Genomic DNA, 70,424 nt, shown 5'->3' on the forward strand with positions numbered 1-70,424 from the left:
GCAGTTGTGGCGGAGGCAGCAGCGGCCGTTAGCAGCCCAGAGCCAGCCTGGTAGCGCAGTTGGCTCTGGCCGGCTTCAGGAGCTGCTCGTTGCTGTGGTGCCCGCCATTTATCCTCACCGGAAGCCCCCATATGCTGTGCTGCTGCCACGTTTCCCGTGGCAAATCTGGGGACATTCCGGGGACGGAATTTGTCCGGGGACAGATTTGCAAATCCGGGGACGTCTGGTTACCCTACTTTATATAAAAGTTGTACACCATAAACACATTTCCAAACATTAAAAAGGGGGCTTCTATAGAACTTTGAGACCGCCTTCATTCCCTCCGTGGGTTCTGATTCTGAATTTTATTCCTGCATCTTTTACCGTAATCTATCTGCTATGTAATCAATAGTATCCAAAATCCATGTTCCATTACAAGTGTCATTGTATTCCTGCCAATGATTTCAACTGTTTACAGTGGTGTCTCAAATATGTTAGAAAGTTATTTCAGTCTTTTAAGAATACTTGGTCTTCCTGATTTCTGATATTTCCCGTCAGTCTCGCCATTTCTGCGTATTCCATCAGTTTGGTCTTCCTTGCTGCTGTTGCATTTTGGTAGTTCCTCACCTATAATGCCTAACAAAAAAGCATCTGGTTTTTTGACAAAAGTTATCTTAAACATTTTTTTCAGCTCATTACATATCATTTCCCAGAAAGCTTTTGCCACCCTGCATGACCACCACATATGATAAAACACACCCTCTTCCCTTTTACGTTTCCAGTACACATTTGAACTGGTTCTATACATTTTCGCAATTTTACTAGGTGTCAAATACCAACGGCACATCATTTTCATATAGTTTTCTTTCAACGAACAGCAAGCCATAAACTTCAAATCCTCTTTCCATAACTTTCCCCACGAAGAAAACTGTATATTATAACCCAAACCGGGGGTGGTGTTTTCATCCCCAATTTTTGCATACAAAAACATGTAGGGACCGAAAAAGCAGGTATGCAGCGTCGGAAAAAGAGGGAAAAGTAATACCAAGTTGAATAATGGAATAAAAACAGCAAAGCAGTATGCCAAATCACAATCATACTTCACTGAATATCATATGGTATTTAAATACCCAAACCATCATGAAGAATGAGAAGCTAGAGAGGGATCTGTTGATAATATATTCAAAGAAAGGGAAAACCAATCTGTATCAAAATTGCCAGGTTTCGCCTCTCTCCATGCAGCTCTGTGGCAACGACTCAATGTACTTCTGGCTTCCTGCATTTCCTTGTACTCTGTTCAAAAAGCAAAAATCCCCTCGGATTGAGATTTGGTCATCTCTACTCGCCCCCACCATCGAAGAGAAGATGGGTGGGAAATGAAGACGCAGGCAAAGTCAAACTCTTAGCTATTGTTTGGGGGTGTCTGCTAGCAGATCTTGGCTCTGGGTGCAATTGTAATGTGGGGACCCCCCCCCCAAAAAAAAACAGCCCCAGAAAACCCTTTGCACTCACAGCTCTGGTGTTTTGTGCTATTGGCACATGCAGACACAGTTCTGTCTGGTTTGGGCCTGGCAGACAAGGGACCTCCTTTGCTTCCTGACCCTTCCCAGAAACAATTTTTGACAACTGTTAACAGACACGCAGGCCTGGACAGAGCCACACTCGCCTTTCTCCTGTGATTTGCATTCTTCGGAGAGGTTCCATCTGTTTCTTATATATGCGGTTTTTTTAATAAAAAAAAACTGCGGTACAATCGCGTCTCACCCAGGAGCTCAGTCCCAAAAGTTCCTCATATATGCAAAAATGCGTACTGTATATTCAAACCGTCCCTTGGAAATGCCCCCTGTGAGGGCAGCCTTAGCCTTCTGGAGGTGAAAGGCACAAATCCAGGATGGGAGAGACACCTGGCTTGAGAGCAGTACATGTGAAAAGGATCTAGGAGTCTTGGTAGACCACAAACTTGACATGAGTCAACAGTGTGATGCAGCAGCTAAAAAAGCCAATGCAATTCTGGGCTGCATCAATAGGAGTATAGCGTCTAGATCAAGGGAAGTAATAGTTCCACTGTATTCTGCTCTGGTCAGACCTCGCCTGGAGTACTGTGTCCAGTTCTGGGCACCACAGTTCAAGAAGGATATTGACAAGCTGGAACGTGTCCAGAAGAGGACAACCAAAATGGTCAAAGGCCTGGAAACGATGCCTTATGAGGAACGGCTTAGGGAGCTGGGTATGTTTAGCCTGGAGAAGAGAAGGTTAATGGGTGATATGTTAGCCATGTTCAAATATATAAAAGATGTCATATAGAGGAGGGAGAAAGGTTGTTTCCTGCTGCTCCAGAGAAGCGGACACGGAGCAATGGATTCAAGCTGCAAGAAAGAAGATTCCACCTAAACATTAGGAAGAACTTCCTGACAGTAAGAGCTGTTCGGCAGTGGAATTTGCTGCCAAGGAGTGGGGTGGAGTCTCCTTCTTTGGAGGTCTGTAAGCAGAGGCTTGACAGGCATATGTCAAGAATGCTTTTATGGTGTTTCCTGCTTGGCAGGGGGTTGGACTGGATGGACCTTGTGGTCTCTTCCAACTCTATGATTCTAGGTGGGGGCCTTGCCCATCCCCAAGCAAGACAAAAAGCTTAAAAGCTCTTTTTGCACTGGGTTTTCCCAGTACAAAAAGAGCTTCTATGGTCTCTGTCCCTTTAACCTGCAGAATTTCAACCAGGCAGCCTTCAACCTTGTATACCCTATTTCTCATATTTTAAGACATACCCATAAAATAAGCCATAGCAAGATTTTTAAGCATTCAAGGAATATAAGCCATACCCCGAAAATAAGACATAGTGATAGGCGCAGCAGCAATGCCGGCCGCGGCAGGAGGAGGAGGGAAAAAATAAGACATCCCTTGAAAATAAGCCATAGTGTGTTTTTTTGAGGAAAAAATAAATATAAGACATGTCTTATAATATGAGAAACACGGTAGTTGAACCTGCGTAGAGAGACAATGGAGTGCACCTCTGGGGGTGAAGCCAAACCACTGTGTTAGCAGCACTGAAGTGATATTCAGGGGCACAAGCCTGGGCAGTGTGTCTGGAGGTCCTGGGCTGCCCATACAACAGGACACACACCCCCACGGGCCTCACAAAGGAAAGCAGAGCAAGATGTTTGGCACCAGCTTGGCTGCAGGAGTGGCCGGAAGGAGGCGTACAAGGCGCTGGGATGCAGGTGGCGCTGCGGTCTAAACCACTGAACCTCTTGGGCTTGCCAATCAAAAGGTCGGCAGTTCGAATCCCCACGACAGGGTGAGCCTCCATTGCTGTGTCCCAGCTCCTACCTACCTAGCAGTTTGAAAGCACACCAGTGCAAGTAGATAAATAGGTACTGCTGTGGTGAGAAGGTAAACGGTGTTTCCGTGCACTCTGGTTCCGTTGCGCCAGAAGCGGCTTAGTGCTGCTGGCCACATGACCCGGAAAGCTGTCTGTGGACAAACGCCGGCTCCCTTGGCCTGAAAGCGAGATGAGCTCCACAACCCCATCGTTGCCTTTGACTGGGCTTAACCGTCCAGGGGTCCTACACCTTCACCTTTTAGTTTATAATAACTGGCACCTTCAAGAATGCATGGGAAAGAAATAGGAGTTGGCGGACACAGACATTGGAGCCTCCTGCTTCTCGTTCCCTTTTTCATAGAATTGTAGAGTTTGAAGGGACCACAAGACTCCTCTAGTCCAACTCCCTGCAATGCAGGAATCTTTTGCCCAATGTGGGTCTCAAACCCACAACCTTGAAATTAAGAGTCTCCTGCTCTTCCAGTGATTTTGAAGTAGTGCCTTCAACGCCGCAAGACTCAGGCTGCTGCCTCTTCTGCGGGAGCTGATGGTCCCTTGCTATTTTCAAGGGCAGATTCTCAGCAACAGAGGTTTATCTGGGCTTCCTTTCATGGCACAGCACTTGGGGGTTTGTGCGGCTCTGAGATCTAAGGTCTCTGATCCTTCTTTATCCCTGCGTGGGAACGCTGTTGCCAGTTTTGCAGATTTATTTATATTTTTTTGCATGCCATGAGTCCTATGCCTTGCAAAATGCAAATGCGCTGAGTTAACGACTCTCCGAGGCAGAGTAAAGACCCTCCCGACTCCTTCTTACAGGCAGCAAAGTTTGCTTGGCGTGGCAGATCTTGGCTGAATAACCGATCTATGGTTGTGTTAAAAGGGGACCCTGGAGAGAGATCAAAAATGGGGGGGGGACATCATTTGCATGCATGGGACGCCTTCATGCATGTGGTGTGTGTGTGTGTGTGTGTGTGTGTGTGTGTGTGTGTGTTTGAAATGCGCAGGGAGAGAAGAGCAAAGGTAGCTCGATAATCACAATCTGCCTGCTGGTGTAATGGGGTTGATGAATATGGATGCCACCCTGGCGGAGATGAGGAATCTGGATGGGAAATTAAGATTCTAAACTGTACCACTGCCTTGCTCAGCCGTCACAATTAGGGGCATAACTAGCCCCATGCTAAGCGAGATGCTGAGCGGAGCCAGTTTTATTGGTCTGGAAAACGGGCGCCGCAAAGAGTTCATCGCCTGCTCTGTCACGATATCAGACCTGGTGTGCGGTGGGATGTGCTTCACCAAACCCGGCCAAAGTGAGGCACTTACTTTCTCCCCAGGCTTGGAATAAAACTGCCAGGAGACTAGATGACCCTCGCGGTCCCTTCGAACCCTGCAATTCTACGGTGCTATGATCATGCCATCATACAAATCTAGGGTGCAACAACATTTGGACTACTGCGTACAGCTCTCCTCAAAAAGGATATTGCAGCGTTGGGAGAAGTTCAGAGAAGAGCAACTGACATGATTTTAAGGGGATGGAGAGACTCCCCTAGGAGAAAAGGCGAGGAACAGGAGATACGGTAGAATTTTATAAAATTATGCACAGCATGGAGAAAGCGGCTAGAGAAGTTTTCCTCCCTCTCTCATAACACTCAAACAGGAGGAAGCCGGATGTTGGAAGAATCAGGGCCGAGAAAAGAAAGTCCTATTTCCCACAACAGTTAAACTGTGGAACTCCCTGCCACAGGAGGCAAGGATGGCCACCAACCAGGATGGCCTTAAAAGAGGATTAGACGAATTCATGGAGGAGGTGAGGGCTATGGATGGCCACTGCTCTGCCCTCCCAGTCCGAGGCAGCAGTACTTCTGAATCCCAGTTGCTACTGGTTTCCCACAGATACCTCTCGAAAACCGCCTTTGGTGGGTGCAAAATATGCCTGTGTATTACAAGCACTGATGGCTTTCGGTGGGTTGTGGCTGCTCCCTGCTGGACCCATCTCCCCGGCTCAGCTGAGATGGGGGCTCAGAGGAACTGTTTCGGTGGGTGGCACATAGCCAGCAGAGAACACAGAGGCCCCGATTCTGCAGCTGGCTGGCAAGGAGTAGCTTTGGTAAGGCCAGGGGCCGCAGGAACACATTTAAGGGACTGAGGTTGCTGTAAAGGCCCACGCCAACCGGACACACACCGGTCTGCCCTCCTCAGTTTCAACATTTGAATATTGAACGTGTCGGATATGAATATTGCAGAGTTGGAAGAGATACAGTGCAGAATTCAGCAGCCAGGTCTATTAGAAAACATGAGAGTCTGAACATATTATAGGGCTGCCATACGTCTGGAATTTCCTGGAAGTAGCCAGAATACTACGGTCAGAAGCAGTGTCCGGGCAGAAATCGCTGAAATGTCCAGGAAAACCCGGATGCGTGGCAACCGATGTATGGCAAAGTCTAGATTTTGGCAAATTTGCTTAAATATGGCTCAAAAATTGGGGTAAAAGTTTTAAAAAGCTTAACTCCTCCCCCACACCCAAAAAAAAGCTCAACATATTTTTAGTCTGGGATTTCACTTTCTGAAAGATGATGATCGTAATATTACACTGATAATGGTCCAACTGCACTGGCTACCAATCAGTTTCTGGGCCCAATTCAAAGTGCTGGTTTTGACCTATACAGCCTTTAACGGCTCAGGATCGCAAGACCTCAAGGACCGACCGCCTTGTTCCATGTGGACCTACCTGGACCCTGAGATCATCTTCTTTCCTGCAGTGGCCCCCCCATTTGTGGAATGCTCTCCCCAGGGAGGTATGCCTGGCCCCTTCATTATATACCTTTAGGCACCAGGCAAAAACATTCTTTTCCAGGCCTTTGGATAATTGACACCTAATGCCCTTTTAAAATGTGTTGGGGAGGGGTTGCTTTTGTTTTTATTATATATTTAGTATTTTTCTATAGTGATTTTATGTTGTGAATCACCCTGAAACCTGTGGGTATAGGGCAGTAGACAACTCTTCTGTCTCCCCAGTTTGCTGACACACTAGGTGATCATTCTACCTGAGCAGTTGTTGTTATTGTTATTATTATTATTATTCATCTTGGAAACCAGAAAACCTAGACAGGTAGATGCTCCCTACTTCCTTGTTGTTTTCTGCTGCTCCAGAGAAGCGGACACGGAGCAATGGATTCAAACTACAAGAAAGAAGATTCCACCTGAACATTAGGAAGAACTTCCTAACAGTAAGAGCTGTTCGGCAGTGGAATTTGCTGCCAAGGAGTGGGGTGGAGTCTCCTTCTTTGGAGGTCTTTAAGCGAAGGCTTGACAGCATCTGTCAGGAATGCTTTGATGGTGTTTCCTGCTTGGCAGGGGGTTGGACTGGATGGCCCTTGTGGTCTCTACCAACTCTATGATTCTATGATTCCTGAGGAAATCCCCTATTATTAAAAAATATGACATTTTTATACCCATATAAAAATCAGAGTTAGAGTACTCCATGGTACGCTGTGAGGGGCTGCCTTTTAACAACATGCAGAATGTGGCTCTTGCGTCAAAGGGACTGGCTGTTAGAGGAACATAAGGAGAGACTGCAGGATCCGGCCAATGGCCCACCTAGTCCAGCATCCTGTTCTCCCAGTGGCAGAACAGTGGCCTCTGTGTAAGAGGGCCAGGCGGTTCCTTTGTGTCAGCAGCTCTTCCGGGGGCCCGAGTGCGAATCCTCCTCCAGGGGCCTCTCCTTGCAGACCCAGCAGCAGCCCACCCAGGAGGCAGGAGGCCGAGGGAAGGACTGTCTCTTGCGGACTGAGCTCTCCTGCAGGGGAAAGGCAATCCCCTCCTTCCTGGTAACGTGAGTGCCAGGAAACATCTTTATCAGATCGGCACCCGGTGTGGCTCTCGGCTGGGCTACGCACCACCTTGAGACATTCGGATAACACTTTTGGTAAATGATGTCTTAATCAAGCTTGTAATGGGATGCAACAGGAGGCTTCTAGAATGCTCAATAAAACCTGGTGGCCTTGTTAATTAATTAATTAAGCATCTGTCCTGCAGTGCAAGGATAATAATAATAATAATAATAATAATAATAATAATAATAATAATAATAATATATTTATACCCCACCCATCTGGTTGGGTTTCCCCAGCCACTCTGGGTGGCTTACAACAAAAGATTAAAATACAATAGTCTGTTAAACATTAACAGCTTCCCTAAACAGGGCTGCCTTCAAGTGTCTTCCAAACGTCCGGCAGATGTTCTTCTCTTTGACATCTGATGGGAGGGCGTTCCACAGGGTGGGCGCCACCACCGAGAAGGCCCTCTGCCTGGTTCCCTGTAACCTCACTTCTCGCAGGGAGGGAACCTCCAGAAGACCCTCGGAGCTGGACCTCAGTGTCTGGGCTGAACGATGGATGTGGAGACGCTCCTTCAGGTATCCTAACAACTAAAGCATCCATGACAGAAAGGTTATTGCTATTTTTATATATAGTACCAGTATTTTAAATTATTATCATTATTTGTCTCCCAGCTCTCCTCCGAGGAACTGAAAAGCGGCTTGCCTAGTCCTCCTCCTTCCCATTTTGTACTCACAACAGCCCTGTGGGGTAGGTCAGGCTGAGAGGCAGTGACTGGCCGCTCTGGTCACCCCGTCAGCTTCATGGCTGAGTGGGAATCTGAACCCTGGTCTTCCAGGTCCTTAAGTCTGACGCTCTGAGCACCACCCTGCACTGGTGCTCTTTATCTTCCCAATGACCCTGTGAGGTGGGGAGAGAGAGAGAGAGAGAGAGAGAGAGAGAGAGAGAGAGAGAGAGAGAGAGAGAGAGAGAGAGAGAGAGAGAGACTCATCAGTGAGCTTGAACCAGGGTTTCCCAAGTCCTTGCTTCACCAGGCTGCCTATATTTGCAGTGCAGGAAAGGGCTCAGCTTGGATCAAGGCAGAACAGAGGTATCGAAAATCCATTTGTATGGCAACAGTTTTCAAATTACTGTACTGTACAGTGGTCCCTTGGTTCTCAAACGCCTTGGAACTCAAACAACTTGGAACCCAAACACTGCAAACCCGGAAGTAAGTATTCTGGTTTGCGACCTTTTTCCGGAAGCCGAACGTGCTCCGTTTTGAGTGTTACGCTGAGGTCTGTTTTTACTATTTATTTTTGTTTTTGCAGCTGTTTTGTTTTGTTTTTGTGACTGTGTGGAACCCAGTTCAGCAACTGATTGATTGATTGATTGATTGTGTGACTGCAGTACATTGTTTATCGCTTTCATTTTATGGATCAATGGTCTCGTTAGATAGTAAAATACATGTTCAATTGCTGTTTTAGGGGTCGCTTTTAAAAGTCTGGAACGGATTAATCCGTTTTGCATTATGTTCTATGAGAAAGCACGCCTTGGTTTTGGAATGCTTTGGTTTTGGAACAGACTTCCGGTTAAGTCTGAGAACCAAGGTACCACTGTATGTCCATTTTGTTGTTGTATGGAATAATTCAGCCTGCTTTCAAGACCAGCAAATGAAAAGTCGGGTGCTTTTCGCATGCAATGTCAAACCACAGTTGACTGTTGCATGCATGAGTAGCGGCAATCCTCAGTTTTGGGTGCTCTCCCTTTCCCTTTCCCTTTCCCTTTCCCTCTCCCCCAGTATGGCTGTGAGAAAGAGACCGGAAGCATCTATTTCAAAGTGTTGGTGCTGACCTTTAAAAACCTAAACGGCCTCGGTCCAGTATACCGAAGGAGCGTCTCCACCTCCATCATTCTGCCCGGACACTGAGGTCCGGGACTGAGGGCCTTCTGGCGGTTCTCTCATTGCGAGAAGCTAAGTTGCAGGGAACTAGGCAGAGGGCCTTCTCGGTGGTGGCACCTGCCCTGTAGAACGCCATCCCAACAGATGTCAAAAAGGAAAACAACTACCAGACTTTTAGAAGACATCTGAAGGCAGCCCTGTTCAGGGAGGCTTTTAATGTTTAATAGATTATTGTGTTTTATTTTTCTGTTGGAAGCCGCCCAGAGTGGCTGGGGAAACCCAGCCAGATGGGCGGGGTATAAATATTATTATTATTATTATTATTATTATTATTATTTTCAGCCAACCAGAAATTCTTGTCATTCAAATGTGCAAACAGGTGTGTGCCCTGTTCAGAGGCTTAAGCAGGGCCTCATATCACAGACGAGGGCTTCATTTTCAGAGCACAGAATCACAGAATCTCCAAGAAACGCTCAACTGCAAGCTGTATCTTTCCCCACCCCTCCAGGCTGCACAAACAAGGACAAACAAGGACAGGATCTTTTGCTGTTGTGGTGGTGAACAATTAAACTGAAGTGTTCCCAACCCTTCAAGGGGATAGAGACTCCCCCTGGCCTGGTCCTGGGGTCTCCCAGTCTGCTCTGCAGTGTCAGGAAGGGCGCTGCAGCCCAAATGACAATTTAATACGTGTTTTGGTTTGCATTTTGCAAATGGAAAACTGTACCACAGAGCTATCAAGATTCCTTCTCACAATTCCCCAAGCTTTCATTTGCGAAAGAAGCAGGCAGCCCAGTCGCTCCCTCTGTTTCTCCACCAGCTTTCGCCCCCCCCTTTCCTCCTCTCTGTAGTTTTAAAGTCTGCTCCTTTTCATTGCCCGCCTCTCCAAGCGCCCTTTCCTTTGGATATCGTTTCCTCTCTTTTTTTGCCTTCTGGAAAATGTTTTGCTGGAAATGTCGCTAGTGCAGATCCATCGTTCTTCAGCCCCAGGACCAGCGCCAACAGCCAGGGGTTCCTTAGCGATGACACCGGTCATGTGTAGGGGGCTGGACTAGATGACCCTTTGGGACCCGGATAGGCAATCGTGGGGGTGCTCCAAGGACTCCCTTTTACACTTCCAACCTGCTTGTCCGCCAGCCTCTTGCGAATTTTGCATTTGCTGATTTATATGCATAGGTGCAAATCTGCTAATAACTGCCTCTAAAATTTAGGCAGAACTGCGGTACGTCTCGCCATGGCAAGGAAAGCTGTGACCAGGTGACCTGCTCAGTCTCCTGCCTATTGCTGAGGGGCACCTTCAAGGCGCCTCCCTAAACAGAGGGTGTCTTTGGATAGAGGCAGTGGCATAGGGTGGGTTGCTATCGCCCGGGGCCACGTGGATGGGAAGTGGGAGGGAAGCAAATGGATGGAGTATGCATGCTCATAATAGCATCTGCATCACCCAGGAGATCGCAATCATTCCATTGTCTGGAGAGGCCACTTCCTGGTTCACTGGAGAAGGCGTTTTCAACAGAGCCCAGGCACAGAAGCTCACAGCTGTATTGCAGCAACACTTGGGGTGTTGAATTTTTGCACCTGGGGCAACCATCCCTGAAGTGTAGGTGGATTCCCACAAGGCAAGACGTAGTGATAACAGCAAGAACCTTCATTGAACTACATACAGTGGTGCCTCGCTTAACGAACGCCCTGTAAGACGAAATTTTCGCTTAAAGAAAGGATTTTTCTAGCGGAGGTTGCCTCGCTAGACGAATTCATTTTACGAAAAATTCGTCTAGCGAATCGCAGTTTCCCATAGGAATGCATTGAAATTCAATTAATGTGTTCCTGTCGGCAAAAAAAAAAAAATTCAATGCATTCCTATGGGATTCGCTAGACGAATTTTTCGTTATAAGAATAGACCCGTGGAACGAATTAAATTCGTCTAGCAAGGCACCACTCTAGCTGGGAAACAGGGGCAAAGCAACTGCTTATATACATTCCTGAAAGCCTGGGCCACTCCCAACGGGATTGGCTGTCTAAACTTCCAAGCTGTGAATCACGACTCAGAGTTCAAGGGCCAATGGCAGAGGCCCCAATACTGAAATGTTCTGTGATTGGACATCATGTATCAAAACAGCACACAGGAGCTCAGATTCCTTAGTCTAGACTCAAGCCCAAGCAAGCACAGACCACTGAATACATAACAATCCTTTGCACACACACCCCCATGCTATGCCACTGGATAGAGGACTGTCCTCCCTAAAGCAGGACACACATACCCTCCAACATTTCTCCAATGAAAATAGGCACGTCTTAAGGGAAAGAAGGACGCTCTGGGATCAAATCAGAAACCGGTCCTGCTTCTGCCATTCTGGGGCGGTCCCTGGAAAACGGGGGTGCTTGGAGGGTCTGCTCAATCCTGCACCTTTTGCCAATGCAGCCACCCAGTAGAAGGAAAGGCAGCAGATAGGGAGCTCGCAACCACAATGCTTTCGAAACCCAAAAATGCTCAGGATTTGGGGGGCACCCCTTGGCCGCACCTGTCCAGAATGAGGCAAGAGGTCTCCCGCATACAAAAAGGGTGCATTTGTGCCTGCAGTTCCACAAATGCAAGTTCCGGCAAGCACTGGAAGAGGGCTTCAATCCTCATTAAAAACTCATCATCAGATTCTCAGCTGGCCTGCTTCATTTTGTTTCAACATCCTTTCAGAACAAAACCCTGCTTTTCCCATTCAAAGCTCTCCGCCTTTCTGCAAATTTCACATTCCCTGGGAAGTTGGCATCTGAGGCGCTGCTGCAATAGATTATACAGTATATATATCTGCACGCCTGTGTACATTTAAAGCGGGGCCCATGTATTTATACTTCAAAAACAGCTTGTTTGTATAATTGCCCATTTCCTTCCCCCCCACCCCCTTTTATTACAATGGCTAATTAGTCGGTTTCTTGCTTGGTACCCTGTAAACAAAAAACTGTTTTGGTCGCCAATTTGCAAAGCACTTTTGCAGAAGCCTCCAGAACACTCAGGCCTGTTTGATGCATTTTGACATTAATTTGATAATAGCGGCTCAGTAAGGAACCCGGTCTCCATGCCTATAAATGCGTTGCTTTCACTATTTCCTTTTATCTGCACTGTGAAATAATGCAACCCCACCCCACAGTAATAACAAGCACCCAGGTCCTTTTTTCATAAATGCCTGCATGTCCTCTTTTCAAAGCATTTGTTCTGCAGGTGGTGGTTGTTTTTTTGTTCTGTTTTTAAAGAAATTTTTTTAAGCATAGCTTTTCTTTCTTCATTTTATCTGACAGTAAAAAGCCATTCAACAGTGGGAACGCTCTCACTGAGGTTTTTAAGCAGAGGTTGGATGGCCATCTGTCATGGATGCTTTAGCGGAGATTCCTGCATTGCAGGGGGTTGGACTAGATGACCCCAGTAGATAACAACTTCTTCTTCTTCTTCTTCTTCTTCTTCTTCTTCTTCTTCTTCTTCTTCTTCTTCTTCTTCTTCTTCTTCTTCTTCTTCTTCTTCTTCTTCTTCTTCTGTGATCCCTCATAGCTAAGTAACATTGTCTTCCATAAACACGGTTTTAACAGTGAGTCCGTAAGTGAGTGTGGAAGCCAATTCTGGACCCACACATCCTTCCACAGTGGGGGCATCAGATTCCAGGCAGGAGTTGATCACGGTGTGGATTTGCCAAGCATTCCTTCCTCTTGGCACGTTTCTCCCTTGTGTCCTGAGTTCGAGCATCTTCAAAGTCCACGTCCCCTTTGGTAAAGGCTGTTCTCCAATTGGAGCGCTTGCAGGCCAGTGTTTCCCAATCGTTGGTGTTTATACTACATTTTTAAAGATTTGCCTTGAGACAGTCTTTAAACCTCTTTTGTTGACCACCAGCATTACGCTTTCCATTTTTAGGTTCGGAATAGAGTAGTTGCTTTGGAAGACGATCATCAGGCATCCGCACAACATGACCAGTCCAACGAAGTTGGTGTTGAAGAATCATTGCTTCAATACTGGTGATCTTTGCTTCTTCCAGTATTAGTTCGCCTGTCTTCCCAAGTGATGTGTAAGATTTTTCAGAGACACCGTTGATGGAATCTTTCGAGAAGTTGGAGATGGCATTTATAAGTGGTCCATGTTTCACAAGCATATAGTAAGGTTGGTACTACAATAGCTTTGTAAACAAGCATTTTGGTTTCCCTGTGAATGTCCCAGTCCTCAAACATTTGACGCTTCAATCGGGAGAAAGCTGCACTTGCAGAGCTCAGGCAATGCTGGATTTCGGCATCAATGTTGGCCCTTGTGGAAAGATAACTGCCCAGGTAGGAGAAGTGATCAACATTTTCCAACGTCACACCACTGAATTGGATTTGTGGCGCTGCAGAGGGGTTATTTTGTACTCCCTTGCTACGCGCCTGTTTCAAACTGCTAGGTTGGCAGGAGCAGGGACCGAGCAACGGGAGCTCACTCTGTCGCAGGGATTCGAACCGCCAACCTTCTGATCGACAAGCCCTAGGCTCTGTGGGTTTAACCCACAGTGCCACCTGCGTCCAGTTGATGGGTTTACCTGGAGAGCCTGGCCATCCTTTTGTGATACCTAATTCCTGAGTCCAGGTCACAGGCTCACCCTATTCATACACCAATGTGCCCTTAAGGCAGGATTTGTGAGCACAGAGACAATGGGGAGGCTTTCCCCATTTGCATCCAAACTGCAGAGGAATATTTTAGGTCACTGAAAGAGTCAAAATGGCTTTAGGACTGTTTTCCTGTACTGGTTCAGACATGTGGTTTATATATTTATGTATGTGTTTACCTGGTACATTTATGAACATTTATTTTATATCTTAGACCTTATAATTCTCATAACAATGGGAATTGTAGCCCAACAGATCTGGAAGGCACTAGGATTGGAGAAGGGGCTCACTTCTGAGTAGACCTCCCTAGGTTTGTGGTTGTCAATCAAGTCTTGCCCAAGGATTCCTGCAATTGCCGTGTGACATAGGATGTGCTCCCCCCTTCAAGGTGTAGATCAATGAAGACGATTCAGACCTGTTTGAGATCTGGATCTTACCACTCTAGCTTTGTCAGGGAAATTCCGGACGTATGGCAACCCTACACAGCAGCAGGCCTTGGAGATGGAGGTTAATTGGGAGAAATTATTATTATTTATTTATTTATTTATACCCCGCTCATCTGGCTAGGTTTCCCCAGCCACTCTGGGTGGCTCTGCCTGGTTCCCTGTAACTTGGCTTCTCGTAGCGAGGGAACCACCAGAAGGCCCTTGGAGCTGGACCTCAGTGTCTGGGCAGAATGATGGGGTGAAGACGCTCCTTCAGGCATACTGGACCGAGGCCGTTTAGGGCTTTAAAGGTCAGCACCAACACTTTGAATTGTGCTCGGAAACGTACTGGGAGCCAAAGCAGGTCTTTCAGGACCGGTGTTATATGGTCTCAGCGTCCACTCTCAGTCACCAGTCTTGCTGCCGCATTCTGGATTAATTGTAGTTTCCGGGTCACCTTCAACGGTAGCCCCATGGAGAGCACATTGCAGTAGTAGTCCAAGCGGGAGATAACCAGAGCAGGCACCATTCTGGTGGAGGAAGAAGGGAGCAGAGGAGGGCAGAACCTCTGCTGTGTGTCTATGCTATAATTTGCAGCCAGGGCTGAAGCTTGCAAGCTGCATACACAGTGTTCTATACATATATAACAAATTTTAGCTACTAAAAAGTGAAGGTGGGGAAAGGAAGGCCAGCTAACCCTTTCACATGCCCATTTATGAACATCATGGTCCACAAATTTAATAAAATTGCTTCCTACACACTCTCACACACACAGTTTTAAAATCTCTCACAGTAGTTTTTAAAGTTTTCATAAGGATTTTTTTTTTAAGGATACATTTATCCCACAGCCAGGGGCAAGAACTGAGCGCAGCTTTTACTTCAAAGGGGGCACATGGGGTGGAGGAAAACTTCACAAATACATAAAGAAAGAAAGCAAAAAAAAAAAAAACCCCAACCCCCCAATGTCCTAATGGGGTTTTTTTTTTGTGTGTGTATGTGCTCTATGTTCCTTAATTGTCAAATGGCTAATTAGCGATGCCCAATTTAACATTCTCAGTGTGTAGAGATGGGAGTTCAGGAGCCCCCTCCCTTCCCTTCCCCTCCCTTTTTAAAGCAAAAAAGGGGATTAACTAAAATAAATAATTTAAGACAAAGGCATGCCAGCTTCTGCAGAATTAGCATAAAAACGCTATACTGCTACACTCGTGAGCATTTTGAAAGCTCAAAGAGAAAAGCGGGGGCGGTGGGGGGGGGAACACAGGAATTAAACTGCAATCCCTCTGCCTGCCTTCAGATCTAACCATACGGAATATTTTCATGGGGCTTAAATGTGACTTTGGAAGGAGACGCGCTGCAAATCTCTCTCTCGCTCTCTCTTTGGTTAGGGAACATCAGAAGCAAACACGAACGCCTCTGCTCCAGCTCTGCAAGGCCGGCTCTGCCGTTAGACAGGAGGAGGCAGCTAGCTCGGCCAGCTGAATACTGGAGTTCCTTTCCTTTAAAATATAAAGCAATATTGAAAATGATGGTGATAGTAATAATAAATTCATGGGAAACAAGTGGCATCTAGACATTCCATTTTGGCAACCATAACCTTGGTTTAAGATGTGTTTTGGTGATTAGCTTAGAGATCTGAGTTTCTAGCCCTGGGTCAAGGCGAGGACTTTGCTTGTCCTTTTAGAAACCCTTATTAATTTGAGCCATGGTGATCGCTGCTGGAAGGGAGGGCAGGGAAGCCTTCGGAAGAGAGCTAGTTGCTTTAATAAAAAGAGGAAGGTGAACCAGGATGGAAACCATGCTAGGGAATAGGCTGCCCGCAAAATTCACAGGCAAAATGGTTTTCATTAGCTTTATGGGCACGTGGCTCTCTCCCTGCTCCCCCCCCCATTGTCTGCCTCTGGCCCTCTCTGCCCCCTAAAAAATTGAAGAGGGCCCAAGGCAGCCTCCCTCGGCTATTAATCACAGCCCCTTCTCCCGCAACCTGTCCAGTTTCTATGGAAATGAGGCTTTTGCCGGTGGGGTGCGCCTACGGCATCCAATTCAGCATCTCACGGACCTCGCGGTGGAGGGCAGCTTCCCCAGGAGGCACCGAGAGGCGTGGAGAATATTGCTCCTTTGACAGGCTTCAGGGAGGGGTGGAAAGGTGCCGGCGGGCAGCGGCCCCAAGCTGCGGACGGTGCGCAATGAATATGGATGGGTGAGAGTTGGCAAGGTGAACCCCTGCCCTCCCTCCAGAGCTCAGCACCAATGAGCCCACGGCTTCTATGATGACAAGACCTCCTCAGGGCCGAGAAGAGCCTTGGAAAATGGCCAGAGGCAGAAGGGGGACCAGTGGCTCTGAAGCAGAGGCAAGGCTACTGGTCACCGTCCGGGTCATGGCTGCGATCTGCCTCCACAGCTGGAGGAAGCAGTGCTTCTGAATAGCAGACACCGGAAACCACGGAAGGGGGAAAGGGCTCTTGTGCTCAAATCCTGTTTCCCATAATGGGCATCTGGTTGGCCATCTACGAGAACAGGATCCTGGCCGAGGTGGGCTGCTGGCTTGATCCAGAGGAATCCAGTGAGGAGATTCAGATTAAACATCAGGAAGAACTTTGGGTTACAGTCGTACCTTGGACCTCAAACGCCTTGGCTCCCGAACAAATCGGCTCCCAAACGATCAAAACCCAGACGTGGCTGTTCCAGTTTCCGAATGATTTTCAGAAGCTGAACGTCCAGCACGCCTTCCGATTGGCTGCAGGAGCTTTCTGCAGCCAATCAGAAGCTGCGCTTTGGTTTCTGAACGTTTTGGAAGTCGAACGGACTTCCAGAATGGATTCCGTTTGACTTCCCTTGGAAAGTGGGCTCTCCTTCCTTGAAGGTTTTTAAGCAGAGGCTGGATAGCCATCTTGCAGTGGTATTTAATTGAGATTCCTGCACTGCAGGGGGCTGGACTAATGACCCCAGGGTCCCTTCCCAGTCTGCAATTCTAGGATCCTTATATTTTTATGGGGGGGGCACAGCTCCCACTTTCCCTGCCCATTCTCAGGGGCACCATGTAGGCAAACTCAAGTAAGTTTTTTATTTTTAAGTGGCGTCATGTCGTGCAGGTTCTGACGTGGCCTGCAGGTATTTAAAGATAAATCGAACACATGGATGAGACTCCTCTTACTTATGGGAGGGAATGAGGTGGCTCAAAGGGTACTCAATACGGTGCCCAGGAAAAACCTGAAGAGGAGATTTCACTAGGGAAACTCTAGTTCCCCACAAGGAATCCTGAAGGGCAGCCCCACAACTCGCCTAGGAACCCAGCCGCTCTGCAGGTGAGACTCTGCTCTGTCTCCCACCAGCCAAACCTTCAGAGGCTGCAGGACACATGGCCTTTTGGGTGCCAAGAGCCCCAGCCTTCAGAAGCAGTTAAATCCTTATGCTTTGAGCATCTTTGGGGCGAAGCAGAGTTGGGAAGCCCGAGGCTGTTCAGGTGTCTTTGGACCCCAGCCCCACCATCCCTGACCACTGGCCATGGTGGCCGGAGCTGATGGGAGATGGAGCCCATCCACATCTGGGGGGGAGAGGGTCACTGGTCCCCCGTTCTGCCTCTGGAAGCCTATGGCCTCCCACCCAAACGACTGGGAGCAGCTCCTTCCTGCTCCCAGGTCCCGTGATAAGGCTATTCCAGTCACCCTGGGTTGGGTTGGGTTGGGGGGGGGGGTCAGGCCCTTAGAACTTTCTATTACCAAAAGAAATAGAGAAAACTAAAAGAACACTGCTTATGTACGGAACGGTGGCGGTAAGAATTATAATTGCAAGGAACTGGAAAAACAAAAATGTACCCACAATAACAGAATGGAGAATATTAATGGTAGAATACATGCAGCTAGCAAGAATGACAGGTAAAGTGAGAGGGCAGATGAAACAAAATGTCTACAGGGAATGGGAAGTGTTTGAAGAATATCTAAAAAATAACAATGTAACAGGAACTCCACTGGCAAAACTAGACTGAGCCTGGTAAACTATTAATTGATACTAAAATACAGACAGAGAATAAGAATAAAATAAGGGAAAAGATAACCGAGATGAAAAACTGTGCAGAATTAACCATTTGATAGGAAAAAATGCAGCAAGTATAATTGGAGGTAAACGGAAAGTGAAAATAATGTAAATAGTAGAAAATGAAATGAACGATATGTGTTTGTATTTGTTATTGGTGTTTGAATTTGTGAGCTTTGTGTTTGTATCTGTGTATTTATGTTTGTCCATTTTTCTTATTTTTTTCCTTTTCTTTTTTCTTCTTCTTTTTTTTGTAAACCTTCATTTTAATCAATAAAAACTTGTTTATTTTTTTAAAAAAAACTGCCGGAAGGAGTGAAAAGCTCCCTGGCTATGCATGCAGAAGGGATCAGGCCCTGGGTGGAGCAAGGTGGTCGTGGGCCTGACCTCACGGGGGCCAGGCCCCTCTTGCAAGGCCTGGGCACTCCACAACCCAAAACGCTGCTCAGAGATTTCAGATATTAAGTGGTTCAGAAACCCTTTCAAACAAACCAAACAGGCAAAAGGTAGCCTGGGGCTGCCCCAAGCTTTGGGGGTGGGTGTTCAAAGGGATTGTGGGAGATGTGGAGGGAGAATTCAGTGGGAATGCACTCAACGCTCATTAGACTGGGGTGTGTTTTTTTGGAGGGGGAGAGCCTCTTAGGTCCCCACCCCATAGCCATTCCTTTCTCTTCCAAAAGGTGACACTAAAAGCAGCTCCATGTATTAAATATGAACTCATTCAAGCCATCCGCAGGGAGCATGTGCAGCCGCTGAGCGTTGGCGGATAAAGGGGAGGAGGTCACAGAATTGTAAAGTTGAGCAGGGCCCCCAGCGGTCATCTAGTCCAGCCCCCTGCAATGCAGGAATTGCAACAAATGCGTCCCTGACAGATGGCCATCCAACCTCTGCGTAGAAACCTCCAAAGTTGCTCTGGGCAGAAATGAAACTTGGAACGAAAGGAGAGAGGGGGTCCAGGGACACACAAAGGCGGAGCTGGCACCTCCCTGCCCCTTCTGCCTGGCACCCCCTCAAACATATGGAGCTCTGCTTAACAGCCCTTTGCCCCCCCCATCCCATCAGTTGGGGACCATTAAGGTGGGTTTCTTTTCCCAACATAAACGCTGCCGAATATAAATTGTAATTAACACCGATGCCAAAATGGCACTTAGAGAAAATAAGCACATTATTAACATCTGCTGTATCCTGCCTGGAGCGGCGGCGGCGGCAGCAGCAGCAGCAGCAGCAGCAACAACTCAAATCCGGCTTCGCGTTAGGAGGATTTGTGGCTGGGACTTGGTTGCGGAGCGAGAGAGCAGTGCGGCGTAATGGCCAGAGCTTTGGACTCGGGCCTGGGAGAAGACCAGGGTTCGAATCCCCACTTAGCCACAGAGAAATCTTTCTTCCCTGCACAGAGCTGGAGTTCCAGAGTCCCCCCCCCCAAGAAGAGAGACTGGTGATCAAACCGCTCTGGGAGAGGGGGAGGCGGCACCCTTAACGAACGACAGCTTCTCTGCGGGAAGGCTCGACTCTTCAAGGCGGGCTCTCCAAGGGCTCTCGCTTTATTTCCGAGCACAATTCAAACTGTTGGTGCTGACCTTTAAAGCTCTAAATGGCCTTGGTCCAGTATACCTGAAGGAGCGTCTCCACCTCCATCGTTCTGCCCGGACACTGAGGTCCAGCACCGAGGGCCTTCTGGCGGTTCCCTCGTTGCGAGATGCCAAGTTGCAGGGAACTAGGCAGAGGGCCTTCTCGGTGGTGGCGCCTGCCCTGTGGAACGCCCTCCCAACAGATGTCAAAGAGGAAAACAACTACCAGACTTTTAGAAGACATCTGAAGGCAGCCCTGTTCAGGGAGGCTTTTAATGTTTAATAGATTATTGTGTTTTGTTTTTCTGTTGGAAGCCGCCCAGAGTGGCTGGGGAATAAATAAATTATTATTATTATTATTATTATTATTATTATTATTATTATTATTATTATGGGGTGGATGTGGCCTTTGACAGCAAAGATCTGCCCCAGTCCTCAAGAGAAGGTTGCAGACGAGAATCCAGGCAAAGCCATGGGGCTTCTCTCTCTGCCTTTCCATCGGAGTCTCTGCTTCCTGGTTCAATCCCTGGAAGCAGCTCCAGATAAAGGGGGGTGGAGGGGTAGGTCCTAGAGAATCGTAGTTGGGAGGGAACCCCAAAGGTCCTCTAGTCCAACCCCCTGCAATGCAGGAATCACAACAGAAGCATCCCTGACAGATGCCCCCCCAACCTTTCTTTAACAGCCTCCAATGACTTTAATGATATTTGGAATGTATTTGTCTAAACCAGGCACGTCCAACAGGTAGATTGTGATCTACTGGTAGATCACTGGACATCTGTGGTAGATCACTGGTAGATCACTGGCTCCTCCCAAAGAAGCTCAATAATTTTGGCTCCCCTCAGGGCAGTCTCGAGCAGGTCACGCGCCCTGGCGCTGAGGGGCGGAGATTGCTCCGGCGCCCTCGCACGGTGCAGCATGGCTTCCGCGCGGCATTGCCACGCAGCGCCCTGCCTACTGGCCCGGTGCCCCGCGCCACTGGGACTCTACCTAGAGCCAGCCCTGGCTCCCCTAAAGAAAAGCTCAACACTTTTGCCCTGCACCCTCCAAAATGTGGCTTTCCTCCTCCCTAAAAAGCTCAACAACTTTGACCTGAACCCAAAAAAACCAGGGCTTTCCTTCCTAAAAATCAAAAGCTCAACAACCTTGACCTGAACCCCAAAAGGGGGGGTAGATCAATGCCAGTTTTTAACTCTGTGAGTAGATTGCAGTCTCTTGGGAGTTGGCCACCCCTGGTCTAAACCATAGTGATACATGGATTAGCATGCGCTTGAGGGAGACAATAAGTTTATCCATCTACTTACATACTATATAGTTTTATAGCTTTAATTATATTTTATGGTTATTTTGTTATTGCTGTTTCCCTCTGCTTTTTAAACTGTTTTTTAATGTGTACTCTCCTCACCCTCTTTTTCTAATTTTTTTTCTTCCTTCTAATTCACTTAAACTTACTATAATAATCTCAATAAAATTCTACCTTCTGAAGGGGTCCATTCCACAGCCGAACAGCTTTTAACTGTCAAAAATTTAGTCCTGATGTTGAGTCGGAACCTCCTTCCTTGTAACGTGAAGCCATGGGTTCGAGTCACACCCTCCAGAGCAGGAGAAAACAAGCTTGCTCCCTCTTCCATATGACAACTTTTTAGATATTTGAAGGGGGCTCTCGCACCACCTCTTGGTCCCCTCTTCTCCAGGCTAAACATACGGCGGAGACCCAGTGCCAGAGGAGAGGATATTGGTTTAGGCTGGCTGAGGCTGATGGAAGTTGCGGTCAAAAACATTTGAAGCTGGACAAAAAAGAGGGAGTCTAATCTGAATGAAGGCAATTTTTTGGTCATTTCCCACCCACCCACCCCGCACACACACAAAAAGAGCATATCGAGATAGCAAAGGTGAGTACATAAGTGTTTATATGCCATATTTGACAGGTAAATCCACTGTTGATCCGATTAACACAGATACCAGCATCACATTGGAACAGACACATTGCTACAGATACTCAAGCTGGCCCACGACTTCAAGCGAAGAGCAACAGAAGCTGAGAAACAGCAACCGAGGGAGACGGGGGCTTCTTCTACCCACTCCTTCCATGCCCCCCCCCATTGCAAACAATGCAGTGTTGCTTCCAGAACACCTAAACCTGCAGCTTTGCCGCTGTCATCCCCCCATGTGGAAGGTGAAGGAGTGGGGAACCCTCTGTGCCCCCCTCCAAGATGTTTCTGGCCTTGCAGCTCCCATCGCGCCCCCCCCCGACCAATGCAACCAAGCTGGCTCTCGGGGAGCTGGGGGTCCCAACGATGTCTGGAGGGGGCACCGGGCTCCCCACTCATGTTTTAGGAGAAAGCAAAAATAAATGGGAGTAGGAAGGGCCCTGCAGTACGATGGAGGGAAGGACCAGGACCAGGTTACCCCCACATGGCAAAACAGTTGCATTCCCCCACCCCCAAGAAGAGGGCCTTGGCAAAGGAGCATTTTGGCACGGTTTCGATAAAATTGTGTCAGTCCAAGCTAGCACCTCCAGCAGAACTCGCCTATTAAGGCAAGGCCTGCTTTCAAAAAAGCTGTTAGGGTTGGTTATTTGGGGAGCTGTAAAGAGAGAGGTGGGTGGGTGGGTGGGTGTAGGTGTGTTTATGCCCACAACGGAAATTTGGGATTGGAGCTTAATGCCAGCCACTGCTTACAAGGTGTGCTTGCTTTTCCTTAGCGCCGTAAATGGCTAAAAGGTTATAAAAGCTAAACGACACAAGACTTTGCGCTGTGGGCATTTCAGAGCAGCTCCCAGCTAAATAAGGGGTGACCCGGGAGTGTTCCTGCACAGCACCTGTTCACTTCCTTGGGGCTTGTGCAGGAGAACTTCCTGCCACGTGGCAGCCATGCTTGGAACGGAACAGTGAGCTGGAGAGGGGAAGCATGAGGCTTCCACCAGAAGACACGAAAATCCTGTAGATTTTGTGTGACTCAACAGCTTCCTGGGATATTTTTATTTAGATGTATACGAAACTTGGAGGACACTCTGACTCTGGCAACTGGCTGCACCCCAGCAGGCAAGCGTAGAAACATCCCAGGTGTCTCTGGCTAAAAAGCTGGAAACTGGAATCGTATCCAGCACAGCAGGTCCTAGCGGCACAAACTATCCCCCTTCAAGATAAGAGGGCAGGATCAGCTGTACGACATATTATGCACACCAAAATCCCCCCCCCCAATAAATAAAAGCTCTCTGCGTCAACTTACAAAGTCCCTTAAGACATTCAAGTGAAGAAGACCTCCCCCCCCAAAAAAAAAGCACAAGAGCCAACCGTCTCTGAGAATAAGGGATGGGAGGAGGAGGAAAAGGGAGCACATTCTTTCAAGTGAAATTCTTCTTGCCTTCAACTACATTTAAAGCTGCATGAGAATTCATGTATTAAATGGCAAGGAATCACCAGCTCATTGTAGCCCACCCTGAGTCCCTCAGGGGCGGGGTGGGCTGGAATTTAAAACCAATAAATATTAATATTTTTCTTCAGGGGGCAAATTTTGCCTAAACGGGATACGCAAGGCCTGCCTGGCACCCTGGCAAGCTTGCCCTCGAAGCGGCATCTGAGTTGCAGAACACTGGAATGCGGTGGCCCCGCGAGGCTCAAGGGCCGGACCTCCTGGCCAAGGAGGAGCAGCAGCAGCAGCAGCTGTTTCGCGCTCATGCCGAGCCTCCCATCCGCTGCGCCGACGCCGCCATCACCCCCACAGGTTGGGGTGCTCCTCCGCCACCCGGCTTTTGAACAAGGTGATTTCGTCCAAGTGCATCATGGGAACGTCCCGGATGATCTCCGTCAAGTCCTCGTGCAGGAGAGGGAAAACAACCACGTTCAAGGCGGGCCGGCTGGCCTGAAAGCTAAACCAGACACAGAAGAGGTTAGGGGGTCAGGGCAGAAGGAAGGGGAGCTGGGGCGGGCGTCAGAGTCCACAGCATGGGAGAGCAGCCGCCTTACATCATGTGGGGCCCCCAACGCTCCCTAAAGCCGCCCCCCGTCTCCCTTCCTTAGTCAGAAATGAATCACTCTCACTTGCATTCCAGAAGAGTGTTGGTCTTTCATGCTAAGAAATCACCCCCTGGCAGGGTGGATAAAAATCAATGGTTTTTTTAAAAATAATAATAATAAAAAATCGGATTTTTTTATTTAAATCAGTTTTTTTAAAAATAAAATGCTTTTTGAGGAAAATATATTACCATCCAAAGGTTGTTCCATCATGAAATAATGTAGAATAAGGTTGTAGAATAAGGTTGTATATGTTTAATTTTTGGGGTAAATGAATTCCATTAATCCATTCACAATGTCATGCTCTTCCAGAGGTTTTTGTAAGATTATTGGGCAGTTTCTCTGCCTACAAGATATTATCACAGATGCTTGGTTTACTTTTGCAGTTCTCAAAACTGAATTTGACTCAACAGAGATCACATGCCTCTTCTTCACAGCAAAAATGTTATAACATGAACAGAGTTGAGAAAAAGACCTTAATCCTATTGTTCTACAAACCTATGAATACAGAAACAACCCCTTCAGTGCTAAGTTTCAAGAAGTTCAGTGAATAGAATAGAAACAATATTTTTTTGATTGTTTGGAGTGGGCAGTATTTAAGTTTTTCATGTGTAGGCTGGGCTGACAGTCTAAGTTTCTTAAAATATATATATTTTGTTTTTGTTTAGCCAAATTAGTTAACAAACAGGAATGTTTGTTTAAGCAAATAACATGTGCTGTAATGTTACTGTTTCAGTTGAATAAATCTATTTAAATTGTTATTATTAAGGTAATGATTATTTTTCTCCTTCCTAAGTACAACAGTAAAGTTGTCCAAATATGAATGATTAACCTATTAAACTGGGGATAAAAAACTAATGTGAAAAGTTGTTATTCTAAAAATCTTCATCTAATTGCATATTAAAGTTATACCAGCAAGAATTAGTCTTTAGGTAGAAAACTATGATTTAAATCAAGCCTTACTGACTAGTGATTTAAATCGTGATTTATATCGTGATTTAAATCAGTTTGATTTAAATCAAATCCACCCTGCCCCCGGGGTATTTATTTCAGAGTTTGTCCATCAAGCCCAGAGAATCTTGCTTCTGATTAAAGCTGCCTAGGATTTGGAATTCCCATCTGAGACGGGCATGGTGGAAATGTCTAAGTGAGAGCGCTGGCAGTGCCCATCCTGGAACCCTTGACAAAATCACCCCTGAGGGAATGGGACCCTCGACATGGAAGAAGCGCTTCCTGACCTTCCAGTATGCTAGCCAGTGATGGCGAACCTATGACACACGTGTCAGACATGACACGCAGAGCCCTCACTGCTGGCACGCGCCCCATCGGCCCATTTGCGCTGTTGTTGTCGTCCCCCCAAAAAAAAATTGTTCTTCCGCTCCTCCTACAGCTTGCCTCCGCTACAGCTTGTCTCCACTGTTAAAACCCGGATCCTTTGTTGTTGTTGCTGCTGGTAGCCAGAGATTAGTTATTTTAACCCTTTCTGTGCTGTTTTTTTCTGGCGCTTTGGCAGACTATGTCGGTGCTGCGTGTTAGTTCCAGCGAAAGTATTATTTGTCATTTATTTCTGTTGACACACCAAGCTCAAAAGGTTGCCCATCACTGTGCTAGGCAGGCTTCTCAGCTTTTGTAACAGGGGCAAGAAACATGTACGCTACCAGCTCCCAATTCCCACCCAGGTCAGGTCGGGGTGGTAGCAGCTGGAGCCCAGCAACATCTGGAGTTCCACAGGTTCCCCAACCTCCTCCTAGAACCTGTGAAATAAGAAGTGGCCTCCATCGGAGGAGTCCTCCCTGTGGCTTTATTGCAAGAGCCGCGGGTCCAAGTGCGGCTAAAGACGGACCCATACAGAGAGCATGCTTCCTAAAGCATAGCAAGCCAGGGGGTTGAACCAGAGTGCAAGACAGGTGCTCAACCTCTCAGCCTTTCCCTCTTTTGCTTGGATCCTGGCCTCGGCTTGTGGCTCCCCCCTCCGCCCCCCTGACACTTCATTCACTGCCCCTTAACTCTGGCTCACTTCCACAACTCTTAATACCTCCTGTCCTTGATTTTTTTGCCACGCCGCTAATTTTGCTGCATTGAAAAAAAGGAAAAAAAGTAGACCACCATAAATCTCCCCTCCCCTGGACTTTGGGAGTGGAATTAATGCACGGAGAGAAAGGACTGCGCCAGCAGGGCTGTAATTGCAGAGAAAAGGGCTGCTGCAGCTAAGCCCCCCTCCCCTCCACACACACACACACAATGTTTACCAAAAGGGGTGGAGGGAGAAATCATTTAAAGCTGGCTTAGGCAGAAAGCCCTATATGATGATAGCCACATAGGGAGGCAATAGGACACACAGCAGGAGGGTAAAGATAAGGCATGCTGGGAAACTGGGGAGGGAGGAGGGAGGGAGGGAGCGCACACACAGAGCAAGTTAAAATATTTGGCATTGGTTGCCAGAGGGGAGAAGAAGATCGGATCATGACTGTCTCCACGCAGGAAGGGAAGAAAGCGGGGTCAACCGGAGCCATAAGCCAAGACCACAGAATCAATTGAGGGGCACCAGGACCCTTTTGCCCTTGCCCAGGGTTTGCTCCTTGAACTCTGCACTTTTCAAACCCCAGGAGAGTTGGCTGCATGTTCCTTCTCCCCCCCAAAAATCAATCCCGGGGACATGTGCAGCTCTGCAAAAGGGTGGCTCTCGGGGAACAAAGCAAACAGGGGAAACTGCGTTCAGAGGAGCTGCTCGTGCAGGGACACGGCGGGCAGCCTCCTCCCCTGAGAGCAGGTCACTCCGCTGCATCAGGAGCCATCCAAAGGTCAGGTTGTGGGGGAGACAACGTTTTCCACCCCCAGTTTGCAGGCAACTGGGAGAAACGGCTGCCCCTTGGCTCAAAAAAGGGTGTAGAGGTGGGCATTTGACCACAGGGCCGCAAGTACCTGGAAATATTGCCGGCCATACTGGTACTTGCCCTGTTATGTGGGGAGCTGTCATTGCCCACCCCTAAGCCACCAGTTCTGCTCAACAGTCTCCGGAAAAGGTACGCTCGCCACTCTTTAAATTCCATGCCCACCTTAACGCAAGGCAAGGCGATGGTTTATTTCTACTCTGTCACGGCGCCTGGCAGGGTGTGGAATGAGGACTCTCTCAAATCCGACTCGGTGACTGCAAGGACAGAACCCAGCTGTGCCGTTACTCGGGATTAATGCACACAGAATAACAATGGCCAAAAGACACCATAAACTCGCTTGAAAATACAGAGCTGACAGGAGCCAGGAAACGCCAGCACCCAAGGCATGGTCCTTCTTTCATAGCATGCTTTTAAGGGGTCGCTTCCGTTTCATTTTCACCGCTGTTCTTTTACTTATATGCATAATCACTCTCAAAGCAGCTCATGGGAAGAGTAAAGGACAAAAATCAATATACAGACAGAACAAAAACAGAGAGGTAGAATCACAGTCGTAGAGCTGGAAGGGACCCCAGGGGTCCTCTAGTCCAACCCCCCGCAATGCAGGAATCACAGCAAAATAATCCTTGACAGATGGCCACATACATTGATAAAAATGCCAGATTCATTAAACATCTTAAACAAACTCATGTTTATGAATATCAGGGGGAAGGTTCTTTGTACCAAAATGTCTGCTGCATACAGACATGTAGCATGTCAGGGAGAAAACTTCTAGCCCAGCCTTCTCCCTTCTTAATACAGTAGTTTTCTATACGCAGGGACTATTTGTCTTTATGGGGTATGGAGGAGAACGTGATCATATCACTTCCAGCAAGTACAAGCCTTAAAACTGAAGGTATGTCCTAATCCAGACTTGCAAATATGTCCGCAAAAGTACCCAGCTTTTGTTGGCACCCGTCTGTCTCGAGAGACAATGGAGTGCACCCCCGGAAGTGAAGTCAAACAGTTGTGTTTGCAGCACCCACAAAGTGGCTTCCCTGGGGCACAAGCCTGGGCCGGGTGTCTGGAGGTCCTGGGCTGCCCAGCCAGCAAGAACCACCACCCCCCCTCGGCCTTGCTGATCTGCTCCAAAGGAAAGCTCAGCCATTTGTTTAGCACCAGCTTGGAGTTGCCAGAGGGAGGTGTACGATTCAACCGCCTTAGGGAACCCACTCCAGATTTGTGTAGGGCTTACTCCTTAGACTTTTCTTCTCCCAAAGACGTCCTGCAAGGCAGTGGAGGTTTAGGATCAGTTTTCTTTCTCCTAGTTGGGCTACCTTCCCATGTGGACGGGCAGTATTTTCCAAACCATACTGTATGCTTGTGAAACGTAGACCACTTATAAACGCCATCTCCAACTCCTTGAGAGCCAGTGTGGTGTAGTGGTTAGAGCGGTAGACTCGTAATCTGGGGAACCGGGTTCGCGTCTCCGCTCCTCCACATGCAGCTGCTGGGTGACCTTGGGCTAGTCACACTTCTCTGAAGTCTCTCAGCCCCACTCACCTCACAGAGTGTTTGTTGTGGGGGAGGAAGCGAAAGGATAATGTTAGCACTTTGAGACTCCTTTGGGTAGTGATAAAGCAGGATATCAAATCCAAACTCTTGTTGTTGTTGAAAGATTCCATCAACGGTGTCTCTGAAAAGTTTTACGCATCACTTGGGAAGAGAGGCGAACTAATGCCAGTGTACTGGAAGAAGCAAAGATCACCAGTGTCAAAGCAATGATTCTTCAACATCAACTTCGTTGGACTGGTCATGTTGTGCAGATGCCTGATGATCGTCTTCCAAAGCAACTACTCTATTCCGAACTTAAAAATGGAAAGCGTAATGCTGGCGGTCAACAAAAGAGGTTCAAAGACTCTGTCAATGCAAATCTTTAAAAATGTAGTATAAACACCAACGATTGGGAAACACTTGCCTGCAAGCGCTCCAATTGGAGAACAGCCTTTACCAAAGGTGTCATGGGTTTGAAGATGCTAAAACTCAGGACAAAAGGGAGAAACATGCTAAGAGGAAGGCACACTTGGCAAACCCTCACTATTGTCAACTCCCAGACAGAAACCAATGTCCTCACTGTGGAAGGACGTGTGGATCCAGAATTGGCCTCCACACTCACTTACGGACTCACTGTTAAGACCGTGTTCATGGAAGACAATCTTACTCGGCTACAAGGGAGGGATCGCCAAAGAGAGAGGAGGTTTTCCAAACCTACCTGAAGATGCCGGGGATCAAGCAGGTCCTGGGCACAAGAGCAACTCTCCCCTCCTGTGGTTTCCATCAACTGGTACTCAGACTCACTGCTGCCTCCGGCCAGGGAGGCAAAGCAGAGCCATCATAGCAAGTAGCCTTATCCACCACAAATTTCTCTAATCTGCCTTATAAATATATATCTAGATCTAAACATATAGGAACAGATTTCCATACCCAAATCAAACGCAATAAATTAATATCACAAGAGTTCCAAGTGACACAAGTGGGTTCAGATTCTCCCGAACCTTATTACTCCAGCATATTATTATTAATCCTCCTTTCTGTCCCCCAGAGTCAACTTTAAAGCTCATGCAATCAAATTGACCGATTTCCCTAGCCAGCTGACGGCACCGGTTAAAATAGTTTCCAAGGATTCTCTCTATCAAATGATTTATCAACGAACAGCAGAAAGAAGAAAAGACACCACTAAAAGATACAAGGACAAACGTAAACGTACACATTGCCCAAACCAACAAGATCAGCCCAGCCATTCAAGAAATTGAAGTGGTAGCAGCAGGATCTTCAAAGCACGACAACCACACTCAACTCATCCCAGTGCTGCTTCTGGGCATCAGGGGGCAGAGAAATGGGAGCCAGCCCCGGGGGCAGAGATGACTAGATACGGCACCTGTTTGGTGCACAGGTGCCAAGCCTCCAGCATGGGGAGCTGCCACCTGGGCACACCTGAAAGCCCACAGCTGCAGGGCGGCCTCTGTGGGTGCAGAAGTGCATTGTTCTCTGTCTGTCTTTTTCTTTCTTTCTTTCTTTCTCTCTCTCTCTCTCTCTCTCTCTCTCTCTCTCTCTCTCTCTCTCTCTCTCTCTCTCTCTCTCTCTCTCCTCCCACAACTCCCCTCCGACAGTGAGCTATGCTGCCGAGGTGAATTCTTACATTCAGAAAGCTTTGCGGTCTCAGAATAGATGGTGTTGGACGTGCGCCAAGACTGATACCCAAGGAGCCACTTCCTAAAAAAGGGAAATGTGAGCGGGCAGCTGGGAGTGGCAAGGATCAAAGGGAAGCAGCCAGAGGAACCTTATCAAATCTCAAGGCCGGGCGCTGCCACAACAAGCTCAAACAGACTGGGAAGTTGTTTTCCAACATCTTCCGCAAATTAAGAAGTTATTTCAATAATTGGCCAATTAAGCTTAATTTCTACTTGGGAAACACATTACAGCGATGGTTGATGCCTCTTGTTCTGCCTTCCCCCTCCTGCATACAGAGTGGGGAATGTTAACAAAAACAGGGTGCCAGGGCAAAGCTCCCGGGCGCAGAGGAAGGGGCTGCCCTGACCCAGACTTCAGAAAGAGGGGGAGAGGAGAGGAACTATCGAATGCCCACTGTGCCCTGCAACTGGCACCGTCCAAAATATCACGCCCAGAGCATATGGCAGGGGATGGGAGCTTTGGGCTGGCCACAGAGAAGCTAACGGGAATAAGGTGGGGATTTGGAAGTGCCCTTGGCATGTTTTGAAGACAGCACATATGCAGTGCTCTAAAAACCGCAGCAAGTTCCGATCTCTCATTCCTGTTGGGGGTTGTCAAAGGCATCTGCATCACCCTCGCAACAGGCTCTATGCAACGGTTGTGGAGAAAAGCTTGCTAACTGGTGGACATCATGTGAAAAAGGCTCAGAAACACCCAGGAGCAGACGGAGAGGCCTGGAAAGGCTGCAGACTTAACTAAGCATCCCTTATTGCCCCCATGCCCCCCCCAAAAAAAAACTTCTGAATTACCAAGACGGCCTCCCCTCTGGCGATCTTAACATCCAAGAAGGTCTGCAGGGAAGGAGGCGGTTATCTTCAAGGGCAGCCCCACACAGAGCGCACTGCAATAATCCAGTCTGGAAGTCAGCAGTGTGGGGCGAACCATAGCCAAGTCATCTCTGCCCCAAAGCGGCCACAGCTGGAGAACCAGCTGCCCCCTGGCAAGCTACAAACCAAGTGAAACCCCAGCCAGAACGGTTACCTTCCCACCTCCTGGACTCGAGAACTCGGAGCACGTAACACCTCTGTCGTTTCAGGATTCAGTTCCCATCCATCTGCTGGCCCACGTCCAGCTCATCACTGCCTCCAAGCGTCTGTCCAGCACCTCAACCTCCTCCCCGGATTCAGATGGAACACACAGAGACAGACAGAGCTGGGTGTCATCTGCATATGGGTCACACCTAACTCCAAATCTCCTGGTGACGGCTCCCGGAGGATTCTTGTAGATGTTAAGTAGCGTGGGGAGCAAGAAGGAATTCTGTGGGACACCACGGAAAAGCTCCCAGTGGCTTCCCACATCTACTGGAAGGGAACTGCCCTGGAGGTGGCACAGAAGCACAAACTCCAAACTCCTTCAGCTGCTCCAAGAGGATGCCATAGTCCAGGCATCCCCAAACTTCGGCCCTCCAGATGTTTTGGACTACAATTCCCATCTTCCCTGACCACTGGTCCTGTTAGCTAGGGATCATGGGAGTTATAGGCCAAAACATCTGGAGGGCCGCAGTTTGGGGATGCCTGCCATAGTCAATGGTATCGAAAGCCACTGAAAGGTCAAGAAGAACGGGCAGGGCTGCTCTCAAACTATCTTGCTCCCGACAAATGCCATCAACCAGGGCAACTAAGGCAGTTTCATTGCCTGAAGTCACGATTGCAATGGATCCAGACATTCAGTCTCTTCAAAGCATGCCTGAAGCTGGACTTCCCCATCCTCTCAAGCACCTTGCCCCAAGAGGGGGATATTTGCCACTGGGGGGAAGCTGTTTGGAGCTTCTGGGATCCAGGGAGGCCCTCTTAAGGAGGGACGCAGCAACACCTCCTTCAAGGCGGATGACACACATTTAAAAACAAACACTGCGCTTCTTCACGCAGCTTGTCTGCGCCCTCGGATCACAACAACCGAAACCGATCCGGTACGAACGGCAGAGGTTGCCCTCTAAAACACTTCCTGTCGTCCGCCATAGTCTTGGTCAAAAGTATTTGCAAAACCCCAAAATCCAGCTTCAATGATGCAGCAGCTAAAAAAGCCAATGCAATTCTGGGCTGCATCAATAGGAGTATAGCATCTAGATCCAGGTAAGTAATAGTACCACTGTATTCTGCTCTGGTCAGACCTCACCTGGAGTACTGTGTCCAGTTCTGGGCACCACAGTTCAAGAAGGATACTGACAAGCTGGAACGTGTCCAGAGGAGGGCAACCAAAATGGTCAAAGGCCTGGAAACGATGCCTTATGAGGAACGGCTTAGGGAGCTGGGTATGTTTAGCCTGCAGAAGAGAAGGTTAAGGGGTGATATGATAGCCATGTTCAAATATATAAAAGGATGTCATATAGAGGAGGGAGAAAGGATGTTTTCTGCTGCTCCAGAGAAGCGGACACGGAGCAATGGATTCAAACTTCAAGAAAGAAGATTCCACCTAAACATTAGGAAGAACTTCCTGACAGTAAGAGCTGTTCGGCAGTGGACTTTGCTACCAAGGAGTGTGGCGGAGTCTCCTTCTTTGGAGGTCTTTAAGCAGAGGCTTGACAGGCATATGTCAAGAATGCTTTGATGGTGTTTCCTGCTTGGCAGGGGTTTGGACTGGATGGCCCTTGTGATCTCTTCCAACTCTAGGATTCTATGATTCTAATGCATGGATCGTAGAATCTGGGTTTCTGTACACCAGTGAGAAATTTGAGGGTTTTCCTTTAAAAGAGCTACATACCTGCCCTTCTTGCAAGAGATGCACACCGCTTTTCCTCTGCATCTTTGCAGTTTATCCTCAAAGCCGCCCCACTGGGTAGGCCAGGCTCCGTGGACACAAGACTGGCCCCCAAGGAGCTGCTGAGCTTCATGGCCAAACTGGGGTTGGAACGCAGATCATGGCAACCCTCTGCCAAAACACTGCACAGAGCAAGGGGGTGCTAGACCTTGAGGAAACGCCTTCCAGTCAAGGGAGCTGCAGCCGCCGCTCACTTCCGCAGTGCTTAAAACTGGAGCAGCGGATAAGGGATGGAGCCAGGGGTGGCTCTTTAACCACCCACCCTCCCCCACTCCAGCAAATATTTGCCCTGCTAGAGGCAGGCACCTTGTGCCCCTCCAGAGATGAAGACAAGGGCCATCAGGCATAGGCAAACTCGGCCCTCCAGCTGTTTTGGGACTACAACTCCCATCATCCCTGACCACTGGTCCTGTTAGCTAGGGACGATGGGAGTTGTAGTCCCAAGACACACACCTGAATAGATAAACCCTCGGTGGTGAAGTGGTTTGAGTGACAGCCTAGGACTTGGGAGAGACCAGGGTTCAAATGAAGTGCAGCGGGGGTGACCGTGGGCCAGTCACTGCCTCTCTCAGCCTAACCTACCTCACAGGGTTGTTGTGGGGATTGAATGAGGAGGGGGAGAACCGTGCATACGATGTGTCTTGTAAAATGTTTCGATTTCAATTTATAGAAAACAGAGAGAACACATATAGGAACAAATGAAAACTAAAACATGAAATTTGGTCTACTCCTGGTTTTTTCTGCATTTCTTGCTTTTTTTATCCTGTATTTTCATGTTGTGAACTGCCCCGAGATCCACGGATGAAGCACGGCATACAAATTTAATACATAATAAGATAATAATAATAATAATAATAATAATAATGACAACAACCCGAAAATAGGCACACAGAATGAGCGCCGTCACACGTGGGTTAAAATAACAAAGTCCAAGTGAAGGATATTAGCACTATCCGATTATCAGGCATCGTTCCAGATCTGCCAGGCTTGTGGCGAGGTATGTCATGAACATGACTGTTCTGTTGTGTAGGTAATAAAGGAATGCCAAATGATATAAAAAGTGTCTGGAGGCTCCAGCCCTTGTCGAAATCCCATTGCGGCTATATTCCGGAGTGAGCGGTGAACCCCTTGCACCACCCAGGAGCTCTTTGGAGATCAGCGGCGGGGTAAAAATCAAATAAATAAATGAGCCAAGCGAATTAAATAAGGCAGGCGAATCCTCTGCAGGACCCTTCGATTTTCTCACAACCTGCCGTGTGTGTGTGTGTGTGTGTGTGTGTGTAGCCCTCCCTCCTACCCACAACTGAAAGTGGAAGGCAGCAAGTAGCGGTCCGGTCCCCACCCCCAGCAGCCGCATTTCAACAAGTGCCCATCTGCGCTCTCGAGTAACACAAGCCAAGGAGGAGCCCTCTCCCCCCCCCCCGGCCTTTATTATTAATTCAAAGTGACAGCCTTACTCGGAGGGTTCCAAGAGAGCAGGAAGCCAAACAGACAATGAAAGCTGGAACGAGATCTTAAATGATTCACTACGCCAGCGATACATTAAGCCTTCCGCAATCGGAGGCGGGGACCCAGCCAGCAGACATGCTTAGGCTAGCAAAGAGGGATTTGGCAGCCGCCGCAGCAGCAGCCGCCGGCCCATGGCAAGCAAGCAGTGACCGAGGAGGAGGAGGAGGAGGAGGGCAGGAGCCTTCTCAAGGTCAGGAAGGAGGGGGAGGGGGAAGGAGGGTGGAGGCAGGCAAGGGAAAGGAGGGCACAGCAGAGAAAATAAGTTTTAAATGAAATGCCGTTCGAGGGCCATTGTTTACACTGGAAGAACACACCTTTGGTCCACCTAGTGCAGCCCTGCTTAAACTTCTGGGGCTTCAAGGCAGAGTGTCTCTCCCAGCCCTACCTGGTCAGGGATTGAACCCGGGACCTCCTGCTTGCAAGGCAGGTGCTCTGCCGCCCAGCTACGGCTGCTCTCAGGCCCCACAGAGCTGCAGCCCCAAGCCTGGCGGACCAGGATCCTTTCCCTGCCTGCTCCCTGGGTGAAAACAGAACAGCCGGCTGCGCTGGGAAGGCTGCACTGCGCCCCAGAATCCTCTTGGCCATGGGAATCAGGTGAGTCCAGAGAGCAGCTGCCTGCTCTGATGCTGAAGGATGTGCCACAGTTCCTCTCCGTCTGGGAAGCTGGTTGTTGAGGGGGGGCGCCAAGGCTGATGCTGCACCCCCAAACCTGCCTGCCTCCCCCGAGCGCCAAGCTGACACCCCTTTCATCTCCCCACCACCGCCCTTAAAACACACACACACCACTTATTTCACCTAACACAAGGCACGCATGTTCCAAAAAGAACCGGCGCAGAGTCTGCCACTGGATAGGAAAGGGATTGGAAACCTGCCTGCCTCTGGATACTGCTGGACCCCAACTCCCATCGGCCCCAGCCAAAGTGGACAGGGAACAGGGGGGATGGGAGGAGGAGTCTAACAACATCCCTAAGACCACAGGCAGAGTGTCAGGTTTCAGCATGGGACTCCCACCAAGCCCTGCCTGGCTCTGTCCAGGGCTGAGAAGGCGGGATTCTGCAACAAGGGCGATTCCCATACCCAGGGCAAGCCTCTGACATTGAGGCCGGGTGGGTACCCAAGGCCAAGGGAGAACTGGTGCTGTAAAGGCCAGGTAGAAATCCAGCCCATCTGGAAAGGTGCGCTCCAGGCAAGGATGCCCCAGGAGTAAGACCCTCCTCTCAAGGAGACCTCGGGGGGGGGGGAATCAGCTGGGGGGTGGCTCCATCAATTCCCGCTCAAAATCCCCCCCCAAAGAGCGGCTGGAGCAATGCCTTGGCTCTGGGCACTGCCTGCTCCCTGCCTCTGCCACCCTTGACCCTGGACTGCTCTGACTTGCCTCTCTCGTCACCCAGCCTGCTTAGACTCTTGGCCAGCCCTGGATCCTTCTCTGGCTACTGGCATGACTCCTGGCAAGTCCCCTGGTGGCTCAGGTGCCCCGAGAACAGTCAGCAAAAAGCACAGAACTAACAAGACTTCCAGGAAGAGAGCTTGCACCCGCCAACCACCCGCCAACTCCAGCAAATGCTTCCAGCGGCCCAGATGCCCGCAAACTTAAGCTGCAGCCACACTTGGACCTACTCAGGAGCAAGCAGCGAGGAACGCACAAGTCCCGGGACATGTTTTGCGTGGGAGCAATCCCACTACCCGGTTTTCCCCTGGGCTCTGCAGAGAAGAGGCAGGAGCCCCCCTCTGCCTGCTCAGATTTGAAACCGCGGCAAAGCCAGAGACTCTCACACCTGTGCTCTGGCGACCAAGGCCAAATGCCACAGAATAAGCGCCTGACTTGCACACGCTTCCCTAGAAAGTGGCTGCAGGACAAGAGGGGGCATTTCAGAGAAGAGGAGGAGAGGATGGCGATGCTTAATGAGCTGCAGGGCCATCTCTGGGAGCTGGGGGGGGGAGAGATAAGAATTAAATATTTACAGCTTGACTAAACGACAATTAAAGGGAGTGGGGGACAGGAGAGAGAAGATAAATATTTTAAGGGTGCGATCACCGGAGCAGGGAGGGGAGGGAGGAGCTGCTGAGGGCAAGGCGAAGGAGATGGAGCTGGAGCTGGGAGAGAACCTGGGGAGGCTGCAGGAAGCCTCTCCTCTTAACTCTACAAGCCAGAGTGTGCCCACACTGCAAGGGCTAAGGGGCAGAGCCTGCATGTCCAGAAAATGTAAGCACAGAAGCAGAGCCTTCTGGATCAGGCCCTTCTAGTCCAGCATCCTGTTCTCACTGTGACCAACCAGGTGCCCCAAGCAGGATCCGAGCGCAAGAACCCTCTCCCTTCCTGTGGCTTCCAGAAACTAGTATTTCCATGATGGATTTGAAAACTACTCCTCCTCATCCCTGCAATGATTGACCCAGCAATGGAGGAACTGTGCTCTGCTCCTGCCCCAGAGGCGCTTTCCATCTACTCTTGCTTTGGGACAGAGCCCGGACCCAAAGTCCGTCCTGCTTCTAGAGCTCTCTCAAGAGACTGCCACGGCTGGAGTGGGCAAACTCAGTGCTGCGCTGAGCTATTGGCAGTGCATCTCCCTGGGCTGCAAAGAGTTCCCCCTTCCTTTGGAGAGGGACCGTTACTCCATGGTAGAACACCCCGCTTTGTATGCATGAGATCCCAGGTCCAACCTCTAGTGTTTCCCAGTAGGGCTGGGAAAGATCCCACCCTGGAGGCGTCCCTGCCCATCAGGGTCAACCTTCTGGCTGAAGGCTGGTGCAGACAATGAGTGAGGTGGACCAGTGGTCAGTATAAAGCAGCCTCCCATGGCCACATCAGGACTTGGCCGGGGGGGGGGGATAGACCTTCCTCTAGCTTAAGCTTCACCCCCCCCCCCAGGTTCTTCATGCAGCATGTAAACTGTGGAACTCTCTCCCACAGGAGGCAGTGATGGTCACAAACTTGTTGTTTAATCGTTTAGTCGTGTCCGACTCTTCGTGACCCCATGGACCATAGCACGCCAGGCACTCCTGTCTTCCACTGCCTTCCGCAGTTTGGTCAAACCCATGTTCGTAGCTTCGAGAACACTGTCCAACCATCTTGTCCTCTGTCGTCCCCTTCTCCTTGTGCCCTCCATCTTTCCCAACATCAGGGTCTTTTCCAGGGAGTCTTCTCTTCTCATGAGGTGGCCAAAGTACTGGAGCCTCAGCTTCACGATCTGTCCTTCCAGTGAGCACTCAGGGCTGATTTCCTTCAGAATGCAGAGGTTTGATCTTCTTGCAGTCCATGGGACTCTCAAGAGTCTCCTCCAGCACCATAATTCAAAAGCACCAATTCTCTGGTGATCAGCCTTCTTTGCGGTCCAGCTCTCACTTCCACACATCACTACTGGGAAAACCATAGCTTTAACTATACGGATCTTTTTCGACAAGACAATGTCTCTGCTTTTTGAGATGCTGTCTCAAAAACTCGATGGACAATAGCAACAGGTCACCAACTTAGATGGCTTTAAAAGAGGATTGGACAAATTCCTGGAGGAGAAGGGGACTATGGATGGCTACTGGCCAGGATGACTGCTCTGCCTCCACAACTGAAGGCAGCAATGCTTCTGAACGCCAGTGGCTGGAAACCACAGGAGAGGCGAGTTGCTCTTGCGCTCGGATCCTGCTTGCAGGTTTCCCATGGGCATCTGGCTGGCCACTGGGAGAACAGGCTGCTAGACTAAAGATGGGCCATTGGCCTGATCCAGCAGGCCCTTCTTATGCTATCTGAAAACCTCCAATTCTTGGTTTGATCGTCTAGGCCAGGGCTCAGCAAACTTTTCCAGTCGTGGGCCGGTCCACCATCCCTCAGACCTTGTGGGGGGCCGTACTATATTTTTGGGGGGCAAAGAACGGATTTCTATGCCCCACAAATAACCCAGAGATGCATTTTAAATAAAAGGACACATTCTACTCTTGCAAAAACACGCTGATTCCCAGACCGCCTGCGGTCCGGATTTAGAAGGTGATTGGGCCGCATCCGGCCCTGGGGCCTTAGGTTGCCTACCCCTGGCATGCTCTGGTCCATGGGGTCACAACACAGCAAAGCAAGGAGCCCTTCCATCTCCTGGGAGTGTAGTAAGACCAACTTCCTTTAGTGATCTGTTTATGCTGGCTGACATTTCCTCAAATCTGTACAAAACAGGCCCCAAGGCAGCCCGAAGTCTCTCTCTCTCTCTCTCTCTCTCTCACTCACACACACACACACACACACACCAGCTATGTGTTGCCAGGCCAGCAAATGCAAGGAATGATGGCAGGCCACAAAAGCCTGGAGGGTATGCCTTGTGAGTGTTATATGTTCCTGGAGCAAGCACACTGGATCCGTCTCTGCGAGATTTCAGCCCTTGTTTATTTGAATCATGGGGCTGGGCTCCAATCCTCTTGAACTGGGCTCAGATTTACTTGCTTCCATCATGCCAAGGAACACCTCTAGTTAAAATCCCAGTGCAAGTTGTGGAATCTGATTTCCAGCGAGGTTAAAATGGCACATCCAGCAGTTCTCTGACAAACAAAGATTTCACTTTGAAAACGGCCAAGTTCTTCACTCTCTTGGTTTCAGGGAGAAGCTTGGAAAACGAAGGCGGCGCCTGCTGCTTTTGGAGTACTTAGGGATATTCCAGGTTTCTAAGGCCCACGTTTAATTCCTTCTCAGCTTCTGCCTTCTCTTAAAACAAAAGTCATAAAGGGGGGGAAAGGCGGGAGTGTTTGTGTGACTCCACCTTTAAATATACCTGGCCTCAATCCACCGGCTGAGGATAAATATTCCTGAAAACAGGACTGAAGGAAACCTTTTGCACCATGTGGTAGGAATCTGAAGGAAATTCAAGGCATGGAGAAAGTTTTTCTTCCTCTCTCATATTCCCTCCTGCAAGGGAAGGCCAAGATGTTTAGGGCTTGGCGAGAGGGTGACAGAGGAGGGATCCGACAGAGGTGCAGGAGAATAATGCAGGGAAATAAATACATTCCCTCCCTCCCTTAGGAACAGGGAGCTGCCTGGTACAGACGTCAGTTTTGTCTAAACTGTCTGGCAGCGGTTCTCCAGGACTGGAGATAATCTTGCCCTACCTACAAGTTGCCTCCCCTCTCTGCTGAGGGTCTGTGGTCATGGATATTTTAGGTGGGGCTTTTTCGGGCACGAGAAGCAGGAATGTGTTTTGCTATTGACGGTTTCACTTGTGCGTGACAATTCAGATTGTGTCATATTGCGCTTTTAATATTTCATGATGGAAACCGCCTTGAGAGAGTGTGCTCTTAAAGGCAGCCTATACAGTGGTGCCTCGCTTAACGAATGCCCTGCTTAACGAAATTTCCGCTTAACGAAAGGATTTTTCAAGCGGAGCTTGCCTCGCTAGACGAATGCGTTTTACGAAAAATTCGTCTAGCGAATCGCGGTTTCCCATAGGAATGCATTGAAATTCAATTAATGCGTTCCTATGGACAAAAATACAAATTAAAAAAAATTCAATGCATTCCTATGGGATTCGTTAGACGAATTTTTCGTTATAAGAAAAGACCCGTGGAACGAATTAAATTCGTCTAGCGAGGCACCACTGTAATTCTTTTCCAGACAAATAACAACAAAAACAAATACAAACAAATGTTTTCCTCTGCTCCAACAGGGGCTCTGATGACATTCTTCGGACATCCCACTCTTCCCAATTCCCTATCCTTTCTCCAAGCCCCACAGCACCCCCCCCTTCCTAGACCTCCCTGCTTGTCCACATCCACCCCCAGCAAGCCAGCCAGCCCCCCACCCCATCCCACCCCCCAGGTCTCCTGCCATTTACAACGGAAAACCTCGTCATCCACCCTTTCTGCTGATGCTGAATGAAGCGCAAGTCTCAATAATGAGATCAGGTTGTTCAATCGAACCGGGCACATCATTTGGACTGCTGATCCCGCTCGCCCTCTCAGTGTTCAGAGCTCCTGCCTTCCCTTCTCTGCAGCATGCACACATATGACTTGCCAGGAGCCGACACTCACACGGCCAGCATTCGGCATGTCAGATCCGTGCCCCCCCCCCGCTTCTCCTGCGCCAGCTGCTTCTTAAAGGCATGCCTGCTGCAGTTGCTAATTGTTCATGGGTGTAACTAGCTTGCACGCTCTCCTTCTCCCACATACACCCTGTCCTTGAAAAGACAAGCCTCTGCAGAGCTTACGCTGAACAAAACAGGTATCCGGGGGCGGGGGGTCCAAAAGGACACTTGCTGCAACACAAACGTTTCTTTTAACGCCGCCCCCCACCTCCCAGCAGGTTCGGCAGGAGGAGCGGGGAGAGGGCTGCCTCTGCAAACACTTGTGCTCAACGCACCGTGCAGAAGCGCCGTTATCGCAAGTCATTGGGATTCTTTGCTTGGCGTGACTTCTGCAGTGGAGAACGAGCGACGACAGGGGCTGCTGCTGCTGGTGGTGGTAAAAAATACTTACCCTGCAGCTTTAGAGGGTTGGGGGGGGGTGGAGAGGCGTTACGGAGATTTTAACACGAAGCCACAGCTCCATCTAGGGGGAAATTAATGGAGAGCCCCTCAAGCATTCAGGAGGAAGGTGTGCAAGGCCACGCTACGCTCTCAGGCTCGCTTCACAGCTGGGTCTGTGAGGTTGTGCTCCAGAAGATTCCCTGAAGAGCCAGGGCCTCTGTCCAAGGAGGTAAAAGCCTTTACCCAAGAGAGTGGGACCCAAGGGGAAACACTCTCTCACTGAACCATTCTGCACCTGGCTATCGGCCACTTGCGACCAAGTGAAGATGCCCGGGCTCCCGGAAGGCCCCTGGTGTCTCCCCCATCTGGAGATGCATGCATGCCTGGGGATCTGGGGATCTTGCCTGTTTTCACACTCTGGCAACACATCCTGTAGAATTCTATCCGCTCTATTTTATCTGCACAATCAGAACGAAATTTAGGAACCAGAAAGTTGTCTTGAAAAATGCTACTTTCGAGCCGTCTGGCCCCAAAATGACAACTATAATAATAATAATAAATTTTACACTAGGCATTGCATTTTGGCCAATGTAGCCCTGGGTTAAGGACCTAGCTTATATCCCTGAGTTTCTAACACTGCTCACAAGGGGATGTGGAAGCAAGGTCAGGAAACTGTCCAGGGTCTGTATCACAGGGAGTTCAGCAAGGAGAAGGAGCCAGCAACTGAAAGGCTCAAGAGCCCTCTATGCCACACCCAAACCCTAGCTGCTGGTAGGAAAGGAGCTCCAGGGATGGCTTACTCGGGAGTAGATCCCTTACGCACAAGCAGCGCAAGGACTCTGGGTCTCCGGACATGCACCATGCCTTTGCTCTTTGGCCTGGGCCCTCTTGGAGCCAGCAGGGCTATTGAGGAGCTGGGGTAAGGCTCCACCTTCTCTCCTGACAGCTCCAAGAGTCTTCAGAAGCTCTCATGCCAGAGGACCCTCAAAGAGGACCCTCAGCACAGGTTCCAGAAGGCAACCACCTGCATCTCAAGGTCCTTGAGGACCTGTGGGAGTCTCTCTTCCGAGGACTCGGTCAGGGCACCAAGTCAGCGCATGGCAGGACCACCGCAGGAGTCCTACCAGCTCAGACCATAAGGCCTTCCTCGTCCAGGATCCTGATTCCCACATCATGCACTACAGAAAACTGACACACACAAAAACCAACAAATGAAATAAATTCCCAAAACAACTACCTAGAGCACCACTGACATAACAAAGACTCAGCCAAACGCCTTCCTCGTTCTATCCAGCTGCCTAAGAGCACAGTGCAAAGGCCTGGCGGATCTCACCAGGAAGGGCAATGCCCAAGGTGGAGGCCACCGCAGAAAAGGCCCCGCCCCGGGAGCTGCCAGTTGTGTCTCATGCAAGGCCTCAGGTGCTGATCAGAGTACAGAAGGAGGAACCTTTGGAAGGGGGCGAGCGAGCCGTTTCCCTCTCTTTGGGGCATTGCCCCCTGAATACTTGACACTTCTGCCAACCTGAAGGTTCCCAGAAGGCTGCGGATACCTGCCTCTTGCGAATAGGTGGTGCCATTTTGGAAACACAAGCAAGGGAGAATTGGTGTTGTAATTAGTACTGAGGAGGAGGAGGAGGTCAGCAAAGCCTCAGAAGACCAAACACCCACAAGGGCAGCTGGCATCACCATCACACCCTGTCCGTGAGCTGCCTCGGGCAGGGCTTTCCAAACTGTGTGTCGCCGCACGAATGCTCCCTGTGCTCCCCAGGCAGGAAAGGCGTTCATTTAACCCTCGGTTTGCTAGTAAAACCAAATTACTGTCTCGAGAAATGATGCATGTCTACAAAGTGTGGCACCAACATTGAAAGGGTTGAAAGCTCAGAGAGATCTGGGGGGCTGCATTTGGGAGACAGAATCCAGGGCAAGTGGATCGGTTTGATCTAGCAGGGCTCTCTCCCCCTCTTTAATAACAGAATGGCATAAAGTGAAGGGGAATAAAGTAAGGCCAATAGGGGAATTGTTGTGTTGTTTGTATTGCTGCTGTAAATATTTTTTAAGAAAAGAAGTCTGTATGAAATGGAAGAAAACAGCTGCAATCTGGTTGCTGGGCAGTATAAGCCAGCACAGGAAAAAGGATATTAAAGTTTAGATCAGCTCTGCCATGAGCTATAGGACAGGCAAAGAACGATAAGACCGGAGAAAGAATTTATCGTTCTTACAAGGAGAGAGAGAAAATCCCCGTTGATGAATTCAATTAAGACACAGGAGAGGGTTCTGTTGAAAAGAACCCCCTGACATCACAGGGAGTTCAGCCCATGTCTTGGCTGGCTTCCCAAAAGCCGCAATGCGAAAAGCAGCGTGGGGGCGAAGGCAGCAGCTCTACAGGGAAAAGTCTCCTCTGGAGCTGATTGCAGACGCCCCACAGCTCTTTCTGGGTGTAATAGAAAAGTTCCAAAGTTGTGCAGCACTTTTCCTAATGGTTCAAAGCACTGTGAATTGAAGGCTGACGCTATTCTTCAACAGCAGGGATGGGGAATCGGTGGCCCTCCAGGTGTTACCAAGACTACATATGCGGCTAGGCGGTTCCAGGTGTTGTTGGAGCATCACCGGGGATGACTGGCGATGCCGGGGGGAGCCGGAGTATGTCAACACCTGGAGCCGCACCTCAACCTACAACAACTCTGCATGTTTATTTGGCAAGGCAAGGCTGCAAAACTGGCCAAGACCGGCCACAGGAGACCCTTGCTGAGCAGCTATTGCATTGTCTGCTCTTCGTGTTACAAGATGCCTTGAGTTTGGGAAGGCCAAAAGACAAGACACCAACTACATGAGTGATCTCACCACCCCAATATTGCCGCCACTGCGGAGCTGAGCCTCTCACCCGCTGGCCACTGACAGAATTCACAGCAGAGGCCTTCCTGGTCCCCAGCTCTGGCTGCCGTCTTCGACACACTTGCCCGGGAGCAAGTCCTCCTGAACTCAATAGGGCTTACTTCAAAGCAGTCGGGTATGGGGTGGGTCAGGTCTACTAGCTAAGCTACAGGAGTTACGGTGGTCCCAATAATTGCAGCCTACAATGACAGCTTGCTAGGGCGGCAACTTTTCAACAGTGAATCTGTAAATAGGTTAATAAAACTGAGCACTTGCAAAAACAGAAGGCGAGTGTGATCTTGGAAGAGAATGGGGAATGCCTCCCCTGTGCAACATGCCCGTATCATCCAAGCCAGTTCTGATCTAAGAAGCAACAGCACAATCCTCTGTGCGTGTCTACTGAGAAGCGGGTCCCACAGAATTTGACCGCGTGGCCTTCATGGCCTGCTTCCCCCTATAAAAATACTGTGGGTTTTATATGCAAAACTTTGCAAATGCTTTTAATCAATCAATTAAATGAAGTTCACTCAACTAAGATGTCTTTTAAATCAAGCCATAGGCCTATTTCCTCTGTCAAGGCTGCAAACTTCACCTTCTTCTCATAGCCGACGCCATTTCTATTCTGTCACTGGGATGAGCAGGGATTAAATCCAAAGTGTTGTGATATGTATTGGGGCAATATGGTGGTTTCCTTATAAAACTTTAAAGGGGGAGGAGCGAGCAAAAAGCACACAAGGTTGACTAGCATACTTGTAAATGCATTCAGAACTCAGCTATGGGAAGATATGGAAGTGAGAAATGGACCATCAAGAAGGCTGATCGCCAAAGAATTGATGCTTTTGAATTCTGGTGCTGGAGGAGACTCTTGAGAGTCCCATAGACTGCAAGAAGATCAAACCTCTCCATTCTGAAGGAAATCAGCCCTGAGTGCTCACTGGAAGGACAGATCGTGAAGCTGAGGCTCCAGTACTTTGGCCACCTCATGAGAAGAGAAGACTCCCTGGAAAAGACCCTGATGTTGGGAAAGATTGAGGGCACAAGGAGAAGGGGACGACAGAGGACGAGATGGTTGGACAGTGTTCTCGAAGCCACCAACATGAGTCTGACCAAACTGCAGGAAGCAGTGGAAGACAGGAGTGCCGGGCGTGCTCTGGTCCATGGGGTCACGAAGAGTCGGGCACGACTAAACAACTAAACAACAACACAAGACGTCAACTCTCTATGACATAGGAAGCCCAGCCCTGTTATTATCTTCTGTGCTGGTACCTGAGCCTTAAGCTGATGCTATACACCCAGGTATGTTTTTAAATTTCCTCTTTGTCATCAGGGCTAGAAAGTTGTCATTTCAAAGAAAAACCAAGTAAAATTCAGACATTTCCAGCTATAATGATAAGCATCATACTGGAAAATAACACAGAAAAGTTTGTTAGGAGTTATCCTCCTAACCACTTAGCCAAGACATCGGCCTGCCCCAAGTCAGAGCCCATTCCACAACTCCCAGGAGCCCGTCAGGATGGGCACATGTGCTGGCTGGGGCCAATCAGGAGGGAGGCAGCTTGGGAGAGGCTGCAAGAGATGGTCAACCAGCAGCCTGAGGGCGGAAGCAGGCGCACAACACAGCGGGAGGTTCTCAGTTGCCCTGCCAAGCTTGGAAGACAGGGGAGCCCTTGATGGCGTGTGGCAGCACATAACTCTTGGCCCCTTTTGAAAGCAGCTCAGGCAAAGGCAATGAGAATGCACTTACTGTTAGGTGTCTGTTTCTCTCACTGTGCAGGTCGCATGCCTGTGTTATGCATTCCAGCAAAGATTGTTGGAATCATGAGAGCGGATGTTTGCCGTATTCTGATTCCGTTTGTCTCTTTTTCTTCTTTGGACTTCTCTCAGCGAGAGGAGACATGTTTTTCTTTTGTTTATTAAGTGTAAGGCAGAACATTTGTTAAGTAGCTATTCGTACACAACCTCAGCCTGGCTCCATCTGCGTTTTATCTCTGCTGGACTCTGAATATGTGCTCAGTGTCCCCAATGTCGTATTAAATCATAGAATCATAGAGTTGGAAGAGACCACGAGGGCCATCCAGTCCAACCCCCTGCCAAGCAGGAAACACCATCAAAGCATTCCTGACATATGCCTGTCAAGCCTCTGCTTAAAGACCTCCAAAGAAGGAGACTCCACCACACTCCTTGGTAGCAAATTGCACTGCCGAACAGCTCTTACTGTCAGGAAGTTCTTCCTAATGTTTAGGTGGAATCTTCTTTCTTGAATCATCACTCAGTGCACTTCCAGCCTCACCTACCTTTACTTTGCATTCTGAGCCATGATGCCAAGGAGGGAGAACCTGGAGTTCCCTGTTTTAGCCTCAAAAACACAGCACTGCCCCTAGTAACGGTATGGCCTGAACGATTCACCTGCCTGAACTCACCTCTTTATCAAGGACTGCTGCAAGGTTTTGCAAACTGTGAGAGACTCCCCGGTGAACATGTGGCACATGATGACCTCGAGGCAAGTGCTCATGAAGGCCATCACGGCGTCCGGCTGCAGAGATCCACTCCGGGAGATGATGCAGAGGCGCTGGAGGGACGAGCAGTGGCTCAGGGCCTGGAAGAACTGGGCACTGGCGTTGAAGTAGGGCTGCTCGAGCCTGCAAAGGCAAAACAAGGGTCAACCAAACAGCAAGCCTAGGAGAGACGACACTTGCAAGGGGGGTGGGGCTCTACACCTGAAGGTAGATTTGTTTAGGGGGAAGTTTTTATATTTTGACATTTTATATTCTGTTGGGAGCCACCCAGAGTGGCTGGGGAATACATAAATTATTATTATTGTTATTGTTATTATTATTATTAGGGGAAGGGTTTGCAAAGCCAGAGGGGAAGAGGAAAGAACACCCCTGTTTTTGCAGAGTGGAGCTCAGCACAGAGCTTTTGGGAAGGCAGAATCCATTTGATTTTAGTTGAAACCTCTGGTGTAACCTCTATGAAGGAACTAGCTGGAGAGTTAACTAATCGGTGGGTTTTTAAAGAGAAGACAACTCCCCAACAAAAAGCTCCAGTTAAGAGGTTGGGCGTTTTGTAAACTGGGCTGCATTTGCTCCTGCCTCACTCACTCCTCTCCCCTTTTGTGACTCTTGGACAGGTGAAGCCTGTGACAACTTCTGAGCTTTCATCTATTTCCAGGGCAACCTGAGATGAGGCTGCTCAATGGTCTCATCATTGCCATAGCTTGTCAACCGCTGTTTTCCCAGTTGCCTGGAGTGTGTGGGATCAGGTCCAGGGATCCAAAGCAGGAACACTACTGAAAATGATCTGCTCTGTGTGTGTCTCTCTCTTCCTCCACCCTCCCCTCAGGAGACCTCTCTGCCACAGGGATAAGAATCCACTTATTTGATACTCAGCATCATGTCTCAGGTGTCAAAAGCTGAATTTTCCATTTTCTCCACTGAGATCCAAAGGAAGGAAACCTGCTTAGAGGTTTTCTACAAACAAGCGGCAAACAAGTTTTATGAAATAAATAAAAGGGAAGCAAAGGAAGGACTCCCTGTGTGAGAAGTGCCATGGAAATGTAGGGGGAGGGGCGAATAAACAGTTTTCGCTGTTGCTCCATGATCAAAGCAACACGTGAGCAAGCAAAGCAAAGCTCAGCTGGTTAGAACATGGTGCTGAAAACAGCAAGGTGACAGATTCAATCCCTATACGGCAGTGTTTCCCAACCTTGTGCCTCCAGATGTTTTGGGACTACAATTCCCATCATTCCTGACCACTGGTCTTGCTAGCTAGGGATGATGGGAGTTGTAGTCCCAAAACATCTGGAGGCACAAGGTTGGGAAACACTGCTATAGGGGACAGCTGCATATTCCTGCACCTCAGGGGGTTAGACTAGAAGATCCTCAGGGTCCCTTCCAACTCTACAATACTATGACATTAACTTACTGTACTCACAACTGAAGAATCTGAATCTGAAGTATCTGAAGAAGTGTGCATGCACACGAAAGCTCATACCAAAATAAAAACTTAGTTGGTCTTTAAGGTGCTACTGAAGGAATTTTTTTATTTTACTTCGATCCAGACCAACACGGCTACCTACCTGTAACCTGTACTCACAACAGTAAGTGGTCAGAATTTTTTTTTTGCAATACACCATCCAGTCCACCAGGTGACACTGTTGCTGTATTATTATCACCAGAATATACTTTTTTTGTTTTTAAGCCCTGACAATATCACTGCTTAAATGTTCAGAGTTAGAAAAGGGTTGAGAATCAGAGTGAATCACAGACAGACACCACACCCAGGGAGTCGCTTTGAAACTATCCTCTTTTATATCAAAATATATATTTTTTTCTGTTTAGAACACTGAGTCCATTGGCTCAGCGAAGGCCAACTATTATCAATAGGCCTGGGAGTTAAAGGCATGTTCATTCGATTTCCTTTGAGGCTATTTCAGTTTTAGTGTTTCATTAGGTATGGGGGGAAAGCAGCAAAAACATAAAACAAGGAATGGCCTTTGCTACAAACAATGGAGGGGGGGCTTTGATCATTTAACTGCTTTCCATGTCTCCGGAAGATGCCCACCTTGCAATTTTGGTGACAAGCAAACTCACCAGCATTTAAGTCAATTGGTCAACCAACTACAAATTCATCAATAAGCTGACAGCCTTTTTATGTTAACTGTGAATTGAATAGTGTATGCCCATTGCTTCCTTCTCTAGCCTTCCCCCTTGATACTGCAAACGCACGAAGCGGCTTCCTACTTATACCAAGTGAGCCTGTCGGTCTCTTCGCTCCTCCAGATGTTCATGGGCTGCATCTCCCATCACCATCTCCAACGACTAGGCGTGTTGATTTGGGCAACAACATCTGGAGGGCCACTGCACCCATGGTCTAGCGCGCTAATGTCCAACTGGTCGACCGCAATCAACAGGTAGATCGCGAGGGTTCTCCATGTTGATTGCGGTAGTTAAAAAAGAGCTCGCCTGGTTCTTCATGAGCGATCGCTACGCGCCCCGCCCCGGCGCTATGTCCAATCGCTGCTGCCGGCGACTGGGTGGGGGAAGGAGGGAGGGCTATGGACTGTATGGTGAGCAACCCTTCCCAAAAAGAGCTCAACAGCTATGGGCAATGGCAATGGGTAGATCACTGCCAGTTTTATTATACTGGGAGTAGATCACAGTGTCTATAGAGTTGGATATGATATGCCTGATCTAGCGCATACCAATCTAGCCCAAACCAAGGACTCTGCCTGGCTGTGGTTTCCTAGAGTGTCAGGAAAAGGTAGTCCCCAGGACTAATGACCAACGGCCTTTAAAGACAATGTACTAGGGATGGAATGTGCAGCTTCGACCCGAGTCCAGTGCTCGAAATTCCCCAGGGGCCAGGCACATTTTGCGACTGGCGCGGGTCCAATTGCGACCACACGGAGATCTCCGGCTTTCTAAAGCAGGTAAGCAGAAGAGCTTATTCGTTGCCTTTGAAGCCCACCTTTATCTCCAAGTAGTACATAGTTCACCCCACTCATCAGTTAATCCTTACGACAACCCTGCAAGGTAGGCTAAAAGGCTGCGACTGACTTCAAGGTCGCCCAGTGACCTTCCTGACTGAGTTGGGATTTGAACCCTGATCTCCCAGGTCCTAGTCCAACCCTCATCACCCCTATACCACGCTGGCTTCCTAGAATACTTCTGCTGTATAAATTAAGTAGGTAAATACATACCATTTGGCTTTATTGCTGTTAAATAAATCATGACACGGTGTAATATGTCATGTGTTGTTGTTCATCTGAGGTTGCATTTACCAAATTTTAAGACCTGCTAAGGAACAGGGGCTTGTTATTATGCCCGATATGTAAAACCACATAATTCAAAGGCTTTCTTTTTCCCATGACTGTGTATCTGAGATTCTAACGCTGCCTAAGTCATAGGCGGTCTGCCTCTTTAGGAGTCCCGGCTAGCTAAACACCAAAATGACCCAGCACACAGCCTCATTTGCCCAGAAGAAAAGAAACCCTAGCTGCCAGAGATCTCTCCCTGCTGCAACGGGATGGGAAAGCAACGGTGCTGGGCTAATTCAGGAGCTGGCCCACCTCTGCTTCACCTGAGGCCCTCACCTGAGATCTCGCAAACACCTGCAGTGCTTCAACATGTCCACGAGGGCTGGCATGTACATCACCTTGCCCATCATGCCCAGGTTGGCCAGGGATAGAGTCCGCAGGTGCTGGCACTGGGCCCCAATGTTAACGAGCCCAGAGCCTGTGAGGATATTGGGCAGCTGGGCCAGTGTGAGGCTCTGCAGGAAGGCCAGCTGGCCAATGGCGGCCACTTCGGCATCCCCCACGTGCTGGGCCCGGCCGCAGGGAGGCAGCGAGTTCCGAATGGCCGGCTCATTCCGCGGCATGGCGGAGGAAAAGCTGGACCCGATCAGCTCCAGCTGCTCCAGAAACGGGAGGCTTTCTAGCAGGGTCCAAAACACGGAGGGCTGGGGTCTGGAATTCCCCTGCTCCAAGCAGTTCCGTGGATACGTCTGCACCCCGATCCGGACTTTCTTCCCAAAACTCGGGGAGGTGGTGTTTGCCACCGGCTGCACGGACGGCTTGTCGGCAGACACCGGGCTCACGTCGGCGATGGCACAGACGGGCAAGGCCAGCGAGAGGAGGCACTTCAGGTGAGCAAGGAGTTGGCACAGGTGCCTGCCCAAGCCTTCGGAGCTGTGGTGGTGGGCGCACGACAAGTTCAGGTGCCTCAGGTGGCAGCAGGAGGCGACGAGGGTCTCGGCGATGCTGCTGTCAATGTCGTCCTCCGCTTTCCGCAGCGTGGAGTCGGGAGACAGGCAGTGGACGCAGCCGCTCAGGTTCAGGCCGACTAAACTGCGGAGGTCTTTGCCGCCGTTGAGGACCCTCTGGACCAGCTGGCTGCCTGACAAGCTGCAGCGGCTGAAGCTGAAGTAGACAGGGTTGCTGAACTTCAAGTGCTGGAGGAGGCTGGAGCCATTCATCCAAGACCCGGGGAGCTGCAAGGCATCCAGCGTCACGTTCCGGGCCATGGAGTCCAAGAGGTTCTTCACAGCGCAGCTCTGGGGGAAGCCGCCGGGGGCAGAGATGAGGAAGGCGTGGAGTTTCTCGGGCGTGCGGTCACTCAGCACCGCCAAATACAGCCTCACCACCTCCTGGTTGACTGGCCCGGGGGCCAGCCTAGCATAGAAGACCCGAAGGTTCTGGTAGTGAGGCACATTGCTCTCGCCCACCATCAGCTGGCCAGAGATAATCAAGCCCTCCCGCGACCGGTCCAGGATCTCAAAGTAGAGGAGCAGCTTCTCGAGGCTGGTGCAGCAAGGAACCACCCCGTAGGAGGGCGTGTACAGGGTCTGCTTGAGCTCCAGCACGCGGCTCAGCGTGGCTTTGCATTCGCTGCTCAAGTGAGAGGCGTCAAAGCCCGGGTTCACGTCGATGGCCAGGGAGCGCAGGTGCTGCAGGGCAGAGAGCATCTTGGAGAGGCGGAGGGAGGTGAGGTTGCAGCCGGACAGGTTCAGCTTCACCAGGTTCCTGCAGCGGGTCACCTGGTCGACGGTGGAGCCCGGCAGCCAATAGCAGCTGCTCATGTTCAGCTCCTGAATCTCCTTGCCAATCTCCCGCATGAGCTGCTTCACCTTGTCCTTGTCCACCTGTGCACAACAGGCAGAAACAAAAACACGTTAGCGACCCGTAAAAGGAGTCCAGGGGGCAGCACCACTTTCGATGTGAACTCCAGAGACCTCTTCCTTTACAGGGCTCTCTTTGAAAGCAGCTGGGGGCAGGGGGGGGGAAGCTTCCAGTGTTTTCAGCCTGCAATGCCAGATCACCCCGCAGTGTGTTCGGAGAGCTAGGCTGCCCTTCAGACTGAAGAAACAGCCAGAGAGAAAGAAAGGTTGGGAGAGAGACTGAAAAGTGTCAGAGTGAGCCTGTTCTCTCTCTCTCTGCTAGAGAAAGCCATATTGCAAGTCCCCTACCCTGTTTGAGGCCAGAATAAAGACGAGTGAAAGCATTTTCTTACACTAAACCCAGGAAGCACCATCTCCATGGTGCCTTTTCACTTAAAATACTAATCTCCTTTCTCCACCCTGATGTACACGAAGGACTGAATCCCTCAATTAAAACTCAGTATCCCTGAGAACAGCTATCCCTCCCAGCTCCAGTCACACCCCATGATTCCCTCGAGGCTCTTCCTCACCTGATAGTCTTTATGCAGGGTCACAGCGTGCGTCAGGCTTTTGTCGAGACTAAGAACAGAAAGTTTCCGGCAGACTCTTCGGACATTCAGGACAAGGTCTGAAACCGGGGTGTATCTCAGGATGTGCAAAAGGATCTCATCAGAGAACTCCATTAAGTTCATAGCGTTGCTCTCCTCTCCACTCTCGTCGCTCGTCACTTCCTGAAAAGAGAGAGACAAAGAGAAAGCAAAAGAGCTCAGGACAGACACAGAAATTAGATTCCTTCGGAGACTGTTGGGGAAGAGAATGTGTCTGAAGGGGAGTATATAGAACGATGGGTTTTCCGGTGAATAAACTTGCAAGCCAGTTAACAAAGAAAAAGGGGGGTGGGGTTGGAGAGAGAAGAAGAGTAAAGAGCACAACCGAGAAAAGAGCAATACAGGAAGCAACTTATGAATGCTGGAAACTTGTTCACACATGGATGTTTATCACCTGATGACAACAATGTGTGAACATTATCTTTTAAGTTTTCTTCACTGCAATATTTGGTGACTTACAGTTGAGTGAATAAATAGGAATGAAAGCTCGTCAAGTTAACATCATGCACATGTGAATGGAACACAACAATTCCCAAGGAACTGCAGGTCACAGGCCCACTGTGAGCCAGCAGGCCTCACGATGCCAAATGACACATAGGCATGCTTGAACCAGGCCAGAATTAGGGCCCTTGGGTATTGTGTCCTCCTGTTCCACCTGGGTGCAAAACCACACCTGACTGGCCTGTGAGAGAATGGTGGGCTGTGAACCAAAAGAGGTGAGGATTTGCTGTGTGGAGGGTGACTGTGGATAGAAGGAGAGGCCCCATAGGCTGGGGAAGAGGTTGGGAAAGGCTAGGAATTGAAGTAGAGGAGTGAAGAAGAGTAGTGAGGGAGGAAGCTGGGGCAAGACCACAGCTGCGGATGAAGAGAAAGTATAATGAAATGTAAGTGGTGGGAGGAGGAGAGGTGGGAATTGGTAAAACTACCGCAATGGGTGAAATCTGCTGGCATTTGAGCAGGGGGTGATGGAAGGGTGGGGCAGGCTGCACCTCTAGTTCCAAGATCTCAAGTTACAATGCTGGGAGAGACCCGGGGGGGGGGGGGGTTCAGCTCAGTTGGTGGTGCAGCTGCTCTGCATGGAAGAGGTCCCATTTTGAATGACTATTATTATTGCCTCAGGGAGCAGAGCTGCAGAAGCCTCAGCCTTGGAACAGGGGTAGAGGGACATATGTGGGGACCCCCCCTTCAGATGCTGCTGAATTGCAACTCTCTCACCCCTCCCTTGCGCAGCTGGGGCTGATGGAGTCCCAGTAACATCTGGAGGGCCATAGATCGCCCACTCGTGCTGGAAAGTAGCTGCCCACCAGAGCAAAACAGAGGCGCCTACTCAGACCCACCTGCCCCCAACTTTTGACACGAGGATAAGGGCCATGCAATTCTCGGGGGCGGGGGGCGGGTATGAACGCTGCAGGCACCTCAGGGAGGATCAGCCCAGCCTGGCACCAACTCGGACGCCAGAGCTGCAAACGTGCTAATAAAGGTCAACCATCCGCATATGGAAGCTCCCCCTTTGGGAACCTGCGATATTTTCTGGATTTTTATGAAATAGATGAAATAGCCTCTCTGACTTGGGGAGGGGGGTTAGCAAGCGCTGAGGAGCCGAGCCCTCCCCTTCCCTTCCCTCCCTGCCAAGCAGCAGGCAGCACTGACTGGGCCGCTTCCCCCTGTGACACGCGACAGGGCCGCTTCAGACGTTCGCCCCCGGGAAGAGGCTCTGGGAGCGGTTGCCATGGACACGCGGGGGGCGGGGGAGCCGGGGTTGCCATGGACACCAAGGCCTGGCTGATGCTGCCGCGCCTCGTTCCGCGGGATTACCTCTCCCGGGGAGGCCATGGTCGGCGGGCCTCGGCCTCCGAAAGCGCCTCCGCCTCCGCCTCCGCCGCGGCTGCCGGCCCTTCCCCACGCGCAGCCTCCCAGCCGGCGGAGAGGAGGACGGAGCAGCAGCTTCCGGCGCGCTCCTGACCTCACTTCCGCTCCCCGGCCGCCTCAGAGGCGCCATTTGGGGAGAGGCGGAAGAAGGCGGAAGCGCCATCTTGAGAAGCTCCGCCCCCCCCGAGCCGTCGCTTCTCCAGCTTCTCCGCTTCTGTCCGTCGCTGGCGCGGGAATTGAGTTTCTGCCTCTGTGCTCCTCGTTATGTCTCCGTCTCTCTCTCTCTGCCTCCCTCTCTTTCCGTGCGAGTGTGTACCAACGTGTGCCGGACGCCATCTTGGGAGTGGCATTGGCCGCCGGAAAAAAAAAAAGAGCCGGCACTCAGATTTCTTGCTTTTAGGCTGCTATCCAAAACATGCCTGCTTTTATTTGCATAGTGACTGAGGGCATACTCGTCCCACCTTCCTCCCGAGGTGGCGTCCATAGCTCTCCCTCTTCCCCTGTTTGTCCTCCCAACAACCCTGCGAGGTAGGCTGGTGCCGAGGGGAAGGGCCGCCGCTCGGGGGCAGAGCGCCTGCGTAGCCCTCAGAAGGTCCCCAGGTTCAGCCCCCGACGGCAGCTCCAGGTTTTTAGACACTTGCCTAAAAACCGCAGAGAGGCGCTGCTGCCAGTCAGTGCGGACAATACTGAGCTACATGGACTGATTGGTCTGACTTGGTATAAAGCAGCTTCCCAACGGTAGAGTTGGGAGGGACACCGCGGGGTCATCTAGCTCAACCCTCTGCAATGTGGGAATTGCAGCTCAAGAATTGCAGCTGATTGACAGCGGAATGGACTCCCTTCTCCTTCCTGGGAGGTTTTTAAGCAGAGCTTGGAGGGCCGTATGGCCTGGATGCTTTAGCTGAGATTCCTGCATTGCAAGGGGTTGGGCTAGATGACCCTTGAGAGCCCTTCCAGCTCTATGATTCTAGGAATCCCCTGGCAGATGGACACCCGTACTCTGCTTAAAAACCGCCAAGGAAAGAGAGAGCCTGTGCCGGACTACCTGAGAAACAGGGACTGGCAAATGCTACCACCTCAATGGCTTTAAAAGGGGGACTGGGCAGAGCCGTCGGGAAGATTGTTGGCCGCTGCACTGCCCACCTTTCACCTCTTCCAGCAGGGCTCTTAAATTCCTTGCAGCAAATATGGATTATTAAGAACAGTGGAGGCTGAAATCCCAACTCCGCTCAGAATTCAGCAGGGTTTACTTCTGAGCAGACATGGCTAGGGCTGCACTAAATGCCTCTCGCAGGAGGATGGGAACTGTAGTGTGGCAGCCAAATGCATCCCTCCCCCAGGCTTATAGGGTCATAGAGTTTGAAGGGACCCTTGGGATCATCTAGTCCAACCCCCTGCAATGCAGGAATATGCAGCTCTCCCAACTGAGCGGTCTGTATTCAGAGGCATTTCGCCTTTGACGGTGGACACAGGACACAGGCATCATAGCCCTCTCCTCCAGGATTTTGTCTTCAACCTCTCTTAAAGCCATCCAGGTTGATCCAGGGCCTGGAAACCAAGCCTTAGGAGGAACGGTTGAGTTGGGCGTGTTTAGTCCGGAGAAAAGGAGACTCAGGGGAGCTACGAAAGCCATCTTCAAATATCTCAAGGGCTGTCGCATGGAAGAGAGAGCAAGCTTGGCTTCTCCTGCTCTGGAGGGTGGGACCTGAAGCGATGGCTTCAAGTTACCAGAAAGGAGATTCTGACTAAACATCAGAAAGACTCCCTTGGGAAGTGGCGCTGCCTCTCCTTCTTTGGAGGTTTTTAAGCAGATGCTGGACGGTCATGTCATGGATGCTTTAGTTGAAATTCCTGCATTGCAGGGTTGAACTGCAGGAGTCCCTTCCAGCTCTACGATTATATGATTCTAAGTTGGTGCCCATCCTTCCAAAGTTTTAACTCTGCTCTGGGTGGAAAATGACTCTCTTTTCTTTTCTCTGCCCTGAAACTTCCAATATTCCTCTTCTTTGGGTGCCCATCAGCTCTAGCATTTACAAGGGAGGAAAAACTCTGCTCACTTTAAAGAACTATCTTTAGAAACTTTTTGCAGAACTGCTAGTGAGAAAAGACACCCCCCATTTCCTTGGTTCAACTCATTCAGGTAAACGTTACTGGAAGTTTTCAGGAGAGCAAGAACAACAGCCACCTGCTATTCAAAATACCTGGTCTGAAAACAGCCCTCCCCACCCCCCACCCCGGTGTCTTTGGGAAGGACAGGATTCTGGCAAAAGGTACAGTACATGGAAGGTGGGAAAGCTCCCTTCGGGACAGCCAGAAAGGAATCCGCTCTCAATGGCTGTCCATTCTTAACTCATTCCTTCACCTCCTGTTAGCAGCAGTGCACCCTGCATTCCAGGCATTGCAGAGGGGCCCATATTGCCAGGCTGGAACTCCTTGCCATGCTTCCCTAAGGTTGCCCAGCTGCATCTCAAAATGACCATTGGCAGTTGACATCACTCAAGGAGGGTCTATCTTTAAGGGAAGGACTCAGTGGTCACACATACAACCATAGAATCATAGAGTTGGAAGAGACCCCAAGGGCCATCCAGTCCAACCCCCTGCCGAGCAGGAAACACCATCAAAGCATTCTTGACATACGCCTGTCAAGCCTCTGCTTAAAGACATCCAAAGGAGACTCCACCACACTCCTTGGTAGCAAATTCCACTGCTGAACAGCTCTTACTGTCAGGAAGTTCTTCCTAATGTTGAGATGGAATCTTCTTTCTTGTGGTTTGAATCCATTGCTCCGTGTCTGCTTCTCTGGAGCAGCAGAAAACAATCTTTCTCCCTCCTCCATAGGACATCCTTTTATATATTTGAACATGGCTATCATATCACCCCTTAACCTTCTCTTCTCCAGGCTAAACATACCCAGCTCCCTAGGCCGTTCCTCATAAGGCATCGTTTCCAGGCCTTTGACCATTTTGGTTGCCCTCTTGGTTACCCTCTTGGTTTGGTTACCAACATCTGAAGAAACCAGGAAATGCTCTTTTGACCACACTGGATAGGGTTGCAGACCCCTGTTCCTGTTGCTAGGCGAACCTGGGCAAGCAGATGGAATCCAGGAGTCAGAGAACTCTCAGTGCCAGGCGGTTAATACATATTTGGTTGGGTTTGCAACTAAAAAGGTTCTACATAAGGAGACAGCAATATTTAAGAACTTGGGTCAGTTGTTCTAGACCAGGCACCCCCAAACTTCGGCCCTCCAGATGTTTTGGACTACAATTCCCATCATCCCTGACCACTGGTCCTCTTAGCTAGGGATCATGGGAGTTGTAGGCCAAAACATCTGGAAGGCCGCAGTTTGGGGATGCCTGTTCTAGACTTTTGCCAACTTTTCACCAGTTCTAACTCAGTATTATAGTATCAGGGGTTCCAAATACTGTACTCAAGGTGCCAAACTGAAGAAGCTACTTTGGTTTCTACCATCCTGTGTATCATCCCAGCCCCTCAGCTCAGTAGAACCTCCAGTACCAAGCTTGACTATTTCAGCACAGACCAAAGCGCCTGGGTCGTGCTCCCAGGGCTGCTTCTGGCTTTGACTGGCTAGCCCAATGGTCCTTGAATGCACCTAGAACAGCAGATCCTAGATCAAAAGGCAAAACTCACCCCGAATTGGAACAATGTTCATATACTTCATACACATCCACCCTCAAGCCCATACAGAAAATGAAGTCAAAAGGAAAAAAGGTAGGCATTAGTATTCAGCACCAGTCTGCCTGCATGAAGGAAAACTACCAAGAGGCTTTTGCTTGAAGCTTAGGGTAAGCTCCAGCCACCAAGCAGGCTGCATCCAACTTTGCTCAGCCCTTAGGCTTCCGGTTGTTCCTGCAGCAGTGGTTCAAAGCCCAGGCCTGGAAGCAGGCACAACTTGCACCCCAGGAGTGTTTTTGAGCCACAAGGCCAGGTCTTTCCAAATGGTGCCAGGCTGCTCATCCCCAACCACAGACCCTACAGGCTACGGCCGATAGGAATTGGGACGGCCCCAGGTTTCCCATTCTTGTACTAGTTTCATGCTTGTAGATCTTGGCAAGGGAAGTCTCTTGTAAGGGAAGGAAGTTCATGTCTGGAAGTCTGTGGCTGACTTGGAATCATGCATTCCTCAACTAGACTAGCAGCTTGGTTTGGCAACACTTTCCAGATTGGCAATTGGGCAGCCCTGGTGATAACCCCACCCCCACCCCATCCTCTTGCCCTGGCGAAAGCCCACCTTGGGGTAATGAACCCAGAGATTCCTGCACTGCAGGGGGGCTGGACTAGATGACCCTTCAGGGTTGCTTTCCCCCCTGCCATTGTTTCTATGACCCTCCTCTTTGCCCCAACCAAACCCAGGCTGCACGGACCAGAGACTTGACACGAAGAGGCAAAAGTCTATCATGTGCATCTTTATTGGAACTGTTTATTTTTTTAAAGTCAGTGTACAGTTTTCACCCCCACCGTATCCCCGTATACATACTGGCACCAAATTTGGGTAAGGACTCCCCCAGCTCTGGGAGGGGGGGGAAGGGGGGTACACTGTAAGCCTTCACATCTAGAGATTGGGAAGAAGATAAACCTACACAGCCCGCTTTGATTCCATTATTGGTTTTTTGCATGGCCAAAAGTAAACAAAAATTGGAAGAGGACCAAGTGTGTTTTTTGCTTTAAGGCGCAAGATACAGAAAAGACACTTGTTGGATTCCATTTGGGAGGGGGGAGGTTTCTAAGTACAAGCAATACTTTCCTGCAACACCAGAAAGTACTCCTGCTCCTTCAAAAGCTGGGCTGTTGCCTCCACAGAGGCCGGTTTAACTTCCTCTCAATGCATGATACAATATTTGGAATGACTATTTTAAAAAAAAGGAAGAGGAGAAACACAAATGTACAATCAAAGTCCTCAGATGCATTGCAGAACTTTGGGGGGGGGATGTTCGCTCCAACACAATTATTATTTTTTTCTAAAAGACTGTTGCCGTCAACTTTTCATCGTTCCAGTTTTATATCCTGAGTCAAGCGCCAAAACAAAGAAAGCCATGCCAATCTCAACTCTCAATTTTAAACGCGCAGTAATGGGTTTTTTTGTCAAAAAGGGGGGGGAATTGTTATCATGGTAACTAAGTCCTGTTTTAGAAGCATTTGCGGTGGACGATGGATGGCCCAGATTCGTCGTACTCCTGCTTGCTGATCCACATCTGCTGGAAGGTCGACAGGGAGGCAAGGATGGAACCTCCAATCCAGACAGAGTATTTGCGCTCTGGTGGGGCAATGATCTGTTGGGAGAAAGCGTTGCAGAACTTGTTAAGACTCCGCAGGCAGGCAAAATGAAGGTTTAAGCCATCTAAAAGGCTACAAAAGCTCACCTGAGTACTCAGGTGTTGCCCATTCACAAAATCTAACAATGACTATACACCCTGGTATAAAAGAAGCAGTTGCTGAACTCAAACTCCCAACCCCTGGCCATACTGACTGCCGGGACATTGGATCGGACCTATGTGGAGGGCTTCCGCATGCTTCCCAACCCCTGCCGGAGATCATGGCAGCTCTTTGTAGAGTTGGCAGGATCCTTTGCAGGCCCCAAATTCCAGGGATGTGATTTATGCACACAAACACCATCTTTCAGTGGCTCCAAAGGGCACTTCAAAATCAGAGTCCGCTACAGAAGGACCTGCTTAAAAGCAATGCCAGCCCTCCTGTTGCTCCACTGGCTGAAGCGAGTGTCAGCCGAACACAGAAAGCTCACCTTGATTTTCATTGTGCTGGGTGCCAGGGCTGTGATCTCCTTCTGCATCCTGTCAGCGATGCCGGGGTACATGGTGGTGCCGCCAGACAGGACGGTGTTGGCGTACAGGTCTTTACGGATGTCCACATCGCACTTCATGATGGAGTTGAAGGTGGTTTCGTGGATGCCGCAGGATTCCATACCTGCCGGAAGGCAATAAAAAGCTTTTAATGCCTCGGACGCAGTACAAAGTTCTCCCAAGCACACAACCGAAACCTTGATTTTACCCACAGCCTCCAGATACTGCTAGACTACAACTGCCACTCTTTGCCCCAAACAACACTTGGAAGGCCATGGAGTCCCCACCCCAAACACCGCCAAGGCTACATTTTGAGGGAACAGCTTTGCAAAAAAAAAAGATTACCCAGGAAAGAGGGCTGGAAGAGGGCTTCTGGGCATCTGAACCTCTCGTTGCCGATGGTGATCACTTGGCCATCAGGAAGCTCGTAGCTCTTCTCCAGGGAAGAACTGGACGCGGCGGTCGCCATCTCCTGCTCGAAGTCCAGCGCGACGTAGCAGAGCTTCTCTTTGATGTCGCGCACGATTTCCCTCTCAGCTGTGGTGGTGAAGCTGTAGCCTCTCTCGGTCAAGATCTTCATGAGGTAGTCGGTCAAGTCGCGGCCCGCCAGGTCCAGACGGAGGATGGCGTGGGGCAGGGCGTAGCCTTCGTAGATGGGCACAGTGTGGGTGACGCCGTCGCCAGAGTCCATCACAATGCCTGTCGTGCGGCCGGAGGCGTACAGGGACAGCACGGCCTGGATGGCTACGTACATGGCTGGGGTGTTGAAAGTCTCGAACATGATCTGGGAAGAGCACAGGGGAGACCGTCAAGAACCTGGCAGCCCTGGGAGCACCCAAAACTCATGCTCAACAGGTCATAGCCTGAACCACCAGAATGGTCATTCTTAGGCAGCCATGGGCCCACACACGATTGATGCAACCAGCTTGCAAAGTGGCAAAGTCTGCCCGCGATCCCCCCCCCCATTTCACAACACAGGAAATGTTACGGAAGTCACTCAAAAACAAGTCAAAGGGTTAGTGGAAAAGAGCGGCGGCTTTTAAGTGGTGCGAGCAAGTCGGGGAGAGAAAAGAAAAGCCAATTCAGGAGAGATAAAAACCTTTCAAGATCCAGCAAGAGAAATTCAGACCAGGAAAGGAAACCCCTGCAGAGATGGGCAAAAGAGGAGAGAGATGAGCAAAAAGAAAATGGGAACGTTGACAGGTAGCCTTCTTGCACGTTGGCAGGGGAGGGGCTCTACTGGCACGTACCTGTGTCATCTTTTCTCTGTTGGCTTTGGGGTTCAGGGGAGCCTCTGTCAGCAGCACAGGATGCTCTTCTGGGGCGACTCTCAGCTCGTTGTAGAAGGTGTGGTGCCAGATCTTCTCCATGTCATCCCAGTTGGTGACAATGCCGTGTTCAATGGGGTACTTCAGGGTCAGGATGCCTCTTTTACTCTGTGCCTCGTCACCCACATAGCTGTCTTTCTGGCCCATGCCAACCATCACACCCTGGGAGGAAACGGGACAGGCAAGGGGCATCAGAACACAAGCAGGGACCAGAGCCAACTTTTAGCAGAAGCCCAGCACCAGGCACAAAAAGCAGCCAGGTGTGGCTTGTCTTTAAAGTTCCTAGTGCTCAAGGAGACTGGATTGTGAAGCACAGAGGATCCCTCATGCCTGGGATGAGGCGCCATTTCCACATATGGGACAGTCCCTTCATCCGCTGCCTCTTTTAAGTATAAAGACTTTGGAAAGCCTCAAGTGGGGAAGGAACTTTCAAGTTTCACTTCCTGGCACATAGAAAAAAAAATTCCAGTTGAAAGTGCTTGCCTGTTAGAGAGAGCCACCCACTGCTGAAATTTATTTCAAGGCTACTAATTTATTCCAAAGGGGAATTTTTCAAAAGGGCGCAGAGATCATTGTAAGGAAGGGACCTGGTTTGCTTTTATACACCCTTGGCCCCTGGCCCCTGGTTCCTCGTACCTTCAGCTGCAAGGCTAGGAGCAGGGTACAAAGAATCAGCAGATGACTTGGATCGAAGTGGACCTGGTGTTGGTAGTGAAAGGGTACTTAAAACTATCAGTATCAGACACAAGTTGGCGGCAGCAGCAGCATCCAATTTATATGCCTACTAAGTATGCTTTGTTAGAGACCTGCAATGCGTTTAAACTCCCTTTTGAGCCTCGGAGGCCACGGCAAGCGACATACCTGGTGTCTGGGGCGCCCAACGATGGAGGGGAACACTGCGCGAGGGGCGTCGTCCCCGGCAAAACCGGCTTTGCACATTCCGGAGCCATTGTCAACCACGAGTGCAGCAATATCATCATCCATGGCGATCTTTAAAATGAGGAAACAAAAGGAAGAGTCGGCAATTAGGCAGCTGGATCCAAGGACCGTCTCTTCCGCAGGGTTCTGGTTCCGCACTCAGCGCCACCTGCCACTAAGCGCAACCACCACCCCACCCACTTCTCCTTCCGGGGATTTGATGGCGCAGGCAGCCAGCCGCCCAACCCCAACTTCCTCCCCAGCTTCCTGTTTTGTCATTTGGCGGCGCTTGCCGCCCGCCGCCGCCAGGGGGCCCCCGCCTCTGCCTCCTCTGTGCAGATTTGGGACAAAGGAAGTCCTCTGCTACCCGTCTCGCATTATTACCATAAAAGGCAATGGTTGGGAGAAAGGCAGGCTGTGCGGCCAGATTTCGGAGGGCTGGATGGGGAGGGAGGCCACGCCTTCCCCCCTCCCCTCCCCAGAGAGGAGCATATGTCTGAGGGCCACTCCCAGAGTGTGGCGCAAGCAGCTCATCTCAGCACCCCTTTCAGGCAAGATAAGACCTTAACGGTCTTGCCCTGAAACTAGGGCAAGTTACACCCTATAGGTTATTTTTCGAAAAATGCAAGGAGGGCTCTCTTGTCCGCACCCAGCTCAGAACAGCGGCTCGCCAACCTGTTCGTCCTGCTCGTCCCGCAAGCCAAGATGTGGCTTAAAACCGAAGAGAGAGAGCAAGAATATTCCTCCCAAGGATTTTTAAGAGAAGGGCGAGTGGGGATTCTTCCTCGCCTTCCTGCAAGGGGAGGCTGGCATGACATGGGCCCTTTGTCCCCGGCCGGAGATTAAGAGGCTATTTCTGCTGCTGGGTTCGGAGGCGGTGGGGTGGGGAGTCTCCCAGGAAAGAAACTCCAAGAGCAAATTCTGCTCCCCCGGCCCCCAAGAAGCAGCTCCTCACTCCCAGCTTGTTTCGGAGTAAGCCGCAAATAATTCAGTAGCACTTGTTTGTTTTTTTAAAAATGGAGAATTTCCATCCAGGAGCTTCATGCCCTGGACTACTTCCCCCACTTGGCTGTAGCAGGACCCCACCCTCTCCAGAGCGGCCTGTCGCTGAAGTCTTTATCAAGATAGGACACAATGGTGGTCTCAATGAGGACTAGCACCATGCCAGGAAGCTTAAAGGAGCTGAAAGAAGGAAGAGAGCACCTTTTGGTACTTGAGCAAGGAAGTAAATGCACTGTTGGGGGGGGAGGGACAGCCCTCTAGGGCAGACAGTTCGTCCTCCCCCCAACCTAAAGCAGTAACACAGAGAACAAGGCTCCTCCTTTCCCACCGAAGGATCTAGAGCTGCTCCAAGGAGACAAAAGAGCGCCCCTCGCCCACATGGGTGGGGCAGCCCCTCCGTGAATGATTGATCCGCTTCCCCACCCCAAAAGGCACCTCCCTCCCCCCCATGTGCTCCACCAATACAATAGACATGCCGGCTCCCACCACCGGAAACAACCCCCCTCCTTCTCGAGGCACACCCTGGCACGCTTGGGTACTGCCCCCACCTCCTTCTTGGGGGGGGCGCTTAAAATAAAGGGTGGGGAAGCAGCACTCCAACAACCCCCCTCCCTTAAAGCCAACTGCCTGCCAGCATGGCCAATCTTACCAATGCAAGTCGGGGGTGAAGCCCACCATCTTTGCACTTTGCAATAAATCCCCCCCGCGGGGGGGGGAGGCCCCACGAAAAACCTACTTCACCAGCCCGGAAACAGAGCCTAGCAGGCCGGGAATGCCTTAGGAAGGGTCGCCCAACTCTGACCGGCTCTCCCCCGCCTCGGGCCAGGCCGTTCGCTCGCGCAAGGCGTGACTCGCGTCAATGCGTTCCCACGAGCAAGGAAAACCCCGTGCGAAACCAGCTGCCTACTTTTAGCTACCCGGGGGGGGGGGAAGAGACCTTTCTCTCTCCGTTAACAAAAGATGGGCAAAAGACCTCCCGTCTCTGTTCCCCCCACCCACCCGCCACGCACACCCCGAGCGCTTTACTCCAGAGTTGCAAATCCCGGGCGCGCCGCGGCTTAGAGGCGCAGCCCACTGCGCAGCCCGGAACGCCGAGTCCAAAGGCACCCGCGCAAAAGAGTCGGGGGCAAAGGGGGCGCGCGCGATCCTACCAGGAAACCTCACACACACCCCCAACACACCTACCCATCCCTAACTCCATGCAAAGAGAGCCTCGCGGCTTCGCCGAAGCATAGCTGCCAAGTTTTCCCTTTTCTCGCGGGGAAGCCTATTCAGCATAAGGGAAAATCCCTGTAAAAAAGGGATAACTTGGCAGCTATGCGCCGAAGGCTGACGCACATGCAATACCGCGCCCCCTCCTAGAGATGCAACCCGGCTCCCCTTTTACTGAGCGAGCCTCCATCTCCGATAATCCAGAACCCCCCCCCCAAAAAAGGGCTTCCTTCCGAAGCAACCAAAAGCCGGCGCGCGCGTTTCTTAGTCGAGCTACCAATAGCCACAAACAACGCATAACTTTACGCAACCGATACCAAAAAACCCCCCAAACCCACCACGAAGCATTTTAACCCATGCACGTTCACTTACTCTTTGCAAATGCAAAGAGCCCCACCCCCACCCCCTTGCTTCTTCGATTTCATTTTTGCAAATGCAAATCCGCCAAGAGGCGCTTACCTTTTTGGAAGTGGCAAGGTTGCTTGCTCGAGAACAGGGGGGGAGATGGCTTGCTTTTTTTTTTTTCAAAAGGAACCCTCGGGGCGTCGGCGGGGGCGGCGAAAGAGGAAGCTCGGCGGAGCACCCGGCGCGCGACAGAGACCCGCACAGCAGAGAGAGAGCTTAACGGCTGCACGGCCGGCGCCGCGTCGCCGGGTTTTATACGGGCAGCGCGGCGGCGCTCTCGCCATAAAAGGCAACTTTCGGAGCGGGCGCCTCTGATTGGCTGCGCCGCCCTCACTCACTCACGAGGCTGCTGGATGCACATTGCAGCAATTCTCGCTCTCTCGCTCTCTTGCAAAGCAAAAGGAGACGGGGGGGGGGAATGCAAGCCGGGGAGGGGGCAGAGATGGGAGGCTTCTGCACGGGCCGCTTGCACGCTTGCTTCCCTCGCGAAGGGGCTCCCCCGCAGCATTGCACCGCCAGCCTCGCTTTGCAAGCCAAGCGCGCCGTTTGGGGGGGCACCGGGTCTTGCAAAGGCTTCGCTGCACGGGATGGCGGCATGGAGAGGCCTCTGGCTTCGGAAAGAGAAAGCGACACACAAGCCGCCGGCCTCCCCATCTCCCGCCTCCGGAGAAGTGGACCCCCCAAAGGGAAGCGCGGGTTATTGGGGACCCGAGCCTGGCACTTTCCCCCCGGTGGTGGGATGCAGGGAAGTGGCAGAACCTGAACCGGGGGCCCTGTGCGCCTCCTTGGGAAGCAAAGCCGGCGTGGCGTGGAGGGATGCCTGGCGGAGTCTTTCTTTTCATTGCCTTAATAATATATCCCACGTTTTTCTCTCCCGAGGGGCTCAAAGTGGCAGGCATGGTTGATCTCCCCCCTGCTAATCCATCCCCACAACAGCCCTGTGAGGTAGGCTAGGCCGGGAGAGGCTGCTAACTAGGTGAGCATTATGGCTGAGCAGCATTTGAACCCTGGCCTTTCCCAGGTCCTAGGTTTCGTTTAATCCCCACAACAACCGGGCCAGGTAGGTTGGGTTGAAGCGATGCCTGCCCTAGCTACCAGCTTCAGGACTCAGTGGGGGATTAGAACTCGGGTCTCTCCCTGGCCCTAGTTTGGCACTTGGACCTATACACACCCCTGCCTCTTGATATATTCACATACAGTGGTACCTCGGTTTATGAACACAATTGGTTCCGGAAGTTTGTTCATAAACTGAAGCGAACTTTCTCATTGAAAGTAATGGAAAGTGGGTTAATCTGTTCCAGACGGTCCACGGAGTACTTAAACTGAAGCGTTCATAAACTGAAGCGAACTTTCCCATTGAAAATGATGGAAAGTGGATTAATCTGTTCCGGATGGGTCCGTGGAGTACTCAACCTGAAGTGTACTTAACCCAAAGCATGGGTGTAATTGGTTCTGGAAGTCTGTTCATAATAATAATAATAATAATAATAATTTATTATTTATACTCCGCCCATCTGGCCGGGCTCCCCCAGCCACTCTGGGCGGCTTCCAACAAAATATTCAAATACAGAAATCCATCAAACATTAAAAGCTTCCCTAAACAGGGCTGCCTTAAGATGCCTTCTAAAGGTCTGGTAATTGTTGTTCTCTTTGACCTCTGGTGGGAGGGCATTCCACAGGGTGAACTGCGGAACTGAAGCGAACTTTCCCATTGAAAGCAATGAAAAGTAAACTAATCCGTTCCAGATAGGTCTGCTGCGTTCGTAAACCGAAAACTCATAAACCGAGGTGTTCGTAAACCGAGGTTCCAGTGTACACACAGAAGAGGAATGACTTCTGACTTCCCAGGAAAAATCCATCAAACTGACCCCCAAACCTCTGAGGTGCCCACTGAGACATCAGACCAATGGATCAAAACTTTGCAAGGAAGGCATGAGCCTCACTGGACGCACAGCAGGGCAGGTGTCACCCCCCCCCACATCCACATTTTAAGGATGGTGCAAGTAGTACTGTATCCTATGCCTGCTGGGGCAGAAGCAACTTCTGCTAAATTTAATGGAAACCGCACACACACCCCCGCTAGGTTGTAAGTGGGGGCTGCCTGAAAGACGGCCCTTTGGACTGTACAGGGGTACCTGGATCCCCTGCCCAAATCTCCACAGTCACAAAGTTAACCTACGGAACTCGCTGCCACAAGATGTAGGGATGGCCGCCAGCGCGGATGCCTTAGAAAGAGGCTGGGAGGGCGATGCTATTGGTGGCTACCAGCTACGATGATGGCCCTGCTCTGCCCTGCTTCTTAATGCCAGGGTCTGGGAAGTGCAGGAGGGGAGAAGACGCCAGTCCTGCAGGGGGGCTGTGAGAACAGGATGTGGTCGAGATCCAGCCACTGGCCTGATCCAGCAGGCTCCTCTCTTAGGTGGCCTTCCCGGGATGTGAACTGTGATGATATTATGATCCCTCTTGACTGCATGAAGGGCTCTGTGCATGGCATAATAACCCTCTGCCATTTTTGCATGGGCCGGCTAAAGAAAGGGAAGTGTCTTACATCCCTTGCCCCACCTGCTTCTGACGCTGGTCCCGCCCACCTCTGGCTTGTGGCCAAAGGCTGCTGGTGAGGAGGGGGCCAGTTTCACTTCTCCCAGTTTCCAGATTTTCCAATCTTAAAATTCAGTTCTCCACATTTTTGAAGCAACGTGGGTACCGGTATTATTTTTTTAACATCCTCGTGAAGATTCGTTAGCACATTTCTCCTAATCAACACATTTCTGCATGCAGTTTCCATGAAGGTCCGTATTTTTGCAAGCGAGTTTCCGTAACACAATTTGGTTTTGTCTGTTACTTTCGCTGATATATTTCATGCACATTCCCCCCCCCCGACACACAATTTTGCATTGCAAAATCCGAAATCTCAAAGGGTGACTGTATCTCGGTCCTTGTTTGCGAATGTGTGGATTTGATGCATTTGGCTATAAACAGGAATGGAATCTTCCCCTCCCTATTCAAGAAACTAGGTTTGAGCCCTCGGCTAGGGGACATACCCTACAAAGCCTAAAAGGAATGAATTCTGAAAATATATTCCGGTACGTTTTTCCTTCTCCCATTCAGAGTTGCTTAGGTGTGTCAAACTCAGCTGGTCATAGGATTTGAGGTTTGCGGACCTCCTGCGACTTCCAGCCCCTGGTCTTCTGCTTCAGATGATGGAGAAAGAACAGAGTCAATGACAGTCCAACCCTTCATTAATCGGTCCAATCCTCTTTCAAAGCCATCCAACTTAAGGATCCCTACCTCTTCTGGGAATGAATTGCACCCTTTACGCACTGTGTGAATAAATACTTTCCTTTTGACCGTCCAACATGCAGCTTCATTGGAGGCCCAGAAGTTCCAGTGCTATAACGGAGGGGGGGGTCCCAAATGTTGCAGCCTTCCTTCACAGGGGAGCAGCTAAATCTCATCGCTCATTTCTGTTGCCCTTTTCTCAAACTTTCCCAACTCTGCAATCTCCTTTCGGAGGAGAGGCGACCAGAACTGGGCACACTATTCCAAAGGCAGTCGATCTATAGATTTGTATAACTGCATTAGGATACTGGCAGCTTTATTTCCAGATTTACGTATAAGCTAAACAAGCTCTAGCTTAGGGCCCCCACTCTCTTGGGCCCCCCAAAAAAATGTAAAGAGAAAAAAACTGGATGTACATTTCCAAAATATAAGATTAAAAAACAAATAAAACTGACATACAGCAAAAGTGTTTTGTGTTGTGTAGGCTCCTATGATGTAAGTCCTATGATGCTAGCCTGCTCCCTCAAATATCACTGGTTTGCTCCTTTCTATATACAGTGGTACCTTGGTTCTCAAATTTAATCCGTTCCGGAAGTCTGTTCCAAAATCAAAGCATTCCAAAACCAAGGCATGCTTTCCCATAGAAAGTAATGCAAAACAGATTAATCCGTTCCAAACTTTTAAAAACAACCCCTAAAACAGCAATTTAACATGAATTTTACTATATATTCAAAAACAAAAAACAGCGACAATTTGTTGTTGACAAAGGACAGCTGGCCATATAAAGGACCCCATTGCCTTCAGTAGCTTAGGGCCTCATCAAACCTAAATCCGGCCCTGTTTTCAACCCTTTTCCTAATGATCCCTAGCCATAAAATTTGCCCTTTTCACGGCCGAAGAACCCTGGGTTGACATCTTTATCAAGCTCTCTGCTATGACCCCCAAGTTCCTCGTCAGTCACCACTAGTTCAAGCCCCATGAGTGTATATGTGAAATTAAGATGCATATACTGTATTATTTACATTGCAAATGGCATTTGCCGTTTTTATGATCTACATGCTGCAGATTTGCGGCGAGGGCAGTAAGGTTGCTAGACACCCCCCCCCAGGAGTCCAGGACTGACCTGAAGTCTCCAGGTTTGCCTGGCCCCCTCCAGCTGGCAGGCAGAGGGCTTGAATATCTCAGCTGGGACAGTGAGAGGGGCAATGATGATGATGATATCTGAAGAAGTGTGCATGCACACGAAAGCTCATACCAAAATAAAAACTTAGTTAGTCTTTAAGGTGCTACTGAAGGAATTTTTTTTACTTTACTTCGATCCAGACCAACACGGCTACCTACCTGTAACCAGATGATGATGATGATATTTAGAAGACTGTGCATGCACTTCCAAACTTCAGCGTGTTGTAAATTATAACATAGACATTGAGGTAGGGGTCTTCCCTCCTGCGCTGCCCTCTCCCAGTTAACATCCATCACCAGGGCCTGCCCCCGGGTCTCATGTTTGGGCCCTGAAATGTCAGGATCTGGGATGCTCCTGAACTAGCAACCTTGGAGAGCTGGCAGGGAGTGGCTTGCTTTAAGGCTGCCTAGTGAGTGGTGAAATTCCTAGTCATGGTGCTTGATGGAGTATAGAGTCAACCTCTGACAGCTTTTCACACACACACACACACCCCTCATTCTAGGAGAACAGCTTCCAGCAGCCTGCATCTCTCAAACGTGGTCCCTCTTGTTTCTGCAGAGCTCTTGGTGCTTGGGTTTGTGATGAGAGGGAGGGAAGTGATCTTGGGATATGCCTTGTAGAAATGCATCCTGTAAAACTGCCATACCTGTCATTATTGCTTTGACAGGGGGATATCACCTAATGGTAAAAGGTAAAGGGCCCCCTGACCATCAGGTCCAGTCGTGTCCGACTGGGGTTGCGGCGCTCATCTCGCTCTATAGGCCGAGGGAGCCGGCGTTTGTCCGCAGACAGCTTCCGGGTCATGTGGCCAGCATGACAAAGCTGCTTCTGGCAAAACCAGAGCAGCGCATGGAAACGCTGTTTACCTTCCCGCCAGAGCGTTCCCTATTTATCTACTTGCACTTTGATGTGCTTTTGAACGGCTAGGTTAGCAGGAGCTGGGACCGAGCAACGGGAACTCACCCCGTTGCAGGGATTCGAACCGCCGACCTTCTGATCAGCAAGCCCTAGACCAGGCATCCCCAAACTGCGGCCCTCCAGATGTTTTGGCCTACAACTCCCATGATCCCTGGAGGGGCCGAAGTTTGGGGATGCCTGCCCTAGACTCTGTGGTTTAACCCACAGCGCCACCTGGGTCCCACCTAATGCTTGTTCTCAAATAAGGGAATGCTGCTGCTGCTGTTATGCGTAGTGCCGGGGGTGGGGGACCAGCCTCTGCCCGAAGGATGCTACAATCTAAGATCCCACACAGGGAAAGCAACAAGAAGGGAGGGACAGAGATGCAGGTGAAAGTAAACAGCTGGCGGATTTACAGGTATTTTGGCTCAGGACTGAGCATATCTTGGTGCTGATTTGTTTAAATGCAAATTGCATCAGCTGATGGGTGAGGCAGGGTTGGTAAACATGGAGATGGGGTGTAACCTTTCCCGTACCTGAGAAAGATCCTTCCTCTGAACCTGCTGTTTGCACTGGGAGGAAATCCCCCACTGGTGCCTGATCCTGTTAATTATCAGAGCAGAGCTGATGCAATTTGCATTTAAACAAAGGTGCGGGTTTGGTGCAAAGATGCCTTGGAAAGTCAGGCCAAGTCTAATTTAGCCCTAAACTTCCCCAGGGGATGAGGATTAACAGGTTGTGCCAAAGACTGCCTGAAAACCACCTGATCTGTAAGCATGCTTTTTCTTCTAGCACCCCAGTATTACTGGTAGTACTAACCTGCCTCACAGGGTCGTTGTGAAGATTACTAAAAGGATCACGGGAAGATC

At 50.0% G+C, this 70,424-nt stretch overlaps 2 protein-coding genes across 2 annotated transcripts; both read right to left on the reverse strand.

Moving 5' to 3' along the window:
* Window positions 1-21,529: 21,529 nt before the first annotated feature.
* On the reverse strand, window positions 21,530-53,608 carry FBXL18 (F-box and leucine rich repeat protein 18). Its single transcript, XM_035131741.3, has 5 exons — window positions 53,462-53,608; window positions 51,569-51,769; window positions 49,474-51,023; window positions 45,800-46,018; window positions 21,530-23,508 (listed from the first exon to the last, which is right to left on the reverse strand). The coding sequence occupies exons 1-5, from the start codon at window positions 53,477-53,479 to the stop codon at window positions 23,352-23,354; spliced, it is 2,145 nt and encodes a 714-aa protein (XP_034987632.3). The 5' UTR covers window positions 53,480-53,608; the 3' UTR covers window positions 21,530-23,351.
* A 4,316-nt stretch (window positions 53,609-57,924) lies between these two features.
* Window positions 57,925-64,407, reverse strand: ACTB (actin beta). The gene is made up of 6 exons (XM_035130676.3): window positions 64,251-64,407; window positions 61,521-61,649; window positions 60,582-60,821; window positions 59,677-60,115; window positions 59,274-59,455; window positions 57,925-58,803 (listed from the first exon to the last, which is right to left on the reverse strand). Exons 2-6 carry the CDS (start codon window positions 61,641-61,643, stop codon window positions 58,660-58,662), a joined length of 1,128 nt encoding a protein of 375 aa, XP_034986567.1. The 5' UTR covers window positions 61,644-61,649; window positions 64,251-64,407; the 3' UTR covers window positions 57,925-58,659.
* Window positions 64,408-70,424: the final 6,017 nt, after the last annotated feature.

This window comes from Zootoca vivipara, chromosome 13 (assembly GCF_965207765.1).
Source record: "Zootoca vivipara chromosome 13, rZooViv2.hap1.1, whole genome shotgun sequence".
Lineage (NCBI taxonomy): Eukaryota > Metazoa > Chordata > Lepidosauria > Squamata > Lacertidae > Zootoca > Zootoca vivipara.

What these genes read in the sequence shown, in the direction of transcription:
- FBXL18 (XM_035131741.3), bottom strand. An exon ending in AGGTGTTTGCGAGATCTCAG is followed by an intron (nt 46,019 to 49,473) that starts GTGAGGGCCTCA and finishes TTGCCTTTGCAG; the next exon opens with GCTCGAGCAGCCCTACTTCA. An exon ending in CAGCAGTCCTTGATAAAGAG is followed by an intron (nt 23,509 to 45,799) that starts GTGAGTTCAGGC and finishes TGTCTGGTTTAG; the next exon opens with CTTTCAGGCCAGCCGGCCCG.
- ACTB (XM_035130676.3), bottom strand. Translation starts at nt 61,643, where the DNA reads ATGGATGATGATATTGCTGCACTCGTGGTTGACAATGGCTCCGGAATG. An exon ending in TTGGGCGCCCCAGACACCAG is followed by an intron (nt 60,822 to 61,520) that starts GTATGTCGCTTG and finishes GTTTCCTCCCAG; the next exon opens with GGTGTGATGGTTGGCATGGG. An exon ending in CTTCCAGCCCTCTTTCCTGG is followed by an intron (nt 59,456 to 59,676) that starts GTAATCTTTTTT and finishes GCCTTCCGGCAG; the next exon opens with GTATGGAATCCTGCGGCATC.